General features: G+C 37.3%; 3 protein-coding genes and 1 long non-coding RNA gene across 8 annotated transcripts; 2 read left to right on the top strand and 2 right to left on the bottom strand.

The window, feature by feature from the left end:
- Positions 1-16,445: 16,445 nt before the first annotated feature.
- On the bottom strand, positions 16,446-27,225 carry LOC138903081 (uncharacterized). The gene is made up of 2 exons (XM_070190996.1): positions 26,502-27,225; positions 16,446-16,681 (listed from the first exon to the last, which is right to left on the bottom strand). Exons 1-2 carry the CDS (start codon positions 27,223-27,225, stop codon positions 16,446-16,448), a joined length of 960 nt encoding a protein of 319 aa, XP_070047097.1.
- Positions 27,226-32,912: 5,687 nt separating this feature from the next.
- Positions 32,913-34,227, top strand: LOC104105447 (protein MIZU-KUSSEI 1). The gene has a single exon (XM_009613752.4). It carries the CDS (start codon positions 33,054-33,056, stop codon positions 33,858-33,860), a length of 807 nt encoding a protein of 268 aa, XP_009612047.1. The 5' UTR covers positions 32,913-33,053; the 3' UTR covers positions 33,861-34,227.
- A 1,853-nt stretch (positions 34,228-36,080) lies between these two features.
- Positions 36,081-43,509, bottom strand: LOC104105448 (mitogen-activated protein kinase kinase kinase 5-like). Of its 5 annotated transcripts, none has more exons than XM_009613753.4 (11): positions 42,772-43,508; positions 40,580-41,191; positions 40,415-40,502; positions 39,981-40,043; positions 39,728-39,891; positions 39,422-39,497; positions 38,076-38,135; positions 37,869-37,994; positions 37,467-37,688; positions 37,186-37,274; positions 36,081-36,472 (listed from the first exon to the last, which is right to left on the bottom strand). In XM_009613753.4, exons 1-11 carry the CDS (start codon positions 43,149-43,151, stop codon positions 36,256-36,258), a joined length of 2,097 nt encoding a protein of 698 aa, XP_009612048.1. In that variant the 5' UTR covers positions 43,152-43,508; the 3' UTR covers positions 36,081-36,255. The 5 variants fall into 5 exon arrangements, 3 of the variants coding, with proteins under 3 accessions (XP_009612048.1, XP_018629399.1, XP_009612049.1); XR_001971063.3 differs by having other exon boundaries at positions 36,323-36,472; positions 37,541-37,688; positions 42,772-43,509; XR_001971064.3 differs by having other exon boundaries at positions 36,323-36,494; positions 37,541-37,688; positions 42,772-43,509.
- A 2,949-nt stretch (positions 43,510-46,458) lies between these two features.
- Positions 46,459-50,358, top strand: LOC104105449 (uncharacterized). Its single transcript, XR_688359.4, has 5 exons — positions 46,459-46,666; positions 46,871-46,941; positions 47,070-47,156; positions 48,742-49,126; positions 50,074-50,358. It is a non-coding gene; the product is annotated as an uncharacterized lncRNA (long non-coding RNA).
- The last annotated feature ends 21,731 nt before the right edge of the window (positions 50,359-72,089 follow it).

Here is a 72,089-nt window from a genome sequence, read left to right on the forward strand (position 1 = left end):
CTGAGATACGATTAAACAACTAACTTTGATTATGAAGATGTTTGCGGCGAAGAAATCATAAAACCAGAGATTCAAGCGATGAACAATAACAATAAAGACAACAATTTTGAGGTATGTAAGTTTTTAACTTTTTAAGGTCACATAAAAGTAAAATTTATGTAATAACCCGAAGGGTCATTTTGTGTATTGTGTCCTCGTTCCACGATTTATCGCTTCTTCTATGTTCATTTGTAGTTATGTGACTTCGGGGGTGGTTGGTTTGGTTTCGAGGAAGTTTCGGAGTGAATTGGGACAATTAGTCCCAAGGTTGGAAGCTTAAGTTGAAAGAATTGACCGGAGTTTGACTTTGTATAGACGACTCCGAAATAGAATTTTGATGGTTCCAATAGCTTCGTAGGGTGATTTTGGACTCAGAATTATGTCCGAAAAAATGATTTGGAAGTCCGTAGGTTGGTTTGAGGCTTTTTTGGCGAAAGTTGGAAAGTTAAAGGTCTTGAAGTTTGAAAAGTTTGATGGAGAGTTGACTTTGTTGATATCGAGTTCAAATTTCAGTTTCGGAAGTTGGAGTAGGTCTGTTGTATCATTTATGACTTGTGTACGAAATTTGAGGTCAATCGAAGTTGGTTTGATATGATTCAGCATTAGTTTTAGAAGTTGGAAGCAATGTTTTAAAAGACGTAGGCGTAAGGCGAGGCATTTTACATATGCCTCAGCGGGACGTAAGCCCCATAGGTATTTAATTTTTAATATTTTATAAAATAATACAATGACAGTAAATATTTATAAAGAGGTAAAATTGCATAAAAATTGAAGAAAACTATAAATATGTGTGCTTCATCCCCACAAAAAATTAATCAAAACAATCTATTATACGTTACTTACAAGCACAAGTAATTTGATTCTAAAAGAATAAAGTTTTCTATATGGAGGAACAAAAATGATGATTAACCTGCAATTTGAACTTTGAATTTGCTGCTATGAAGAAGAATGTAGTTCTCTTTGTATTTGTAAAAAAAATAAAATATTCATTGCTTTTGAGAGATATTAGCAGACTAGCGGACAAGATAAAAAATTGGGAAAACCATGAATTAGGGCTTAAATCAATAAAAAAGCTCTTTACTTTTAAATTTAATACTTTTGAGTTCCCATTTTAAACCTTTTGAGTAATTATCAATCTTACTTTTGAGAATTTGGGTATTATATGAAGGACTAAATCAACAAATTTTATTTTAATTTGAAAGTCTCTAGGGCTTACTCCTTACTAAAAAAAATACGCCTCGAATGCCCGGGCGTACGTCCCAAATTGCGAGGCGTATGCCTCTTGAGACTTTCGCCCCATACTATCGCCCCGGGGCTTTTTTGGTACGCCTCGCCACATAAAAGCCTTTTAAAATAGAGGTTGGAAGTTCATTAGTTCCATTAGTCTTGAATTGGGGTGCGATTCATAATTTTGATGTTGTTTGATGTGATTTGAGGATTCGACTAAGTTCGAATTGTGTTTTAGGATGTGTTGGTAAGTTTGGATGGGGTCTCGGGAGCCTCGGGGTGATTCGGAGTGAAATCGGATTAAGAATCAGACTTATGGAAATGCTGAAGTTTCAGGCCTGTTGTAATCGCACCTGCGTGGTTTTTGTCGTAGGTGCGAGACCGCAGAAGTAGCCCTGGGGTCGCAGAAGTGGATCTGGTTGGATCTGGAAAGATGTAAAGGTGCGAGGTATTTTCCGCACCTACGAGCTCACAGGTGCGAGCAGCTGGGCGCAAAAGCGACGTATGACGGCTAAGAGAAGATCCGCAAAAGCGGACGAAGGTGCGCAGAAGTGCATCCGCATGTGCGAGGGATGGTACGCAGAAGCGGAGGGCGGCTAGGTGAGCAGGAGCCGCAGATGCAGAGAAGTTTCGTAGGTGCGATCCTATAGGTGTGGGCACAGATGCGGTAGGGCGAAATTTAAGTGGGAATCGCAGGTGCGCAATTTTGACCGCGAAAGCGGTCCCGCAGAAGCGAAAGTTGAAGCGCAGGTGAGAAATGCCTGGCACTGTTATATTTTCAAGGGTTTCGTGTTTTTATCTCATTTTGGACTTGTGGAGCTCATCTAGGGGCGTGTTAGACCAAGATTATGTGTGTTTGAGATAAAATTTGGGAATTTTTGGACTATGTATTAGAGAGTGATATTTGGGGGTCTGAGGGTCGATTTGTGGTTGGAATTGGATGATTTTGGTATGGTTGGACTCGTTATAGAATGAGTGTTCGGAATTTATAAATTTTGTCGAATTCTGAGGTGTGGGCCTGGGGTTGACATTTGAGTTGACTTTTCGATTTTGATTAAAGACCTTAGCTTTATCCTTTGGAATTGTTTCCTATAGCTTTTATTGATGGAATTAAGTTGCTTTGGCAAGATTCGAGCCGCTCGAAGGCCGATTTGCGAGGCAAGGATTTGTTAGAGCATGGAGTTGCGCACTTTGAAGTAAGTAACATTTTTAAACTTGGAATTGAGGGTATTTATCCCTGGAAAATGTGTTATTTGTGTTGTGTTGGGGTGACGCACATGTTAGGTGACAGACGTGTAGGCATGCACCATGGTAATCATGATCCGGGTTAATTTTTGTACTGTGTTGTTATTAAGTCTTGTTCTATCTATGAAATCCTTACTTGTTAGAGTAATTGAATTGTGATTCATGTTAGAAGTCATGTTTAGGCTATGTGCTTATTCGGTTGAGACCTAATGAGGTTATTTCTATTGTTTTGAGGTATATTCTTTAACTGCAATTATGTACTCAGTCATGATTTTTCATTTGCATATCATATCACAATCTCTGTTATCATTCATTGTTACATCACATGTTATCATTATTTGGGCTGAGCGGTATGAGATTTGTGAGCCCTTGAGACTTGGGAGATTGATGACTGAACTGGGCCTGAGAGTCGGGGTGTGAGTGTTATTGTGGATCGGGCTGCACACTACAGCAGGCCTTATTGACTTATTTATTATTGTGGATCGGGTTGTGCGTCGCAGCAGGCCTTATAGGCTTTATATTGGTGCTTGGGTAGGATCCGCCCCCCCGAAGTCTGACATACAAGCAGTGAGCGCAGACACATTGTTATATACATGTGCTTTGCTGATGGGCATTGATGCCAGACACCCGTACAGTGCTGAGTGATTGTGTGTGGGTTGTGCGGGCATTTGACAGACAGATTGAGTACTTCTGAGAGTGACAGTACTTGAGAATATCACCGTGAAATCATACATTCGTCATCATATTTACATGTAGGCATAGTAAATGATAGTTTTTACAAAAAATAATATTTTTAAAAAAATTATTATAAAACTAAAAATACATAATAAAATACTATAAATAAGAAAAATGTTATAAATATATAGAAAGAATAATGGAGAAATTTTTTAATACATCTAGTAATAATAAACACATAAAAGAGTAAATATTTTTATAAAAAAGTAACATCAAACTATTAAATTACATAAAAGGCATAAAAATTAATAAAACAATATGTAAAAATAGTAAAATACATAAAATTATTATAAAAATATAACCACGAGGTACCACCAATAACCATGACGCACCTCCAGAGATGTATCATTCCTCATGCTAGCTATACTTGACATATTCCTATGAGTGTTGGGCTTTAATTGTTGAACTTGAAAGCATATCTAAATTTATGTAACATGAATAAGCTGATTATGATAATTTCTTTGAGTTGTTTATTGTTTCTGTCATCATTTAATTTGTGTTGTCATTATATTGGACTCTGATTGTCTTTTTCTGAGCTCATCACTGCTTTCGGCCCAATGTTAGTTCTGTTACTTATTGAGTACATGTGGTCGGTTGTACCCATACTACACTCTGCACTTTGTGTGCAGATCTAGGTATATCTGGACGTGGTAATTGCTAGATCTGTGCTAGTACCTGCTTGGGAAACTTCGAGGTAGCTGCTGACATCCGCATACCTTGACTCTCTTTCCTTTTATTTTCTTCAGTACTGTTCTATAACTCAGACAGTTGTATTAGAGTTTGATTTATGTTGATACTTAGTAGTGCTCATGTACTCATTGACATCAGTTTCCTTTGGGGATGGTTGTAGTAGTATTTTAGTTATTTTCATCAATTATTTATGAGATTTTCGTTGTTGAGTTTATTAAAACATATTTTATTCAAATGGTTAGTTGTTATGTGATTGTCGGCTTGCCTAGCAAGTGTGTTAAACGTCATCTCGATAGGTTGGGATTTTTGGGTCGTGACAATTTGATGATAAAATAAAAATTATGGATCAGTCCAAGCAATCAAATTGATTCATAGGGCTTTTATAAAACGTGGAGGAGAACAACAATGTAATATGGCCTAATTGGCTTTACATTAGAAAAATATAATATAGGCGATTACCGAATTTACGTAGTCGATAACAAAATATAACATAAGTGAATTTATTAAAATAGTAGAAATAAAAATCTCTGTAAATGCAACCAAATAGAAGCAAATAGAAGAATAAAATGGAGGCTTTGCCAAGAATGTTCAAATTTTAAGCAAGTCAACAATTTTTTTATCGATGAATGGGGTACCAAAATTTATAAATCAAACTGCGCAACATTTAGCTAAGCAATAAAAAAGTTTCTAATACAACTATAATTTTATAAATCAAAAATAAATAATAAATAAACCAACATTAAAAATTTTACAAGTGAAAGTAACCATAAAACCAAAGGAAAGAGAGAGTCGAGAGGATTTATAGTTTGTAGAGAGCTTTTATAGAAGAAATTTTTGTATAGCTTGACTTTTAAATTATAATTTTTATTTAAGAAACAACTTTTAGTTAATTTTTTTTAAGATTAGTTGTTTGTTTCTGCACAAATTTTAAGTTTTAAGAGTTATTTTATTAGAAAAATTTTTGGATTGAAAAAGAATCAAATAAACCACACATGGTGGTCTCCGTTTAGTTTTGGCAAATAAATGAGCAGAACTTTGAACCTATAAATATGTCACTTTGAACATCTTCAACCACTGGACTGCCTCACTCAACTGTGTTAAGGGTATTCAAAATACAATATATAACTATATAAAGTAATATCGAACTTATAAACACAATATAATTTTTCGGCGAAAGGTGTGCACTGTGTGAGACTTATTTTTCGCTTAAGTCACTTTGTGAGACTTATTTTTCATTGTGTGAGACAAATTTAAAAAGTCTAGTATTGACTTGGATAAAAGATTAATACATGAAAAATCTAAAACTTTTAATCAAAACTGAAATAATAAAAGTAGAAGAAGAAATATGTTCTTACCAGGAAAGACTCATAAATGAACTATGAAAAAGAAAGAGGAAGGAACAGTTTCTGGAAAAGAGAACTTGTTGGAAAAAAGAAGTTTGATAGTAAAAGTTTTGATTTATTTAGGTGCTTTTATTATTTTGTATTTTCAATTTAGTCCTTCATTATTGTTACTTAAACATTCTTTCTCCTTGCTGACTTGGAAAATATGATAAAATAATAATTCAAAAATAAATCAAGAGTCATAGACTTCTATCCTTTTGTAATAGTCGTTTTAATTAATTTCCTCTAGTATATTGTTCCCCTTAATTTTGATTCAATTCTCAATTTCACCTTGTATTTTCAATTTAGTCCTTCATTATTGTTTCCTTTTTTTTTTTCCTTTTTGTCATTTTGTCATTTTGTCTTTTTATTTTTTTTGAGCCGAGGGTCTTTCGGAAACAGCCTCTCTACTCCTTCGGGGTAGGGGTAAGGTCTGCGTACACACTACCCTCCCTAGACCCCATTAGTGAAATTTTACTGGGTTATTTATGTTGTTCTCAATTTCACCTTAAAGTAAGTTTTAAGGGTCAATTCAACCTCCCTCGTTTATGAGAAGACATTGATTGGATTGGAATTTTTCTATTTCATCTAAGCGATGTACATGCTACTATTCAATTTATAATAATTATATCTCATACTGTTACTACCCCCGTGGTTATTTTGATAAGCGATGAACTAATTAATGCAAATATAACATATTTTCCCAAATCTTGTTTTTCCAATCAATATCTTTAATTTACATTTACACTACTATTAAAAATGAGAGAGATGAAAGGCAGATATAATAATGAGCAAAAGCTTTTTAACCCTTTTACTTGACTTTAACTAAAACAAACTATAAGAATAGCTGGCCAACAAATTCAGTTGGCTTTTCCAACTCCCCTATAATTTACTACTATAAAATAAAGAACAACTTTTGTCATATCTTAATATGTTTTAAATTAAAGATTCAAGGTCTGTTGAGTATATACTAAAGTGGAGGACCGGAGGTACAACACTTTAATCATAGCTAAGTAATTAAAGGTGCATTGGGCTCTCTTTTAAATTGTTTGTATGATTAATAAATGAGATGTCCCTTTTGTGTCTTTTGTTTTTAACTAATTCCAATTCTGTTCATTGTGTGTTCACTTAATACTTCTAATCATAAAGTCAACAATTTTAATAGGAATATAAAGTCTATGGTATAAGTATATTAATATGATTGTACTCAGAATCTATAAAAATTATTTTTAAAAAAGGAGCAAATTATCTTGAACCTTGACAAAATGGCACTGCTTGAGATATGATAATATGAAGGTATGTCATTTAAACAGTGTCCTGGTGAAAATATCATTGTTGAAATTTAGAAATTAATGAAGTAAAAATAAAGTTATTATATTGAATTTCTTATTGTTTGTTTCCTTTTAGCTGATTGAACAATAATAAATGTAATTGGTTGAATGGAAACAAACTAAAACTATGTTTCCGAAAAGAGCGACATTAAGCTTTTATACTAACATCAATCATATAATTAGGAAAATCTATATACATGTGATATAAAATATAATTATCATAATATTTGTTTGTTTATTTGAGTCAGAGAAATAGCGTTTAGTATTTAAGCTGTTAGCGTAAAAAATATATTGTTACCTTCTTTGATTTGTGTGCTAAATACTTCCAACCATAACAAGCACTCGATGCCTTAAAATATTTCATCGAGCGTATCATTAATCATAAAACGAATGAAAGTTGTGCATAAGTGTCATTCATTACTTTAAAATATAACATAATAATTATTAATTGGCTTTCAAAACATGCAAAACTTTATACAATATTAGTGTCATTTAACATGTTGTAACATGTTGACTGCTTTATTTCTCAGTAATTAATTGCACATATTATAGACAGTTATATATAATTATCTTTTAAGTTATCTAATACAGTAAAGAAAGGAAATTGTTATGACCCAATTCCCATCCTAGGTCGTGATGGTGCCGTTAGGCAAGCTAATAGTGAACATCCCACTTAATTATCCATTTTTAACTTTCAAACTCAAGAAGTTTCATTAAGTAAGTGGAATTGAATTTAAAAACCATGGAATATATACATTCCTCCTTACCAAGTCAAGAGGATGAATAAAATATGAGCGAAGTAATAATAATAACATCAGGTACAACCGTGAACATCCACTAGAACCCCCAAAACCCGGTATCACAAATGCATGAGCAATCTAGTAGAATATACAAAACCGTTATAGCTACTGTCTGAAATAAAAGAAACAGAAACAATAAACATGACAAGAAGAAGACTCCGGGTGCTGCAAATCGAAATATGGAGAGCAGCTCACCACCATGTCTCCGGGTAGTAAGTCTATGCTCCCGAATGACCACCTAATGTACCTGTCTCAGTACTTGCACAATTAGTGAAGGAGTATAATATGAGTACGTAAATCAACACATACCCAGTAAGTATCTACTCTAACCTCGAATAAGTAGTGACGAGGGGTCGACTTTGATATTTACTAGTGGTCAAATAATAAGACACATAAAGTAGACAAGTATTAAACACAGCAAGTAGCAGCGAGCCATATAAATATCAATAATAAAATTCCCAAACAAGAATTATTACGAAATCACTAAATACAGCCTGCCTCGATGGCACAAAACCATTTGATACCAATACAAAATCAAATCTCAAGTATTAGGCACGAGTCTGACTAGGCGAACGACCCGATCCCATGAGAATAAGGTTACAAAATATCGCCGAGGCGAACAACTCGATCCCATAAGAATAACTCATAATACTGCCGAGGCGAATGACCCGGTCCCATAAGAGTAATTTACAGTCCTATCGAGGCGAACGACCCAATAAGAGTAATTTAAAATACTGCCCAGGTAAACAACCCGATCTCATATGAGTAATTTAAAATTCTGTCGAAGCGAATGGCCTGATCCCATAAGAGTAGAGAAACTCTCTCACTCGCAAAGATATATGCGAGTCGAGAAGACACGAAACTATCGTTCATCAAATATTTCATAAAATCCAAAGTAAGAGACTCGGTCAATGTATTTATTCTAGTCTCAATCTAAGTCATAAAGTATAATAATTAAACAAACAAGTATAATTCAAAGAGTACATTTAAAGTACGGTGTGGATCTAGATCTACCCGAAGATAAACATGAATCTAGCTATGCACGGACTCTCGTCACCTCGTACGAACATAGCACCCATAACAAGTAGCACACAATAATTAAGATACCTACGGGGATAATTCCCTCTTATAAGATTAGGAAAGAGACTTTCCTCGCTTCCAAGCTCTCAAACCTCACTAGTCACCTCGAATCAATGGCGAGCAACCTGAAACTAATCAAAGGACGTATAAACCAATCAATATATGCTCAAAACTTTATAATTTAACTATTAGAGTAGTTTTTCAATCCAACTCGGAAAGTCAACAAAAGTCAACTCGAACCCACATGCCCGAATTACAGAAATTTTTGAAGATAAAAGTTACCCATGGCATTACGAGCTCAAATATATAACTTGTTTCTAATTCCATAATCAATTTCATGGTGAAATTTTATTTTTACTAAACCGTAGGTTCTTCAATAAAAATCTCAAAATTCCACAAATTATTATGTTATTTAACTCATAATTGGTAGAAAACACTTGCCTTATGATTCTTGATTAAAATCCCCCTTAAAAGAGCTCCAAAATCGCCCAAGCCAAATGAAAAATGGGGAAGATGAGCCTAAGTCCCGTATAAAAATCATGTTCTGCCCAGGGATACCTTCATTGCGATCGTGAAGACCAAACTGCCTCGGCCCAGATTTTCCACTTCGCGCTTGTGACACCCAGGCCGCATTCGCGATGCATACTCCCCCAGCCCGCATTCAAGATGCCACAGCCGCGTTTGCGAAGCCTAAATGCCTTCCAGCTTCCCCTTGCCTCCTCCTTATTCTCTTCACCAAGAGAAGCCAAGTCCTCGATCGCGTTCGCGAAGAGAAAACCTCTGGCTCCTTCTCCAGCCTCTTTCGGAATCTCGGAACACCCTTCGCGATCGCGAAGCACGCTAGCAAACCAGCAAAATCTGCCAACATCAACTTTACTTCGGGTGGTCTGGAACTTACTCGTGCCACCCTGGACCCTGTCCAAATACCAACAATTCCATAAACATACTATGAACCTAATCAAAAGTCTCGAAACACGTAAAATAATATCTAAAGCAAGAATCGCACCTCGAAACTAAATAAATCAACTTTAAAACTTCAAACGTCTTCCAACTAACTCCAAATACGATGAATCATACTTAGATAACTCGGAATGACGCCGAATTTTATGCGCAAGTCAAAAATTGCTATACAAACCTATTGCAAGTCTCGGAACCTCAAACGGATATTGATAACATCAAAGTCTACTTCAAATCAAACTTAGTAAACTTTAAAACCTTCAATATGCCAATTTCCAATAATAAACACTAAAACGCTCCCGGTCTACCCGAAACCCGATCCGAACATACGCCCAAGTCAAAAATCATCATACAAACCTATTGAAACCCTCAAATCCCAATTCCGAGGTCATTTACTCAAAATACTGACTCAAGTGAAACTTTGTCACCTTAGGCCACTATTAAGGAACTAAGTGTTCGGGATCCAACCCAAACCCTTCCAAACCAAACCAACCATCCCTGCAAGTCATAAAATAGGAATAGCACATATGGGAAGTCTTAAATAGGGGAACAAAGATCTAGAAATCAAAGATCTAGAAAGCAAAATGATTGGTCGAGTCATTACATTCTCCTCCTCTTAAACAAAAGTTTGTCCTCGAACGGGTTTAGAATCATACCTGAAGTGCCGAATAAGTGTGGATATATGCTCCGCATGTCCTCCTCGGTCTCCCAAGTTACCTCCTCGACTGGTTGACCTCTTCACTGGACCTTAACTGCTGAAATCTTCTTAGACCTCAACTTGCAGACCTACCTATCAACAATATCAACTAGCTCCTTCTCATAACCCAAGCTCTCATCTAGCTGAAATGTGTTATCATCCAACACATGGGACCTGTCAGCATGGTACCTCCGGAGCATAGACATGTGGAATGCCGAATGAACTCCCAATTGACTAGGAGGCAAAGCAAGTATGTATGCAACCTCACTAGCTTGCTCTAACACCTCGAATGGACTGATGAACCTCGGATTCAACTTGCCCCTCTTTCTGAACCTCATGATATCCTTCATCGGTGAGACTTTCAAGAACACATTCTCACCAATCATAAATGACAATTCATATGCCTTATGATTCGTGTAATTATTCTGCCTGGACTGTGCTGTGCGAAGTGGCTCATGTATCAACCTTACCTTATCCAGGACATCCTTCACCAGATCAGTGCCATATAACCTAGCCTCGCCAGGCACAAATCAACCGATGGGGGAACGATATTGCCAGCCATAAAAGCCTCAAATGGAGCCATCTCAATGCTAGACTGATAATTGTTATTGTAAGAAATCTTGGTCAACGGTAAGAATAGATTCCACTACCCTTCGAAGTCAATCATACATGCTCTAAGCATATCCTTGAGAATCTGAACTGTCCGCTCCAACTGCCCATCGGTCTGTGGATGAAAGGTCGTGATGAGCTCTATCGAGTACCCAAATCACTATGTACTGCTCTCCGAAAATGCGATGTGAACTGAGTGCCTCTATCTGAAATAATGGAAATAGGCATGCCATGTAATTGGACGATCTCCTGAATATAAATATGGGCCAACTTCTCTAAAGTGTATGTAGTCATCACCTGTCACGACCCAAATCGATGGGCCATGACGAGTGCCCGAGCCTACCTGTCGAACACTCCTAAGAATACGTCTAATATAAAACATGAAATAAGTGTAGGAAATGCATAACGTCTGGCAGTAAACTACTGAATTGTGTGAATAACATACGCGAGAAAATGTGCCCAAAAGACATATGTACATATATATACGGAATACGATAGGGCGAGCCGATAAGGCCACATACTATCCGACTATACATGACTGTCTACAGACCTCTAATAGAGTGTACAACTGTATAAAGGACGGTACTTGGATCCTTCGTACCCATATCTACATACAAAAATAGCGTACCAAAATCAATAGCAACTTCGGATCAAGTGGAACGCGCCAACTCTCACTGAGCTAGAATCCTAAGAAGGGGGACCGTCAGCCTGTCTGCTTGCACCTGCAGGCATGAAATGTAGGCCCCAGAAAATAGGGGCGCAAGTATGAATAATGTACCAAGTATGTAAGGCATGAAAAATAGTTCATAAAAGACGTGAATGAAACATGGAATAAAGGACTCAACCTGCAAGTCTGAATAGTTATGTGAATAATGAAATATTTATAATGTCATGCACATGCGTACAAATGTCATATCATGTATAGGTATATGCGTACATAACGTCATGAAGTCTCTGAGGACATCCCATCATATCATCTCGGCCTCAGTGTGCGAAATCATCAACGTATACCAACTGATCAGGTGGTGGTGTGTATATAACATTGTGACCTTTCCTCATACCCCATATATATATATATATATATATATATATATATATATAATACAATATGGTCATGGGCCAATGTACATGTATAAATGAATGCAATGTATAAGAAGTAAGTTAATATGCCTTCGAATAAATTTTATCAACTACGTATTTTTATGAGACCCATGGACAGAAGATATAATAATAATACACATGGGGAATCAAGAACATAGGCACCCTAGTGCTTCTATGAATAGAGGCATTTATGAAAGTTGTGCATTTGCTCGTTTTGTTTGTATCGCATGGATCATGCCAAATGGAAAGAAGGGATAGTCTTAACATACCTGAGCCGATTCTCTTGAAAATCCCTCTAACACACGTCAATCGCGACAAAACACATAACGGTGGGACCGAAGTAGGGAAAAATCTGTATAATTTCGTTGAGAAAAGTTGTACTATGTTCCCTTAGAATTTCAAGTCTTGCTGCTTATAACATTTTGTGGGTCGTATGTATGCTTTTTGAGGCTTTCTATATATTACTAGCAAGTAAATACATCTCACTTTAATGATGTAGGTATATGTCTTTATCATAATGGGCGTGGGCCCCACTTTATGTGATTACTTTGCCAAAGAATCCCCTAAATATGCCACCTAGCTACATAGATTACCTAGTCACTATTAGGCTTGTTTAAGAATCTCACTTGCTGTCACACTGGGAGGATGTTTCCACCAAATACTTATCCACCAATTAATTAATTAGTTAACTTCCCACTAAAATCAATTTAACCCATTACAACATAATTAGAAATTATCTCAAATTACTTAAAATACTAATCATTTTTAACATACTTTATATACCTTACTATCACGATCATGTGGTATATTGTATGACGCTAGTCCATAAATATGGGGTATTATAGCTTGGACCGTATTTTATCCTAAATTATCAAACTTCAACGAAACTCATTTTGTTCGATTTATTTAACCTCTAAACTTTACAGCACTTATTTACACCTGTTATAATAATATAAATACTTATATACTCAAAAATAATCTCATTCCCGAGCTTACGTCGATTAACTTATGAAAAAACTTTAATCGACAAAAAACTGGGATGTAACATCACCGAAATGAAGTGTGCAGACTTGGTTAGTCTGTCGGCAATGACCCAAAAGGCAACCAACCACAAAATCCATAGTGATGTGCTCCCATTTCTATTCCGGTATAACCATTTGTTGAAGTAAGCCACCTGGCCTCTAGAGCTCGTACTTAACTTGCTGGCAATTTAAACACCTCGCCACATACTCAACTATGTCCTTATTCATCCGCCGCCGCCAGTAATACTGCCTTAGGTTACGATACATCTTCATGGCACCTGGATGAATGGAATAATATAAGTTGTGTGCCTTCTCTAGAATCGTCTCCCTCAGGCCATCAACATTAGGAACCCATACGCAACCCTAGAGTCACAAAACACCATCATCTCTGATAGTAATCTCATTGGCATCACCCTGTAGAACCGTCTTTCTAAGGACCAGCAAACGCGAATCATCATATTGACGGGCCTTAATCTACTCGAATAAAGAAGACTGGGCCACAACATATGTAAGAACTGGATTGGGCTCTGAAATTTCCAGCCTCACTAGTTGTTTAGCTAAGGACTGAAGGTCCAAAGCCAAATGCCTCTCCTCTGCTGAAATGAATGCCAAACAACCCATACTCTTAGTCTTTCTACTCAAGGCATCCACGACCACAATCGGCTTTCCCGGATGATAAAGGATGGTAATATCATAATCCTTCAGTAACTCAAGCCACATACGCTGCCTCAGATTAAGATCCCTCTGCTTAAATAGATGCTTCAAACTGCGGTGAACGGCGTAAACCTCACATGACACTCCATAAAGATAATGCCTCCAGATCTTAAGAGCATGAACTATTGTAGCCAACTCCAAATCATGCACAAGGTAGTTCTTCTCGTGGGGCTTCAACTGACGTTAAGCAAATGCAATACCTCGCCTCTCCTACATCAACACACAACCCAAACCATCGCGTGAAACATCACAATACACGGTATACATCACTAAATCGGAGGGGAAAACCAGCACTGATGTTGTAGTCAATGTAGTCTTGAGCTTCTAAAAGGTCGCCTTGAAATTATTGGACCATCTAAACTTAGCACCCTTTTGGGTCAATCTAGTCAAATGAGCTGCAATAGATGAGAATCCTTCCACAAACCGACGATAATAACCTGCTAGCCCCAAGAAACTCCTGATGGCGAGGCCAAATCTGAACTGCCTCGATCTTCCTGAGATCTACCTTAATATCCTCACCTAAAACAACATGCCCCAAGAAGTCATAAAATCTAACCAGAACTCGCACTTAGAGAACTTAGCATATAGATTTTGTTTTCGCAAGGTCTGAAGCACTATCCTCAAATGTTGCTTGTGCTCCTCCATGCTACGCGAGTAGATCAATATGTCATCAATGAAGACAATGAAAAATGAGTCAAGATATGTCCTTAACACTTGATTCATCAAATCCATAAATGTCGCAGGGCGTTAGTCAAGCCAAATAACATCAGTAAAAACACATAGTGCCTATATCTAGTTCGAAAAGTCTTCTTTGGAATATCTGAAGCACGAATCCTCTGCTAATGATACCCAGATCTCAAGTCAATCTTCAAGAACACTCTAGAACCCTATAGATGATCAAGCTAATCATCAATGCATGGAAACATGTACTTATTCTTGATGGTGATTTTGTTCAGCTGAAGGTAATCAATGCACACCCGCATACTCCCATCCTTCTTCTTCACAAATAATAGTGGTGCACCCCAAGGCAACACACTCGGCCTAATGAATCCCTTCTCGAGAAACTCATGAAGATGCTCCTTAAACTCTCTCAACTCCATAGGAGCCATGCAGTAAGGTGGAATAAAGATAGGCTGGGTGCCTAGTGCCAAATCAATGCCAAAATCGATATCACGATCTGGTGGCATGCCTAGTAGATCAGCAGGGAATTCATCAAAAAACTCCCGCACCATAAGCTCTATCAACTCCACAGGAGCCATACAGTAAGGTGGAATAAAGATAAGCTGGGTGCCTGGTGCAAAATCAATGACAAAATCGATATCACGATCTGGTGACATGCCTGGTAGATCAGCAAGAAATACATAAAAACTCCCGCACCATAACCACTGAATCTATCATGGGAGTCTCTACAGCATTATGTCGAACAAAGGCCAGATAAGCCAAACACCCCTTCTCGAGCATATGTCGAGCCTTAAAAAAAGAGATAACCCGACTAGATTTACTAATATATTAGCCTCTCCCCTCCAACCTAGGAAACTCTGGCATCGCCAAGGTAACAGTCTTGGCATGGCAATCGAGAATGGCATGGTATGGAGACAACTAATCCATGCCTAGTATAACCTCGAAGTCAATAATATCGAGTAATATAAGATGTGCTCTGGTCTCACACCCACAGAAATTCACTACACAGGGATGATAAACCCGATCCAAACCAATAGAATCACCCATTAGCGTGGACACATACATTAACACCCAATGACTCACGAGATACATCCAGATAAGGAGCAAATAGAGAAGAGACATAAGAATAGGTAGACCCTAGGTTAAATAGTACTGAAGCATCTCTACGACAAACAAAAATAATGCATGTGATCATTCCATCGAAGGCATAGAATCTAGTCGGAGCGCCACCTGACTGGCCTCTACCTCTAGGGTGACCCCTACCCACTCTCTATCCACCTATAGTCGGCTGGCCGGGCGGTGCGGCATTTGGTGCAGTAATCATAGGCCGATGGTCCTACTAGACTGCTTTTCCCCGAAGTCTTGGACAAAACATCTTCACGTGGCCCAAGTCCTTGCACTCAAAACAACCTCTCTAAGTAGAAAATTGTTAACTATGAGTCTGACCCCGATAACTCGAATACCCACTAGGGGGAACCCTGAATAGCTGGCAGAGGGTAAGTATGCTCTGGAATGGCGCTAAAGTAGGGTTGCGCCAAATCACCCCGAATAGGCTGTGGTGTTGAATGCATGGGCTTGCTAGGATTGCCCCTCATAAACTGACCCCCCACCCTAGATGGGGTGCCGCTAAATCTACCAAAATGTCGAGGTCATTTATCCCTCGACATGAACTCTCTGTTCTGATTGCGGATATGCTCGATTCTCTAAGCTATCTCTACAACCTGGAAGAATAGAGTCCCCTTCTCTGCCTCTTGTGCCTTAGAAACCTGAATCTCAGGGTGCAAGCCTGCAATAAACCTCTGTACTCTCTCTTCATGTGTGGGGAGTATGATAGTTGCATGACGAGGCAAGTTAGTGAATCTCGTCTCGTAATCAGTCACATACATCTGACTCTATTGGAGCTGCTCAAACTGACCATGTAGCTCTTCCCTCTATGATTGGGGAATATACTTCTCCAAGACGAGGTGTGTAAATTGATCCCAAGTCAAGGGAGGTGAACCTGCTGGCTTGCTCTGGAGAGAAGACTGTCACCATCTACGGGCCTTCCCCTCCAACTAAAATGTAGTGAAGTCCACCCCGTTAGACTCCACTACTCCCATATTATGCAACATCTCCTTACAACAGTCAATGAAATCCTATAGGTCCTCTAACTGTCCACCGCTAAATGCGGGAGGATGAAACCTAGTCCATCTGTCCAGACGCTTTTTCTCATCAACGGTCGCGTGCTGATCTTGTGTCTGCTCTAACCACTGCAACCAGCTGAACTCCACCTGTAGGTAGTACACCTGGGTCTGATAATTGACAGCAGCGTGCCAGGGAGCATGAGTGGTAGAGGTTTGTTCTCCCCCTCCCGCTTGAGATGTGGTCAAATCTGCAGGGAATAGTGCACCATGAGTCATATAATCCATGAACTGCAACATAGGACCCATAACCTCTTGAAAGCCCGGTATTGTCATAAAGTCTGCCGGGGTCGGCTCGGCTACAGGTACCTCATCTTGCTCCTCAATAATAGGATCCTCCACTGGAATCCACTGGTGGTACTACTAGGGAAACTATAAGACGTCCTCGTCCTCTAATAGGATTTGTGGCCCTCCCTCAGCCTCTACCTCTGCCTCTACGTCTGATGACTAGGGAGCAGCCCCTCAGCTGCCGGGTACTAAGATCGCGCGTGTTCTCACCATCTGTGAGAATAAGAGAAAGAACTTAGTACAACATCAACTGAATGATAGGAGATGAAGAAACAGAAGTTTCCTAACACCCCATAGCCTCTTGAAGACAAGTACAGACGTCTCTGCACCGATTTGAAAGACTCTACTAGGTATGCTCATGACTCGTGAGACTTATGTGAATCTAGTATTCTGATACCAAGCTGTCATGACCCAATTCTCATCCTAGTCCGTGATGGCACGCAACGGTGCCGTTAGGAAAGACAATGGTGAACCTCCCACTTAGTTATCCATTTTTAACTTTCAAACTCAGGAAGTTTCATTAAGTAAGTGGAGTTAAATTTAGAAATCATGGAACACATACATTCCTCCTTACCAAGTCACAGAGTATGAATAAAACATAAGCGAAATAATAATAATAACATCATGTACAACTGTGAACATCCACTAGAACTCCTAAAACCCGGTTTCACAAGTGCATGAGCAAACTAGCAGAATATATAAAATCTCTATAGCTACTGTCTGAAATAAAAGAGATAGAAATAATAAACATGACAAGAAGGAGACACCGAGTGCTGCATATCGAAACATGGAGAGCAGTTCACCTATACGTCTCTGGGTAGTAAGTCTACACGCCCAAATGACCACCTAATGTACTTGTCTCTGTACCTGTACAATCAATATGAGTACGTAAATCAACGCGTGCCTAGTAAGTATCTAGTCTAACCTCAAAGAAGTAGTAATGATAGGTCGACCTTGACACTTACTAGTGGTCAAATAATAAGATACATAAAGTAGACATGTATGAAACACAACAATTAGAAACAAGACAGATAAATATCAAATTATTACGAAAAACCTAAATAAAAATTATTATGAAACTACTAAATACCATAACCTGCCTCGAAGGCACAAAACCATTTGATACCAATACTAAATCAAATTTCAAGTATTATGCATGAGTCTGCCGAGCTGAACTGCCTTATCCCATAAGAATAGTGTTACACCATACTGTCGAAGCGAACGGCCCGATCCCATAAGAATAACTCACAATACTACCGAGGTGAACAACCCAATCCCATAAGAGTAATTTACAGTCCTGAGGCAAACGGCCCAATCCCAAAAGAGTAATTTAAAATCCTGTCGAGGCGAACATCTCGATCCCATAAGAGTAATTTAAAATTATGTCGTGACGAACAACCCGATCCCATAAGAGTAGAGAAAGTCTCTCACTCACGAAGATACATGCGAGTCGAGAAGATACAGAACTATTGTTCATCAAATATTTTACAAAATCCAAAGTGACAGACTTGGTCAATGTATTTATTCTAGTCTCAATCTAAGTCATAAATTCAAATATCAAACAAACAAGTTTAATTTAAATAGCACATTTAAGGCATGATGTGGATCTAGGTCTACCCGGACATAAATATGAATCTCTCTACGCACAGACTCTGGTCACCTCGTACGTATGTAGCACTCATAACAAGTAGCACAAAACAATTAGGATACCTACATGGATACTTTTCTCTTACAAGATTAGGCAAGAGACTTACCTTGTTTCTAAGCCCTCAACCCGGCTCTCAAACCTTATTAGTCACGTCGAATCAACGCCGAGCAACCCAAAACTAATCAAAGGACATATAAACCAATCAATATATGCTCAAAGATTCATAATTTAACTATTAGAGTAATTTTTCAACCCAACTCATAAAGTCAACAAAAGTCAACATCAGGCCCACGTTCCCGGATTTCAAAAATATTTGAAGATAAATGTTACCCATGTCATTATGAGCTCAAATATATAACTTGTTCCCAATTCCATAATCAATTTTGTGGTCAAATCCTATTTTTACTAAACACTAAGTTCTTATACAAAATTCCACAAACTCATATACTAAAATCTACTCATAATTGGTAGAAATCACTTACTTCATGATGCTCGATGAAAATCTCCCACAAAAGAGCTCCGAAATCGCCCAAGCCAAATGAAAAATGGTGAAAATGAGCCTAAGTCCCTTATAAATATTATGTTATGTCCCAGGATTCCTTCATCGCGATTGCGGAAAGCTCCTCGCAATTGCAAAGATCAAACTGCCTCAGCCCAGGTTTTCCTCTTCACGTTCGCAATACCTAGGTCGCGTTCACGATGCACATACCCCCGGCCCTCCGCGTTCACGGTCCCACAACTGCATTTGCGAAGGCTAAATGCCTTCCAGCTTCCCCCTGCCTCAGCCTTCTTCGCAATCGCGAAGATAGCTCCACGTTTGTGAATAGGAGCTAGGTCCTCAATCGCGTTCGTGGGACCCTCCCTATGGACCCCGTCCAAATATACCACCAAGTCTATAAACACAATATGGACCTACTCGAAGCCTCGAAAAAAAGTAAAATAATATCAAAACCAAGAATCGCACTTCAAAGCTAAATAAATCAACTTTAGAACTTCAAACTTCTTCCAACTAACTCCAAACGCGATGAATCATACATAGACAATTCGGAATGACGCCAAATTTTACGCACAAGTCAAAATTTACTATACGAACTTATTTCAAGGCTCGAAATCCCTAACAGGCATTACAAAGTCTACTTCAAATCAAACTTAAAAAACTCTAACACCTTCAAGATGCCAACTTACAATAATAAACGTCGAAACGCTCCCGGTCCACCCGAAACTCGATTTGAACATACGCCCAAGTCCTAAATTATCATACGAACCTATTGGAATCTTCAAGCCCCAATTCTGAAGTCGTTTACTCAAAATTTTGACTCAAGTCAAATTTGGACACCTTAGGCCACTATTATGGAACTAAGTATTCCAGATCCAACCCAAACCCTTCCAAAACCAAACCAACCATCCCCGCAAGTCATAAAATAGGAATAGTACATACGAAAAGTATTAAACAGGGGAAACGCTTTTTGCATAATACTTAACGAACTCTAACTTTAAAAAAGGGAAAGTTAAAAGTAATTATATCCTTTGTTAATCATCATCGATATTCCATGTTTTTCCTGATCTGATTAGACGTAGGATGCGGTTGGGTTTGCTTTAAATTGAAACTTGTATTGGGCCGTCAAAATAAGAAGCCCAACTATTTTACTAATTCCAACAAGACTGCTAATTTTCGCCCAATTTTAGACTAGGCAAGTGGCAACCAATACCAATATTTTTAGAAAACAATATTTTTCTTGAGAATGCAAAGAGGACATCGGGAAAAAAAAGAGAGACAATTATTCCATTAGCAATTAGCAAGTTGAACAACACTTTATGTTGATCCAAATTTGTCTAACCAGGAACATGATCAACTAAGGAATAACGTAACTTGATGTTCATTAATTCTACAAATGGTTTTGTTATCCTTGTCTAGTGCCAATATTTTCTCTTACAAATCGTTAAAATACTTTTGTTTGTTTTATGTAAGTGTGCGTCTTTCTATTTCCATTGATCACTAGACGTATTTTCCACAAAAAAAAAAAGTTTTGAAAACTATGTTATCTCATACCAAACACGACTCCATGTCCTCTTAACAATATTTTTTCTCACCAGAAGTTCCTAAAATTCGTATTCAAATAAATATAATAAGGTTCATTGCTGGGAGGGCAAAAAACCAAATAATCATTAATAAATTAATAGCTAATCAGTTTTACAGCAATCCTAAATAAGTTGTACCCGTTATTGACGCTGATTTGCAACAATATTGGGAGGATTCATGATGCTGCAAATATTTTTAAATTGCCAATATTATCTTTTACCTGAACCTGGGACGAGTTATACGAACTTCACATAAGTGGAGTTAATATTAGCCATAGCTAACTTGACAAGAAATGTATTTTACAGGCAAATCGATAAATGCAATAAAGTCTTTACATAATTTATTATTAGACTTATCATAGTTACAACAACAACAACAACAACAACAACAACAACAACAACAACAACAACAGCAGCCCAGTAAAATCCCACTAATGAGGTTTGGGGAGGGTAGTGTGTCCGCAGACCTTACCCCTACCCCGAAGGAGTAGAGATGTTGTTTTCGAAAGACCCTCGGCTCAAGAAAACAAAAAGACAAAAGATCAAAAGGAGACAATATTAGTATCACCATAGCAATCATAGAAAAAATAGGAACACCATGAAATCCAGAAGAAAGATGCAAAGCAAAAGCGATAACTAGTAAATAGGACCTGCAATGAAAAGCGAAATAGTAAGACACAACATTGTCACTAGCTATCTTAGACAAAAATCCTACCTCGCTAGTCCCACAATGGTACTAAGTAAGGCAAGACTCAACTACCTCCTAACCTACAATCCTAATACTTGACCTCCACATCTTCCTATCAAGTGTCATGTCCTCGGAAATCTGGAGCCTCGCCATATCCTGCCTGATCACCTCTCCCCAATACTTCTTAGGCCGCCCTCTACCTCTTCTCGTGCCCTCCACAACCAGCCGCTCACACCTCCGTACCGGAGTATCTGAGCTTCTCCTCTGAACATGTCCGAACCCTCTAAGCCTCGCTTTCCGCATCTTGTCATCAATGGGAGCCACGTGCACCTTCTCCCGAATATCATCATTCCTAATCTTATCTATCCTAGTGTGCCCCCACATCAACCTCAACGTCCTCGTTTCTGCTACTTTCATCTTCTGCATATGTGAGTTTTTAATGGGCCAACACTCAGCCCCATACATCATGGCCGGTCTAACCACCGCTTTATAGAACTTATCTTTGAGTATCGGTGGCACTCTCTTGTCACATAGGACTCCAGATACTAACCTCCATTTTATCCATCCTACCCCAATACGGTGTGTGACATCCTCGTCGATCTCCTCCCCTTCCCCCCTCTAGATAACCGAACCAAGGTACTTGAAGCTGCCTCTACTCGGGATGACCTGTGATTCAAGCCTCACATCCACGCCCACTTCACCCGGCTCAGCGTTGAACTTACACTCCAGGTATTCCGTCTCCGTCCTGCTCAACTTGAAACCCTTAGACTCAAGAGCCTGTCTCCAAACACTACAAAAAAAAATTGGAATTAGCTACGAACATCGTCGCTAATCTGTCGCTAAAATACTCGTAGCTAGCAGATATTCTTGATAATCCGCTGCTAATCCGTCGCTAAATGAGTTAGCGACGGATTTTACTATTAGCTACAAAATTTGTCCGTCGCTAAAACCTAATTTTTTAGTTGTAAAACCTCCAGCCTCTCGTTAACATCGGCTCGCGACTCATCAATCATAACTATGTCATCGGCGAATAGCATACACCATGGCACCTCCCCTTAAATATGGTGTGTAAACGTGTCCATCACCAGGGCGAATAAGAATGAACTGAGTGCAGAACCTTGGTATAACTCCATTACAATCGAAAAATGCTCAGAGTCGCCTCCTACTGTCCTAACCCGAGTCTTAGCCCCATCATACTTGTCCTTAATCGCCATAATGTAGGGAATCGACACACTTTTTGCCTTCAGGCATCTCTAGAGAACTTCTCTAGGAACCTTGTTGTAATGCCCCAACTGGTCATTTTGACTTTTAGAACCCCATTCCCCTAAATAAAACTCTTCGTATGTGCTTTTATTAATTTATCACTTTCGGGGATGGTTGGTTCGGTATTTGGAAGTGTTCGGGTTGAAATCGGAACACTTGGTTCCTTAAGATGGCCTTAAAATGCTAAGTTTGACTTCGGTCAATATTTTGAGAAAACGACCCCGGAATAGAATTTTGATGATTCCAACAGCTCTGTATGGTAATTTTGGACTTAGGAGCATGTTCGGAATTTTATTTGGAAGTTCGTAGTTAAATTAGGATTGAAATGACTAAAATAGGAATTTAAGCTTGGAAGTTTGACCGGGGAGTTGACTTTTTGATATCGGGGTCGGAATCCAGATCTGAAAATTTTTATAGCTTCGTTAGGTCATTTATGACTTGCATGCAAAATATGAGGTCAATCGGACTTGATTTGATAGGTTTCGACGTCATTTGTAGAAATTGAAAGTTTCAAAGTTCATTAGGCTTGAATCTATGTGTAATTCGTGTTTTTAGTGTTGTTTGATATGATTTGAAGACTCGACTAAGTCCGTATGATATTTTAGGGCTTGTTGGTATATTTGGTTGAGGTCCCGAGGGGCTCGGGTGAGTTTCTGATGCTTAACGGATCATTTTTGGACTTGGCTTAATAGCTGAAATTCTGGATTCTGCAGGTTGATTCCCTTCTTCGCGATTACGTGAGAAGGTATGCGATCGCATAGGGTTAATTGGACAGCTGGAATTTTGTGCTATGCGATCGCGTGGGCTAGTCCGCGATCGCGCAGGTTGGGCAAATCTGTGCATCGGGATCGCATAAGGTTAATTGAGGGCTGCTGAGTTTTGTACTTCGCAATCGCGTGAAGCGGGATGCGATCATGTAGCTTTGATATTTTGTGACTCGCGAACACGTGAAGAAGGTCGCGTTCGCGTAGATTAATGAGGCAGAAGCTGGGCCACGCGCTTAATGCTTCGCGATCGCGTGAGAAGGCTTGCGATCGCGTAGGCTTGCGGAGACTGTGCTTCGAGATCGCATGGGATATTCCGGGATAGCGTAGATTTAAATCCGAAAAGTGGAAATTTGTACTTCGCGATCGCGTGTGGATGTTCGCGATCGTGAAGAGTAAAAGCCAGGGTAGAGAGTTTAAGTTCTGAAAAAATGGGACTTTTTAATGGTTCGGAGCTCGGATTGAGGCGAGTTTTGGGAGATTTTCAGAGAAAATATCGGGGTAAGTGTTCTTAACTCAATTTTGGTTAGATTACCCAAATCCATCATTGTTTTTATCAGTTAATTGGTAATTTAAGTTGAAACATTTTGAAAACCCTCTTGGATAGATTTGAGGATTTGAGGGTCGAATTGTTATTGAAATTTAGTCATTTTGGTATGGTTAGACTCGTGGTTGAATGGGCGTTCATATTTCGTAACTTTTGCCGGATTCCAAGACGTGGGCCCCACGGGCGAATTTTGTGCTAATTTCAGATTTTATTGAAAAATAGAATTTTTTTTTTTATGAAATTGAATCCTATAATTTTTTTGACTATATCGAATTAATTATGACTAGATACGAGTCGATCAGAGTCGGAAAATCGAGAAAAAGGCATACTACTTAGCTAAATTGGAGCAAGTCGAGATAAGTGAGTTGTCTAACCTTGTGGGGGGGAAAGTTTCCCTAGGATTGTTATTGATGTGATAAATTAAAATGTGTTGAAAGTCATATACACGAGGTGACGAGTGTGTGTACGGGCTAAATGTGAAGGATTATGTCTTTAAATTGTGTAGATCGTTGTTGCATATTAACTAAATAATTTTACCTTATTATATTCTTCATCATTGATTTAAATGTTTATACTTTAAATTTGCTTGACCTTTTCCTGCTAATTGTTTTACCTTTTTAGCTGAAACTTAGTTTCCTTTTAACTGTGTATTATTTGAAGGTTGATTTTCTTTAAATTTAATATTATAAATATGAATTATTTGACATTTTAAATTTGGATTTTGAAGCAACGTATTAAATTTTTTTAAATATTATTTTGTTGAGTTATTTATTCCCGAATATTTTTGTGAGATTTTCGTACTCATTGTGATGGGACCATGAGCTCCTTATTGTGAAAAATATTATTGTTGAATTATTTTGGCATGAGCCGTGAGCTCTTTATTATGAAAAAATATTGTGGTTGATTTATTTTGGCAAATTGAAATATTTGGGCACTTGAGGTGAAAATTATGATATATTGTGATATTGATACGCATGCAGTGGTATAAGGTTTGGGTGTTGAAACGCATGCGGTGAGATAAGGGTGGCTTGATATGCGTGGCTAGTAGGGGAAACTACTAGAAGTCATGCAGTGTGATAAGGATGGCTAAAACGCGGGATACTATTTCGGAAAAAATATTTTCTTTACAATAAATTATGAAGGCTCCCGCAGTGATATAAGAAAATGAGATATTGTGAATTTATTTATGATTTGGGACTACGAGGCGGTACCTCGGAAGTGCTCTTGTGGATATTGATTTATGGCCGCAATTGCCTTTGATTATTGTTGTGATTTTCTTAAAGTTGAAAAGAATTATGTTTTGCTTCCACGATGTATTAATTGCCATTATTTGGTATAATTAAATGGTGATATACTAATTGATTTATTTTCATTATCATTTTATCTTATTATATTGTTAAATATTTTACCATGTTATTATTTATTTTCCAGTAGGGCCTGACCTAACCTCGTCACTACTCTACCGAGGTTAGGCTTGGCACTTACTAGGTACCGCTGTGGTGTACTCATACTATACTTCTGCACATCTTTTTGTGCAGATCCAGGTACATCTTATCAGACCAGGCATCAGTACAGTAGTTGTACGAGGAGACTTCGAGGTATATCTGCCAGCGTTCGCAGACTCCGAAGTCCCCTTCTATCTTAGTATATTGTCTTCCTTATTTTCTTTAGACTCTGATGTATAGAGACATAGAGAATAAATTCTTAGAAGTTTGTGACTTATTTCTACCAGGTTTCGGGAGTTGTAATTATTTGAATTGTAGTTTATTTATTTCAGATATCTATTATTATTCAGCATTGATAGGCTTACCTACTCTTAGAGACTAGGTGCCATCACGACCTCCTACGGAGGAAATTTGGGGTCGTGACACTTGTCATACACTTTCTCTAGGTCAATAAATACCATGTGCAGATCCTTCTTCCTCTCTCAATACAGTTCCACCAACCTCCTAACAAGGTTTATAGCTTATGTAGTCGAACGACCTGGCATGAACCCGAACTGGTTGTCGGATACAGACACTGTCATCCTCGCCCTCGTTTCAACCACCCTCTCCCACACTTTCATGGCATGACTTAGTAATTTGATACCCCTATAATTATTACAACTCTGGATATCACCTTTATTCTTATACAATGGAACCACCGTACTCCACCTCCACTCATCCGACATCCAATTCACCTTAAAAATAACATTAAATAACCTAGTCAACTACTCCAAACCTGCTCTCCCCACACACTTCCAAAATTCCACCAGAATCTCATCTAGCCCGGTCGCTCTGTCCCTGCTCATCTTACGCATAGCTCCCACGACCTCCTCAACCTCGATACGCCTGCAATATCCAAAGTCACGGTGACTCTCGGAATGCTACAATTTCCTAGCACAATATCTCGATCCCCTTCTTCATTCAGAAGTTTATGAAAGTAAGTCTGCCATCTCCTCTTAATCTGGGCATCTTCCATCAATACTCTACCATCTTCGTCCTTGATGCATCTCACTTGGTCCAAATCCCGAGCCTTCCTCTCTCTCAACTTGGCCAGCCGGAATAACTTCTTCTCCCCGCCGTTTTCCCTAGTTCCTCGTACATACGACCATAAGCCGCAGTCTTAGCCTCCTTAACCGCCTGCTTAGCCTCCTTCCTAGCTGCCTTATACCTCTCCATGCACGCTCGCCTCTCCTCCTCACCTATGCTCCCCACTAACTTCAGGTATGCCGCCTTCTTCGCTTCCACTTTACCTTGGACCACTTCATTCCACCACCAGTCTCTTTTGTGCCCACCAGAGATGCCCGTCGAGACCCCCAACACCTCTCTCGTAGCCTCCCTAATACAGTCTGATGTCGCTGACCATATAGTGCTCGCGTCACCACTGCTTCTCCAAGCTCCCATAGATGACAACCACCCCTCTAACTCTTGGGCTTTATCCTTAGTTAAGGCTCCCCAGCTGATTCTCGGTCTTCCTCGAGTAGACCTTTTCCTCCTATTTAATATAATACCAACGTCCATCACCAAGAGCCTATGCTGCGTCGCGAGTATCTCACCCGGAATCACCTTGCAATCCTTATACAACTCTCTGTCACACCTCTTGAGGAGGAGATAGTCAATTTGAGTCTTCGCCACCGTATTTTGAAAAGTAACCAAATGCCCCTCCCTCTTCGGAAAGCTAGAGTTTGCAATCACCAAACCAAATGCCTTAGCGAAGTCCAACAACGATGTACCTCCTCCGTTCCTCTTCCCAAAACCAAAGCCTCCATGCACCTTGCCATAATCACCATCGGTCGACCCAATATGCCCATTGAAATCCCTTCCTATGAATAGCTTCTCAGCAGACGAAACCTGGCGTACAATCTCATCTAACCCTTCCCAGAAGTGTCGTTTAACCTCCTCATCTAGGCCCACATGCGGGGGATAGGCGCTAACAATGTTTATGGTGCACTCTTCAATCACCAACTTAATAATCATCAATCTATCATTCACTCATCTAACCTCAACCACAGACTCTCTAGGTTCCTTATCCACCAAGATGCCCACTCCATTCTTACCTTTCTGGACTCCTGAGTACCAAAGTTTATACCCGTCTGCATCATTCGCCCTCAACCCTACCCACCTTATCTCTTGGACACACGCTATATTGACCCTCCTCTTTTGGAGGATCTTCGCGAACTCTATAGACTTACCCGTCAATATACCTATGTTCCATGACCCAATTCTCAACCTACAGACACCCTTGTTCCCTTTAACTCCCTTGCCTCCCGCCCCACCCCCCGTTCCCCCCCGAGAACATGACCTCACTCGACCATCCCAGACCACAACCACTATACCTACGGCAGAGTAAGGGGAATCACTAACACACGCAAGGTAACAGACCAAACTAGAAGAAGACAAGTTGCAACTACATGCACATAATACGGTGAATAATCAATTTAACTAACACAACAAAGGAAAACTGGAAAAACGGGAGGTACCAACTCCCACAAGTAGAACTTTGGAATTGTCTTGGATAAAAGGATAAAAGGCAGCTGACCCAATATTAACAAATAGCAAATTCTAAGCAAGAACAATAGAACTTGAAGTCATAATGAGTGCCGAGAAAGATGTTGTCCACAGCAGCTATGTTTTGGAATTTTCCGCCCGCTTCTCCCGAGGCTCGCTGGAAAATTATCTCAGCCGTCGCTGCCGCCGCTAGGCTAGGTCAGTGCGTTAGAAAATAGGGGGACAGAGGGTAGAAGCGACGAGGTATAAGGGAGAGAATGAAAGGAGAAGAAGAAAAGGAAAGGGAAAGCGGAAATATAAAAGGGGTAGATCTGGAAAGCGGGGGGGGGGGGGGGGGGGGAGGGGGGGGGCAAGCAGACAAGAAAGAAAGGGAAAGGGAAGTAATAGGGAAGAAGAAGAAAGCAGGAGAGAGAAAGAGAGGAAAAGAAGACAGGGGGTAGGGTGGGTGGTGGTGGGGTGGGGACTTATCATAGTTAATTAATTCATATTTTCATTGGTAAAAACCATACAGATTGTTTTTGAAGGAGGGGGGGCTAAGCAATCATTCTAAAAGACCAAATTTTCTTTGGAACTAAGGGTGTGTTTGGTACGAATGAAAATATATTTTGGAAAATATTGTTTTAAGTTTTTCATGTTTCGTCACCTTCAATAATTTGAAAAATATTTTCCTTTTGAACTCATAGAGGAAAATGACTTTCCTACCTAGATGAGGGAAAATATTTGCCAAAACTCTCTTTCAATCTTCCCCGCCCCTACCCTCACCCCTAAATCTACATATCCTTGCCATTTTGGGCCCCAGACTCTCGACGTACCTCTACCGCGACACCCTCCGCTCATCTTCAAAACCCCATCCCCGCCAACCTCTCCCTCCCCAACCAACGCTCTGCCCCCAACCCACCACCCACTCCTCATTCGGCCCCCTTCCCCTAGTTCTGGGTTGAGAGTCAAGATTAGGGGTTAGGGTTAGGTCAGGGGTTAATGTCGGGGCTAGAAGCATAGTTGGTTTTTGTGGTCGGGGTATGAGGATCAAAGTTCGTGGTCAAGGTTAAGTTCGGTTCAAAATCAGGATCGAAGTCGGGTTCAGGTCGGGTTTCGAGGTCGAGGTCAGAGTTAGTGGTCAACATCGAGATCGTGATTCGGAGTCGGGATCGAGATCGGGATTGAGATCAGGGTTGGGGTCAGGTTCTTCAAGGTCAAAGTTTGGGGTCCGAGGTTGGGGTCGAAATAATGATCCGGGGTTAGAATCAGGATCCTTCTCTAACTCTAAACCACGACCGCTACACCAACTCGACCTCGAACCCTAACTTCGACCCCTAATCCTGAATGTTGACCCTGACCTTGACCCCAACCCTGACCTAAGCCCCAATCACTGGTCTCGACCTTGGATCTTGATTACGACCCTGACTTGGAAACTCGCCCCGAACTCCGACCTCGACTCCTATCCCCGATCTTGACCCTCATCACCGATCTTACCCCTAAACCTTGACCCCGACCCTAGACCCCTACACGATCTGGACCCCAACCCTAAACCCCTATCTTGGCCCCGTATTTGAACTCCGACTCACGTCCTCGATCCTGACTCCAATTTAGAACCTCGATCCCCCGCCTTGACCCTAGGCCAGACCTCACTGCCATGCTCCTCCACGTGCCTTCACCCATTTCGTTTCCCATAGTGTTTTCCTAGATTATATTTTTCAAAAAACCTTTTTGTTAAGTAGCCAAATATCAAAAAAAAAAAAAAAAAAAAAAAGTAAAAAAATCACTTATTTTTCAAGAAATTTTTTTAGGAAAACATCTTCCATAGAAAACATTTTCAAGTGTTCCAATCCTAATCAAAGTAAAATCAGTTAAATGTAACATCAAACTCTCTGAAAGCAACATAAAGAATCGGACCCATCATTAGCACAATTATACGAGTGGGCAGACATGCCAGTTTTACAATGAAAAATTTGGTGGATTATTATTAGTTTTTTCCCTTTAGTTTTGAGGACTTAATAAAAGTTATTTACGTCACTTGCACTATTCATAAATCATATGCTTCTTCTGCTAAGTTGCCTAAGATAAATCATGGTAGATCTAGAAAAACATTGAAAAGATATATTCCCCTTACTGATTTAATAAGACGCTATTACTAATTTGGAAGATAAACAATTTTCATTAGATTAAGAAGATGATGGCTTTAATTGAATTGATTTTTAATAAAGATATTTTATGTCGAAAATGTTTCACCGGAAGCCAAACAAAGTTGTCTGCTTTCATTTTTTAAGGAAGAAGAGTCTTAGCCTTGTAGGTTTCCTTTGTCTCCTGTGGGCTGTGGCCTCATGTCATGTTGTGTGCTTCAAAGCCACATTTTGTAGTGGAAAAATATATATACTCAAAATCGTCTCTTTATGTCAAGCCAAAATATATCTAGATAATATGTTTTTATATATTAATTTTTGTTATACTGCAATTAATTAATGTATCTTTATATATGCTTCAACATTTATTTAATTGTAATTAATAGGGCGAATAAGTTTTTTATATTTATGCTGCCGACCTCAAGTTCATGTGATTTCATGGCACAAGTTTCATCGACATTACCGCCAACTTTTTTCCTTTCAATCTATGATCCATGTGATATATGATAAGGGTGTGGCATTAAGTAGGCCACTGTCTGTCCATAATTGCGATCCCATTACGCAAAAGAATTTCTGGCCACATTGTCTAATAGTTATGCATATGGTAGCATCGTACTTTTTGTTGAGTTACCAATAAGAGTATCAATTATAATGGTCTCCATTTTGATATGATGTGCCTTTAGCATATATATGGACCAGCAATATGTAAAAGGGCCACTTATTAATTTGACAGCCGATTGATTGTAAGAGTTATGGAAAAATATCATTAAAGGCTATAGTTACAAGGGATCTTTTCTTCAAGAGTGAAAAGCAATTAAGTAACACATGTATTACTTATTTGCTACAATTGATTAAATTATACTAAAGGGGTACGATGAGTGTTTGGCTAAGCTTATAAGTTGGTCAAAGTAGCGAATGTATCTCGTATTAAAACTTAAATGACGGAATTAAAGATTAGTTTGACGGAATTTAACTCATCACATACACTAATAACTTAAATTTTGTTTTACTAACAATAATTTTTAAAGGAAACTTGCTTTATTTTTCATGTTACTAGCTAATAAGACTAATTGTAAATGATCATCTCACTAAAATAACAAAAATTAGCGCGATGACCATGGTTGTATGTCATCACTAAATAGCATTTTTTTCGTCGTTGAATCTATTTAGTGACGGATCAACTTTGCCTCAGCCACTAATATGCTCGTAGCTAACTTCTCCCAGACAAGAAAAAGTTAAACTCTTGAACATATAATTCCCCAAAAATTACTAGCATAGTCGACTTTTGGAAATAGAGGTCAGAGCACCTCTTAGGCTCAGTGATCAGTCTTGTCTTTAGTCTAGATCATAAAAGAAAAATTGAGATATATATTTGATGGAGTGATGAAAAGGATAGTCACTTTAAATATAACAAATTAAAGTGAGTTTCAAATTGACAAGAGGAACTAGCTAGCAAAGTTTTGGGGATAGATGAGTTGCACCTATAGGCTATAGTGAAAAAAGAAAAGCATAAAGGGAATTGATGTTGATACTCCATGTGATAATCAGAGAGGCACATGCAAATACCAAAGCATCACTTAAAAAAGAACACTTTTTTCATCTTTTCTTGAAGTGTTTTTTCCTCACCTTCTCCCCACACCCCCAAGAAATTAATTGGTGGTGTGACAATATATCCTTATCTTATCACTTTCCAAGTTCTTTTTAATATTTATATTCCTCAATGAACTTGGTCACATCAAAATTTTGGCTTAGGGACCGTTTTCGTTTATATCTTGTTTCTAGAATTTAATAAATCTCTCCTTATATGAGTTTCATGTAATAATTGTGGCTTACTATATAGAGCTAAATGTGAATCCAGAATTTACAATGTAGATTCAGAATGAGAATAACATCATAATATTTTACGTTTTAATTATTTTTAAGTATGTACGGATAGTCAATAAGATTTATATAGATGATCTCAACTTAGTTTGTTTGGCAATGAGACATAGTAATAGTAATTGTTATAATATGAGTAAAAAACAATGGGTTCAATTGATTCGCAAAATTCGCTCGTTATTGGTCTTACTTCGATATTTGTAGGATCAAAGTATATGTTTTCCACTTCGGAATGTTACATTAATTTAAAGTTAAGCATTAAATTCTTACACCAAATCCTAGTATTTCTAGAACATAATGACAACTATTAGATGTCGGCACAATTATATGTAACTTCATATAAAATATTATACTCCTACAAATCTAATAATTTCCACAAATAATAAATAAACTAAGTTCTTATTTATAGATACTTTATTCTGTTTGTAAATCGAAGTATAGAGATATGGTTGAGATGAGAACACTATACTATGATGTTTCCTTCCATTTTAATCTGACAATTTTAAACATTATACTATGCTAAAGATAAAAGAAAGATAACAAATAAGATATTATTCCCAAATCGAATATGTAGTTGAAAATCAAACCAAGAACGTATCCAAAGGCCAAGACAGGACCCTCAAAATAAAATGTCCAGGAGAAAATTTAAAAAGCCTCCCTTTTTCTTTTCTTTTCTATTCTTTATTCCAATTTAACCAACTAGGAGTAATGTCTTCCATTCCCCACTTAAAAAGATTACAAGTACAACCTAACCAAAAAGTTGCCTTTTTCTTAACTTCTCTTTTATCCATTTTCCAAACAATTACACATATAATAAATATATCTCGATTTTTCTATGTTAATACTGTACATTAATTTTATACTGTCAAATTACTTAAATAATATTAATTTCTACGTCTTATCATGTATCATACTTTCATTTTTAATATGACCTAAAGAATTTCATACTTCCTTATAAAGTTAATTTTAAACTTTCTATTTTTTCTTTATTGAGAGATGATTTTTGGTCACATAATCGTCTAAGGTTTTTTTTAGATAACATTTCAAAAGTCTTTATTTTTTTTTAAAACTCCGTGCTCAGTCAAATATCACAAATATAAATTGGGACGCGGAGAGACTACCACATATAACGCAGATAATTGAATTAGTAACTTAAAAAATAAGACAAGTTGATTTCCTGCTACATGATGTTAAAATACACTAATACAAATTCATACACTAACAACATATATAACTAAAATCCTTTATAAATAGCAATACATCAAGATTCATCTTTCTGACCAGTTCCTTATTCAAGATATGGCCTTCCAATTCAAGAACCAAAACCCTAAACAAACTCACCACAATATGTCATCTATATACTCTAGCCCATTCAACCAAATGGAAAACCCTGCCTTATTATCATTACTCCAACGTAGTACCACAAATCATCATCATCATCAGAATCATCACAATTATAGTAGTAAAAATAATACAGAAGCCAAGAAAAGTAGAAAATCCTCAAGTAGTGGTGGTGGCATTCTTCGCATGTTTAAACTTCTTCCCATGTTAACAACTGGTTGCAAAATGGTAGCCTTATTAGGTCGTCCAAGAAAGCCAATGTTAACTGATAAAGCAACCACAGGTACTTTATTTGGTTACAAAAAAGGCAGAGTTAGTCTAGCTATTCAAGAAGATCCACACCGTCTTCCCATTTTCGTGATCGAGTTACCAATGCTCACCGGAGTTTTTCACAAAGAAATGGGATCAGATATAGTAAGATTGGCACTTGAGAGTGAAACAAAGACACCTAAGAAGAAAGTGTTGGAGGAGTTTGTTTGGGCTGTTTATTGTAATGGTAGGAAATTTGGGTATTCTATAAGGAGGAAAAATATGACTGATGATGAAGTTCATGTGATGCAATTATTGAGAGGAGTTTCAATGGGTGCAGGCGTTCTTCCTTGTCCACCTGATCAAAAAGAGAGTGCTGCTGATGGAGAAATGACTTATATGAGAGTAAGATTTGATAGGGTTGTTGGATCAAAAGATTCAGAAGCTTTTTACATGATAAATCCTGATGGTGCATCTGGTCAAGAATTGAGTATTTTCTTTGTTAGAGTTCATTGAAAATTTAAAGAATATTTTGTATGATATATCACCAAGGAGTTAGTGTAATGGGATAGTTCGGATTCCTTCGTTAGGTCTCGAATTTGAGCTCTGATAATGAAAAACATAACTTCTTAATAGGAAACACTTTAAGTTCCTTTATGAGGATTCTAAACGTAAATGCAAATTAGTCGAGTTAGTGGTTCGTACAATATAACCCTTGAAGGTTTAGGTAATTAAGAGGGAAAGTCAAATTCTTTTTCCCTCTATTTTGTTTCTAGAGTTACTAGAATATCTAGAACACAAGGTGATATAAATTGGTTTGACTTGTATTTGCTTCGAAAAGAGAGGGAAAAAATACTTTATCTAGATTGCTACTTCAGTTAAATTTTTTTATATGGAAAATTTGCAGTTTTCGTGTTTAACGTATATAATACTTCAAAAACACTTAGGTGCACCGATTGTGAAAATTGATGGCATGGAATTATTGAAACTTGGAAAGGTTACTGAAAATGAAAAACAAAGAAACATCAATTCTCGTTAGAAGTTCAGGTACATTATTGTATCTGTTAGGTTCATTTAAGCCAACTACCAAGAGTTATAGTGGAGTGATAAGTACTCTTGCATCCTTAGCCAGAGATTTTAGATTCGAGCCTTCATTTTAGAGTCTTGTTTGTTAGGGAGGGCTTAGCTTTCCGACGTTAATCCGGATTTAACATTAAAGACCGATGAAGGTACCGAACGGTTGGAAAACCAAAAAAAAAAAAAGGTTTATCTAAGGCATATTTTGAAAAGTAACTGCACAAAAGATGAGCAACCGTCTGTTTTTTGTTTTTAATTTTGTTGCTTTCTTTTGTTTCGTGTGCTTGTTTTCTTTTCTTATGTTTTTTTTCTATATAAGTTGCCCAAAATTGCCGAATGAGTTATCCTGCAAATTTGACTAATCGCAACATCTTCATTGATATTACTACTAATTTAATACCAAAAGTGCTTCCTTCCTAGCAGTATCCAGCATAAGGCTCATAATCTCGCCCTCTCACAGCAACAAGAGAAAAGGTAGAAAAAACTGCAGCATCTATGAGAAAATTTTATATTTTAGAACTTGTTTTAAAGACTTACCATCAGAGGCAAATCTAGGAAAATTTAGATTGCTTCGAAAAGAGAGGAAAAAAATACTTTATCTAGATTGCTACCTTCAGTTAAATTTTTTATATGGAAAATTTGCAGTTTTCGTGTTTAACGTATATAATACTTCAAAAAAACTTAGGTGCACCGATTGTGAAATTGATGGCATGGATTTATTGAAACTTGGAAAGGTTACTGAAAATGAAGAACAAAGAAACATCAATTCTCGTTAGAAGTTCAGGTACATGACTGTGTCGGTTAGGTTCATTTAAGCCAACTACCAAGAGTTACAGTTTAGTGATAAATATTTTTTCATCATTAATCATAGATTTCGAGTCTTGGTCGTCTTTGTTAGGGAATATTTATAGGTTTACTTTAGGTCTTACTATTCCTAGCTAGAAGTCTTTCAAATTTGTTAGAGCTTTTGTCTCTGTCAGTAAAAAAAATATAGAAAATTCTTAGTGGTAAGAAAATTTTCTTCTTAAGTTTTATATAATATTGGATTGAGATAGAGTTTAAATGGAGTAACATGAACAATTCATATGACCGACCCAAACATAATTGAAATTGAAACGTACGTAATTATTGTTATTGTTTTCTCTTAAATGAGTTTGTGATTTCATTTAATTAAATTACGACTGTGCCCTTCTTTCACCTGTGAATCCAAAATATTGACTTTATCTCTATTCCGAGCTAGGCCCAGGGGCTGATTCACCTTTACGATAGTACAGGTGGAAAATTAAAAAAATTATGAAAATATATGTATATGTATTAGTACGTAATTAAGTTCTCATATTGTCTCAAAAGAGCAATGAGCTATATATACCATGCATGCACTGACTTAAAATTACAGATATACCTTGGTGTGGTCACTATTTTAATCTTTAAATGCATTGTCCAAATTCAACACCAAAATATCAAGGTCGATTGTATTTAATTGCCAAAGGTTCACGTTCACATCCTCTTACATATCAACCTTGTGTTATGTAAGTTGTACTAAATCTTTGGCATATTTTGTTGAAAAGAAAGTGAATAGTATCTCAACAGAGTAGTCTCTCTCATTAGTTAGTTAAAAACAATTTAAACATAAAATTTATTACCTTTTAATTATACAACTTTAATTATAAAAAGAATTACTACCTTCATCCAAAATATAGCCATTTTACATTCTTTAAACATAAACATGTGATGTCGAGAACACAAATGAATTAATGAACATATTACAAGTATTCTCTATTTCACCTAGTCTAATATGTACACAAGTTCTTTCGTATTTTCTTGCTTTATGATCTTATACACAAGTCCTGCAGTTGAAAACACAAGCACTTCTGTTTTCAGATCCAAGGAACAAATTACTATTGGGATTGTTTGAGGAACCAGCTGCAAATGAACTGGGATTCAGCTCCGGCAAAGAAATACAAGGAAGTATTTCGAGTGTAGAACGGGGAGAGTGGTAAGATGCTCCTCCATAGTCACAGGTTACAGAATGTGATCGATGGCTTGTTTCACTGAAACAGAAACACAAGTTCCCTTTGCATAAGATAAGCATAATGGTCAATGGAGACAACTCAAACGAATTAATTGGAACAATCGATGTTAATATAACAACAGCAAAAAAAACCAAGTGTAATGGCACAAGTGAGGTCTGGGGAGGGTTGTGTGTACGTAGACCTTACCCCCACCTTGAAAGTATAGAGGTTGTTTCCGATAAACTCTCGGCTCACGAAAGACGAAAAGAAAAGCAGGAGCACCAAGCAGTAACAACAACAAGATAGTATGAAAACAAAGCGAAAGGAACAACAAGTAATACGTACTAAAAAAAATCTAACAATAATAGAATTCAAGACTACCACTAAAACTCTTGACTACCTACTATCGGTCTACCCTGATTCTTGATCTCCACACCTTCCTATCAAGGATCATGTCCTCGGTAAGCTGAAGTAACGCTATATCTTGCCTAATCACTCCTCCCCAATACTTCTTTCACCTACCTCTACCTCTTCTCCCCCCCTCCAGCACCAACCTCTCAGGAGCATCTGTGTTCATCCTCTTCACATGCCCAAACCATTTAATCCTAGCTTCCCGCATCTTGTCCTCCACCGGAGACACTCCCACTCTGACCCGAATAAGGATAGTAGATAATTTCATATAATGCAGCCTCTTGACAAAAACCAATCATTTACAGAAAGAAAAAGAAAAGGACTCGAAAAATCACTATTACCCGTTATATAGAGATTTTGGTTGCCTAGATGATGTTCCTGGTGAAAGTAGATTAAGTTCCTTAGTAAGGTTTGTTGGGTCTTTTGCACTCTGCAAAATATCATGAAAAGCTAATGAATTGAAACCACTTGAATAACACTATTTAAGTGTTATTAACAGAAAATGAATGAAGTCTAACTATGATGAAAAGAAAACAATCAAACTAATAAAAGCTCGAGAAACAAAAGAGAAATCAATACCAAATACCGATATTTTAAACATGAATCAGCTTGTAAAACTCACATGTAATTTCATCCTAGAGAAATCTTCAAAGCAACCTGAAATAGTAGCACTATGCTCACGTAAACTAGTATTACTTAAGAAAGAATGCTCAAGTAGCATCAGAGCTGTTGGCCGGTCTGCAGGTTTTCTCTGAAAGCAGCACCTGAGGAAATCCTTTCCTTCCGAAGATAACGTTTCTGGTACAGGTGGTGATTTGTTCAGTGCACTGAACATAGCTTTCACCTAAAACGTGACAAAAAACCAGACACGGTTTCTTCAGACATCACTACTGGAATAACTAAAAATTGGACTTCCAGCCTCTTCATTGAGATCGGGCCAGTTGACCATGATTATATCGTCTCAGGCTATGAAGCTATTATTATGTGGCAACTTAATGGCTCAAAGTTTATTAACACAGCTTACCCCGTCTAATCCACTCCAAGGAGGCTCTCCAGTGTACATCTCAATGACAGTACAACCCAGACTCCATATATCAATAGCACAGGCAAGTTCTGGATTGTTATCTTTGCGTAACATAGCCTGCATTACCTGCACATAAGGAAAAGGAAAACCTTAAGAACAAGAAAAAGGAAACAGCTAGCCAGTATATAGAAAGTAGCTTCAGAATACCTCTGGAGCCAACCAGTGAGGGCTCCCTTTCAGAGATAGATCAGTTGCACATGCTGAGAGCTGAGAAATGAGAGAAGCAGAATCATAATAATGCATAAATGATAAATGACTGAAATAATTAATATGCAAGAAAGTTTACACTGGAACTAAAATCTAAACCAGCATGTAACACGTGATAGACAATTACGTCATCGACCAGCTACATCAAAGGCACATTTTCAAGGTCTGGTATATACTAAAGCATGTTACATCACTTCCTCCACAAGAGATGTTATATGACTATATTTGGAGTTTCATGTGCTTGTTTCAAATGTAGTTGCTCCTCATTGTTCGCATTATTGATCATACAATTTGTCCCTTAATTATATCCTGGTGATTGTATAACCGTATCAGATTGCTTTATCAAGTATAATGTCCACTGGACATTTGAAATGAAATTGGTTGAGGAGTGAGGATAACATATTTGAATGTTAACATCAAGTAAAGTATTCAGTCCCTCCCTCCCCCAAACTCTGTTGAAAATATAAACAAGATCGATTTCAAGTACATGAATATACTTAGTTCATGTGTTAGGAAATTAATGAAGATAGCATATATGATTTTGTTCATGAACTAGGGAGATATTCTAAGAATAAATAAGATAGACGTATTAGACTAGGTACGTGTTAGAAAAGTTCTATAAATACCTAGGCATTATAGCCATTTTATGTAAGCAAGTTGAGTGAACTAAAGAAGAAAAGGAATTTGAGTGATTTGAGAGTACTCCTCCTCCCAAAAATCTCTAACAGACTCTTCTCTGATATAGTCCCCACCAGCCAAAGGGCCCAACAGTGTCTTTTCCCTCTTTCATCCTTAGTGACAACCCGAAACCTCACCGTTACAGGTGGAGAGCCTTTCCACTAGGATACCCCCCCCCCCCCCCCAAGTTCACTTCTTCCATAGGGGAAAGGAAGGAGGTGACGACTTTGTTATGGATATCGAACCATGGTAACAAAGGTTATTAGAATTTCCATTGTTTTATATCTTAACTTTAAGATCACTCTATTATGTATTCTCCTAATGTTGCTGCTTGTATTACTTTGGAGTAGAAAAAGGTTTTTTCTTTTTTTATTTCCTAAAGGATCCGGTCGCCCCAGTTGCAATTACGCCTCATCCAAAATGATTAATGATGGAGAAACAGAGGGAAAGCAGAAATAAGAAAGCATTCAAAACTGGTAACCTTAATAGCTGAAACATGTAACTCATTTCATACTACATATAGGAGTTCACAAGAGAACTCAAACATTACAACAAAGTAAAGAAAGATTTATCATATTCTATTAAGATTTAGAAATTTCCAGACGTACATGTTTTGCTAATCCGAAGTCCGCAAGCTTGACAACTCCCCATGCGTCAACAAGCAAATTTGCCCCCTTAATGTCCCTACTCAACAAAACCATCCAAATGCATTAGAGTTCGGATCATATCAGCGAACCAGATAAAGCATTCATTCCAGTCAATAAGATAAGAATCCAATGAAATTCCTCAATCATATCCTAAATAAAAAATAAAAACTGAGAGTATGGGCATCTTTGCTTTTTAGGCTTTAGTATCCTGTAAATGGATCATTAATATTGACTAACAATATCACATTCATTAAACCAGGCATTTACCTGTGTATTGTCTTAGTGCTATGCAAGTAAGCCAGCCCTGATACTATATGTCGTGTAAAATTTCGAACTATCGACTCTGTCATAGCTCCGCCATGTTCCCGGACATACTTATTAATTGATCCTGGGTGAACATATTCCAGATATATGCAAAAGGTATCTTCCATCTGAACAGCCAGTAAATGTTATCCATTAAAACGTTCTAAAGAGATATTCAAGTAGGTGGTGTATGAAGTATGAAAGAACATCTTCTTACTGTTTCACTTCCGTAATATTGAACAATGTTTGGGTGCTTTAACTGCCGGAGCACTCTTATTTCCTGATAGTTAAGACAAAATCAGCAAAATAAATGTATCTTAGCTAAATATATTTCTTTATACCATATCTCATAGCATTAACTGGTGAAAAGCACTTTTATAGCATTTGTTATTCCATAATAAAAGTTCAACATTTCAGTGTGACATAATACCAAAAATTATGCATAAGCAAGTAGAATGAGAATCACTGCCATTTGAAAAGTCAATTCTCTGACTCCAAATAAAATTTGTGTGTTCCAGATAGTATGCTTAAATTTAAAGTTCAGTTTACTTTTGGCCTCTAAAATATTTTTTTCTGGCCATGTTTCTCGTATTTTACAATGTAACGTCCAATTTTAGGTTTGTATGCTATATGAAGGACATTAGGACTAACCTGTTCTAGCTGCTTTATACATTCAGCAGATTTAGGGTCATCTGGATTGAGATCGACTTCTTTCATCGCACACAAAGCACCAGTTTCACTATAAGAAGAGAAAAGGCAATGTTAAACTGACAGCCAAAGTAGGAACTAGCAAAAAAAGCCAACTTTGATAAATACCGATTAGTAGCTTCATATACACTTCCATAAGTACCACGCCCTAAAAGTCGCCCCTTTTGCCATTGACCTTTCACTGATTGAACATCTGGTTGATCCATATTGTTATGGCTGGTAGATAATTGTGGCTGTTGTGAAGCTCCAGGTGGAAGTGGTAGAGGGTGCACATTATTGCTTTCAGGCCAACCCACTGGACTTTCTGGAAGTGATTTGTGATGTGAATGCACAGCACCATTTTGGTGATTCCAAGTTCTGTTGACTGGATTCCGTAGAGTCGGGCTACTAAGGGGAGAATGATCAGCGCTTTGTGTATCCCTTGCACTTGAAAGTTGGATAGGACAACCTGCTCGTCTATCCAAAGAAATGTCTGAAGGTGATGATGCATGATGAAATGTAGGACGGAAAAGGTCTACTGAGTTATATCGTTTTGGGCTAAGATTCGGACTTGTAAAACCGCTGCCTGGAGCACTTCTAGCGGAGACATTAAGTCTGAAATTCTCTTCAACATCTTCAGCATTCTGATCCTGGGTGAAACATCTACGGCGATAAGTTGGAGGAGATGATCTTCTATGCACAGGATTTGTCATCTGAACTGGAGTTTGATAAGAAGGATCCCTGCAACATACAGCGGGTTCACATTCTGCATCGCGAATATGTTTGACAAACTTGTAATTTGGTTTGTTTTTACAAAATCATCATTTCCAAGTTAAAGTGTTGCTATCTAAAGACAGTCGGCAGCCTCCATCATTTGCTATTTGGCCTTTTATTAGCCAGGGGGGAGGGGGTACTGATCATTTCCGATTAATTGTTCTACCAAGAGACGTCAGGCACAAGGGATCAAGAATTTTATTAATTCGGTTCGACAGGAAACACCAAACCAATGCCTTTGAAGCTGTTAAACCAGCTACTTTCCATCATAAATATTGTTGTCAAAGACATATTAGCATCACAACCTTCACTATGATAAATCTATCAGATGTAAGTTGCCACAAGTACAAATGTGGTGCATGAGCAGATTCAAACACCAACCAATAACCTACAACATGCCCTCGACATAATGCTGGCAAGGATAAAGTGAAAAAACTTCTTAACTCCGCCTACCTGAGTTTAATATAGCTAACGATATCCGGAAAAGAATATGATGATTTTAATAAACTGACACTAGTGCAAAAACTGTTAATATATGATAATCCTCTAAGCATTGGAAGTGTCTTATTTGTCTTATCAGACATTATTTACTAGTATTAGAAAGGGAAAATTGGTTCAAGTAGAATTGAGTGAACATAACAACTAGGAAGGTGTTTAGATAAGCTTATAAGTTGATCAAATCGGTTTGTGTGATCAAATCGGTTTATCGACACGGTTAGTAGCATCAAAAGTGTGCGTATAAGCTAAGTTGCTCGGACTCTTCACTTTCAGTGCCGCACCCATGTCGACATGACGTCGGTGTGGGTGTGGGATCCCTACCGAATCTGGTCAACCGTTTTTGAGTACTTTGACCAAAATCGACGGAGAAATTCAGGATATATACAATAATTTCTGAAATCAAAACAAAAGTTAGGGTGAAATTGAAGAAAATGGAATACCTTGTATATAGAAATTTCTATGTTAGTCTTTTTCCTTTTATCTACTTGAATTCTCCTCTTGATCAATATTTTTTATTCTTGGAATACCTTGTAAGTTTTTCACACAGTGTCTCATAATTTAGACATATTTTTATAACTCTATTTTTAGATATTTAAATTATTTTAGTTGAATCCCCGCACTCGTATCCGTACTTGGATGTGCATCCCAAAATCTGAAAATTTAGATCATGAAGGATCCGTCATCTATATTTGCACCCATATTGGACACCCGCACCCGAGTCCGAATAATTTAGCTTATAAGTCAAAATTCAGTCAAAAGTCAACTTATGACATTCCAGCCTATAATCCTTTTGGTTAGACTAAGATTTTTACATCCTTAATACTATATTTTATTAACTCCGAAATGCCCTCTTCAAAACAAAACCCCAAACTTTCGCCCCATTCTTTTTGTATGGATTTTTTGTAAATAACATTAAGGATATTATAGTCATTTTAACAGTTTTTCTTCAATATCTATCCACACATATAATTCAGTGAATTGATTGATGGAAATTGAAAACCTTTGCTCATCAAAAGCAAAAATAGTGAACAGAAATTAAAAGAAGTGACCTTATGACAGCAGGAATAGAAGCATCCCCCTGGACTCTGGTAAGCAAATTCTGTTTTGGAGCAGTATTGAGCTCAGGAAGCGGCAAAGGTTGAGGTCCGGCTGATTTGGACCAGTGACAAGGCTGCTGACAGGACCGAGACTCTGAATTCTTGTAGTTATCAGGAGAAACTGGCATAGATTTCGAACGTTCATCCATTACCAAAGGATGAAAATTCGGGTGCTGCAAATCAACCTCATCATCACCAACATGTCTCAATTTCCGCACCCGAGTAAGCCGTCTTCCACCTCCATAAATTTTTCTGGCGTTAGTAGACTCAGAAGGAGAAGTAGAAGTAGAAGAACTGGAAAAGAGTGAAAATGCTTTCCTTGAAAATGGCATTTCAATTCAGTGGATTCAGAATGAGTATAATAGATGTACTTATGAATCGAGCCGAAAACAATCAATATGCTTCTAGTACTAAAGACATGTCAAGAATTGCTTGTGGGGTTGTGGGATTTAGGCCATTGAAACTCCTCAAGAATGGTTGGTTGATGGGATTGTGAGGTGTTAAAGGGTAGGTGGTAGTAGTGTTGTTCAAGAAACTATAGAGTCGTCTCTAGCAGGCACATTTACTAGGAAAATTCATTCTTGTTTTTGTCAAATGTTTGAATTTGTAAGTATACTTGGATGCAATTAGAAGTCAGAAACACGATGTCTTGTTTTGTTTCTTTTTGGTATAAAGTCAATTTGTCAGTAAAAGTATACTATTTGTGTACGTGTATGAACATAGAAAAGAGAAATTATTTCCATTCTACGATGTCAAGGTTGACAAGTACAAATCGCCGTGTGAAAATAGAAAATCTCACACGTACTACTTTATAAAACGACATCATGTCAGTGAAGTCAGCAAAGTCATGAGTCACCCTTGTTGAATAGTCCAACAAACCATATTGTACGGATTGTATATTTTTTAAGAATATTGCTTAAGGGGAGTATTATTTTGTTTATTAAGTATCAGTTAAAAGAAGAACTAGTCGTTGCAGCTAGTTAGTTAGCTTTAGCTGGACGTGGGACGCATGCTCAATACTAGGAGCTACAAATGAAAACAATAAATCGCATCAACCCGATAATTCGAGTCAAATCAAGAAAAAAATCTGATTATGATTTGGTTTGATTTGATTTGGTATTGGAAAAAAAAATCCGACCATATTTGATTTTGTTTCGTTTTAACTAAAAAAGTCAAACCGAAACAAAACAAACCCGACATTTTATGTATAGAAGTTTTAAATATATTTAATACATAAAAATATTTATGGTAGTGTAGTTTATAAATATTTTTTAAGTTTTTTCATAGTTTTATCTTTTAACGTATTATTTCAAGTTTGGGCTTATAATTTTTGGATGCTCCAGTAAGTTTTATAGTTCATAAATGTTAGTAACTCAAATAAATCCTAAACCAAAATCAAATCAATACTAATGCTAATAAAAAATATTCAATTCAATTGTACTATGAATGAAAATAGTGTTGGATATCTATTTTTTAGTTTTTCTATGGTTTAGATAAAATGTACGTACAACTTATTTTTCGTTTAGTGGTTAGTCATGTAAATAATAGTACTTATTAGTCATAATTTTAAATTATGTTTGTTTTCGTTATGGCTTATTAATAATATTTATTTTATGCGATTTTATTATCTTTTTTGTTGAATATTTTAGTATAATGCCGTAACTCATCTCATATTTATATTATTTTATTAAAAAACACTTTATATAGTTCTGTCTTACTAGGATTAAAGAAATATTTGGAGCACAAATTTTACGTTTTGTGCTATGAAGACTTTATGAAATAAAAAATCGAAAAAACCCGGAAACCCGAAAAAGTCGAGAAAAACCGACCCCTACTCTACTGAATACTATATATGGACAAGATCCAAATTTGATGTTTCTAGCACGTTTTTGGGTCGAATAACACTTTGTTGATGTTCAAAGAATTCTCATAGGTAAACAATGAATGAAATCATTGTCCAATTTCGACAACAAGGAGTACTTTATTCAATGACTAAGCTCATAGAACGACAACATCATGTTTTGATACTTCGATGAGAAAGTGACTTTTCAAATAGAATAAATATATAAGGATAATAACTTATGGTAGTACTAGTATACTCGTTTGAATTTTTCCTTGGCTGAAAGGAAGGGCCGGTTTCCATCTTCATTCCAATGTGAGAATGTGTGCATCTGTACGTGTGTGCTTGTGTATGACTCTATGAGTATGGATTAGTGTTGTAAAAGAAGTTTCTCAAGGTAATGTTATGGCCACATAAATATTTATAATTTATTTTAGATTAAAAGTTTTTTAAAAAATATTTTTTTCTTAAACTACATGATCAATGAACACCACTACATAAATTAGAACGAAGAAAACATCATTTATGAGAACACTCGCAAAAGAAAAAAGTATCTTGTTTGTATGGTCAATTGTGGTTACTCGTGGATCTACACGCTCAAATTTGAAAGCTTGACCCTTAAGTGTTGGCAACTCTTTGTAATTCAATTCACGAGTTTTTGTTCTTTCAAGACCTTCGAGGGTGCGATTAAATCCTCCAATCTCATTTATTATTACAATTCAATAACAGCATTTTAAAAGACGTGGACGCGAGACAGAATATTTTATTTACTTTGAGACGAGGTGTAAGCCCTGTGGACCTTTAAATTTTTTAATTTATAAATTTTATAAAATAGCATAATAACATAAAAATATAGGAAGTACATTAAAATTTTAAGAAAATTACAAATGATTAAAAAACTCATAGAAAATAAAAAATTTAACATGTTTTTATCGGTATAAACAATCAATAATGTTAATCATACTATGAAATACAAAAATGTCTTAACTTTCAAATAATAAAAAAATATAATTTCTTAATAAATATTAATATTAAACTAAATATTTTACCTTTCTAAAAGTAAATAATTAATAAACTTCACTAGTATTGTAATTTAGAATATTACTCCTTCATAATAAATACAAAATCTCTTTCCAATAGCAAAATAATAGAAGTTTGATAATTTTGAGAGACATATATAGAACTAAGATATGAAGGCCAATAGCAAGTGAACATAAATTTTGGCTATCTATTTAAGAAAAATGTTCAAATTATTCACATTCACGTTGTTCTCAATTAGTAAATATACAATATTATGACTCGTTATTTGAGTTACTCTTAATCTTCATGTTCCTATAGATGAATAAAACTTTTATCATTCATTTATAAAAGAATTTTGAGGATCATTAGTACTAATAAATAAATTTGACATATGATTAGGGTAATAATTGTTTAACAAGCCCCAAGCATTATGCGTGTTTAGGACGCACAGTCAGATGCTTGAGGTGTAAGCCTTTCAAAATTAAGTCCCACATATGAGGCTTGGGGCATTTTTATAATGCCCTGCCCCGGAGCGAGCCCCGAACGAATCCCAAAAAGTCTTTTAAAACATTGTTCAATACACAAAGTCTAATGTAAGCAAGAAGTAATACCGATTGGTGGGTACATATACTACAAAAAAATGCTAAATTTGTAGAGGTTTTATTGTGGCGGTTATTACAACCTCCACAATCTATATCAAATTGTGGGGGTTTATTTACTCCCACAAATATATTGTATTTACGGTGGTCGGTAACCTCCGCAACCCTTAAAATAATATAGCGCCCACTAACCCCAATGTTTTCCCCGTTTTTTAATCCTTTCCCTCTCTTTTTTTCCCAAAACCCTTTCTCATTTTCAGCTACCCTTCTCTCTCCCCCTCGCTTCATTTTCAGAAACCCTCGCCCCCTCTAATCAAATCCTTAACAGACCTACCAGGCAAGGGATGAAAATGAGCGGCCCACTCTAACACAAATCCTTTAATTTGATGTAAGTTTATTTGATTTCGCTCTTTCATACAAATTCCTCTTCGATTTTGCTTTGATTTTCCTCTTTCATTCTTTGATTTTACTTTTTTGTCTTTCTTTCTTCATGCATATCGCTTTTAGGTTCATTTTATCTGTTAATTTATGTTTTTCCTTTACTGATTTTTTTTCTCTTTCTTTCATCTTGATGTTTTTCGATTCTCAACAGAAAGTAGCAGAAATTTGGTAGAATCGGTGTATTTTGAAGAAGGCTATAACACTCTTTATTAAAATCGAGATGTAAGTCCTCTTTCTCCTTTTGCATTAGTTATTATATGTTCTAAAATTTAGATTTTTTGTGTATTTTGTAGGTTATTTCTGTGATTTGGGTCTTAATTAAAATATTTTCTTTTGCATATGTATTTTAGAACTCCTGGGGACCTTCAGAGAAGATGCAATTGTCATTGGCTGCTTTTCCTCTTTCTGCTTTGCGTTGTGTTTGAATCAGTCTCAAGGTACATTTTTTGTTTTTCTGTTTAATAATATTGGAGTCACAAAAATATATCTTCTTTTGGATAAGAGTACAAAAACTATAGTACTACTTTCCAACCGGCAGAAAATGAACATTACCTATTTGAAGTGCAGTAACTACTGCATTTGAGCCAGTGTTGATTTCAAGTGGTTGTAGTTTCTTTTGAATTGCTATCTTAGTCGCATCTGTAGAGCTGTTTATTCTGCAAATATGCTAATTTTGACAGGAAGTATCATATAGTAGCCTAAACTCTAGTCACCTTAGTGATTTCTGGAGCACCTCCTATTCCTCCTATCCCAGGTTACTAACTACCCAATGAGGAGCCTTTTATAATTAATTTATTGTTTATCTTTGATAGTTTAGTTTGTATATTTTCTTCTTTTTTCTGTAAGCATTATGCACTCGGTAGTTGGTATTTGCAAGATCCTTTTTATTATTGAAGTGATTTTTGATTTCGATTTATCCATTTATGCCAAGAGTCAGAAAGGAAAATGTTCACTCCAGGGGAAATGTTGACTTTACTAGTTATAATTTGATGGAAGACGGAGATTCATAATTTGATGTAATTTGTCTGTCCAGGTCATAATTTTTCCCTTATTATGAAGCCACATCTGAATATTTAGGTGAAGAAAGGAAATTTCGTCAAATAATGGCTTCGATGATGTTATTATGTGATATATTCTTTATATTTTAAGAAAAAATGGTTACCAAGATTGAGTGAATAAATGATGAGTTACTGGTATTAGTCGGATCCATAGCTTTTAGGTACAGATCCATTCACCCCTTTATTGGGTCTACCTGACGCGAATCCCGTGTTAGTCGGGCTAGTAGACTTCGGATACCGAATGGTTAAACAAGGAAATAAAGTTGCCTTACAATATACATTGTTTATACATGACTAGCATACAGGTAGATTGTTGTTACACACTAATTCATGATTATACAAGAATACAATTATTGTTGACAAAAGACATGTCATAATATGGTTGTATTTTAACTTATTATTGAACCAATGAACCAAAATCCGATTGCCATCTGGGGAAGAAACAAGACATTTATGTAGGTTCCAGGTAGATAGGTACTTTACCAAGTAGTTCACTTGCTATGTTTTGCTGAAAAAACAAAATGATGCCTGCCCTTCAGAACTGACTACTAACAAACTGGATAGGCAATATAGCTTATTGGGTGCAGATTTTTCCAATTTAAGGTATATAGCTCTTAAACTTTGGGTCTATTATTTTTGTGCTAGTGATTTTCTTCCGAAAAGCTCTACATGTGATGTTATGAACATATAAGTATGTGATTTAGTAAAATAGAACCTGAGTAGGGCCTCTTCCTTGTTGATAAGTTTGCCTCCACTCTACTGAAATGAGTTAAAATTTCCAATAAACATCTTATCTGTTGCTAATTTAAGAGTTTAGTTATGAGAAGTTGGTAAGTATGATAAATTTGCTGTTGTAATTGATATAAAAGAAAAAGATATTCTTCTTCTCTTATTTTTCTTTTTAATAACTTATCAATCACTGATTGAAAGTAGGACACTGACTTTTGGTGTGTAATGTATTTAGGAAAAAATTGAACTAGCATTGAGCCAAAGCACCGTGGATGAGTCTGAAATTTTTGCCAAATGATGCCGTTGGTAAGGTGCTGGAAAAAGAGCACTCTGGAAGGGTAAAGTGCTTGGGATTAGGAGTTGTTCCTGGCAGAGCTTTTAAACAAACAAGACCTCGGTATAGTGATTTGAATGCTTCAAGTTATAATAACGGTTCATGTTCTTCCCAATGCCAAGAGAAGTAAATCAAATGTTGAATGCTCACAATCAAAGCCAAGAGAACTACATAGAAATGATGAATGTTAACACCCATGAATGCTTTTAAGGCGTATATGATAATGAAAGAAGGGAGGATACCCGAAGAATTTACAGGGATCTTTGTTTCTCCTCCTCATTCAACAGTAAGAAAAGTTCATAACTTTCTTATTTAATTTTGAAAGTGTGATTGATCAGTCCAAATGTGACTCTGAATTGAGAAAGAAGAAAACTTTTGTGCTATGTGGTGTTTGACTCTTTTTTTCACTTTCTTCACTCCTATATCTAGACATGCATTCTCATTTTGTTGGCAGTGTTCTTTTTTTTTCACTTTCAGCTTGTGCTTAGCAGCCGCTCTCTCCAAATATTAAATTTTTGTAAGGTTTTGATTTAAAGTTTTGAGCTTTAGATTCTTGAGCTAGGATAGATATATGGAGCATACAACACACCATATTTTGCATACATATAGCACATGAGAAGGAATGCATGTATATCTACAGTATATAGGAAGGAAGAAATAGCGAAGTAGCATACAAATAAGAATGATTTAGTATATCTAAGTATTTCTGTACCCACATACAATATTATATTAGTATTGTACTCCATATTAGAGCTAGAAGCTCATATATTTTTCTTAGATAATTCTAACACCTAAATTCCTCTGTGCAAATTCAGTAAGGTTTCTGAATTCCTTCTCATGAATAAATTCATCGCCATTAGCGTCTGCAATTTTTATACTGTGGATGCTTTTTAGCCTGTTGAACCAGCTGCTATTGGCTCGGATGGCGTCTCGGAGTTCTTCTTTGCTTATCTTCCCATCTCTGTCTATGTCAAATCTCTTTAGCCATTTCCTGAACTCCTGCAAACTCATTTCAAGTTTTAATTTAATTTGGGCCAGTAGAAAATTAATGAATTATGGGATATTAGAAGAAGCTAAGAGAGTTTGATAAAGAGTGAATGATGGCTTTGGTCATTAATGTACTATGTATTCGGATCATAGAAGTTACTGATACTTGACTGAAGCTAAGTGATTATTAATTATGATATTGTTGAGGTACTTTTCGTTAATTATATTTTATTTTATTTTTTTTAGCCAAGTGATGCGGCTAGCAGATCCATTTCATCCATGGATGTAAGAAGATCGTCTGGTGGAAGTAATGCTAACGACAACCATTGAAGTTGCTTGCAAATGTATCGTACTCGATTGAATGGTCATGGTAGATCTTTTGTCCATTATAGTTGTAGTAGATGTTCTGTTTAAAGTTAGTTTTAAGACTAACTATAATACTGATGTTTTGTGTTTAAATTAAGTTTTTGAGACTAATGATAATTTACTTTAATGTATTTTATGGTTTATTAATATATTGATGTTATTTGATTCTAGCAAGTAATTTATATAATATTATAATATTTCATTATATTAGCATAATTGAAATCGGATCAGTTATGGGTATAACAATTGCCAAAAAAAAATCAATGAATAGCGGAGGTTATAACTGCCGCAATTTAATGTATAATAATATTGTGTTAAAACTTGCGGGGGTTAAATAAACATATTGTAGGGGTATTGAATGCCGCTAATATTTGTATACATGTGTTCTTACAAAGTCAAATTATCGAATTGCGGAGGTTAGACCGACGCTAAATATCCGACGCTAAAGACCGACGCTAGAATGACGGTCTCCCAAAAAACCTCCGTAAATTGATTGCGGCGAATATTATTATGGGGTTTTTGAAAACCTCCGTAATAGAATATTACGGAGGTTTCTGACCGCCGCAATATGTAAATAAAACCTCCGCAAATTTAACATTTTTTTGTAGTGATATATAAAGCGAGGAAGAGGAACTAGTTGCTAGTTGTTGTTTATCCTAAACTTGTGATATATATGAACAAGCCCTCAACCTTTTATGGTAACAGAAAGTTGAGGACAATTATATATTGTAAACTGACAAGTAATACATTTTCTCCTATATAAGAAGTGCGGTAGAAGTAGGTGAAGCAGGGAGGTCTTCATTGATGTAACAACATGACCGGTCATTTTGAGTTCTAGCATGTCGTTCGGCGGTTTGAGACCTTGAGTAGCTGCACTTCATAATTTATGACTTGTACGTATGGTCGGAGTTGAATTTCGGCAAGTTCCGAGTTGATTCAAAAGGAAAATTCTCAAGTCGGAAGTTTTAAGTTGAAAGAGTTGACCAAGGTTTGACTTCTGAGTAAACTATCTTGGAGTCACGATTTGAAGGTTCTAATCGGTTTGTATGATGATTTTGGATTTTCGCGTATGTTCGGGTTGAGTATCGGATAATCCGAGAGCGTTTTGACGCTAGATGTGAAAAGTTGGCATTTTGAAGGTTTTAGAATTTCTTAAGTTTGAGTTGAAGTGGACTTTGGTGTTATCGACATCCGTTTAGGATTTCAAGACTGGGAATAAGTTCGTATCGTGATTTGTGATTTGTACGTAAGTGCCACGCCCCCAAATTGGGGTGGGACGTGATTGGCACTCAAACCTTACCATTCGTTGAGTTTACCTTATATTATTTATATCAAACTTCAAGTTCAATAGAAAAGAAACTAACATGCTTAAATGTTAATTCTTATCAAATTGCAGTTCTTAAGTTGACTGATAAAATATACTAATAAATAAAGGATAAATCTCAAAATATTTTAATACTGACCCACTAACGAGTCATGAGCCTCTAGAATCTGAAAAACAATATTTAAAATACACAGCCTACGGGGGCATCCCCCGAAAATAAAATAAACGTAAAAAAAAGTTATAAATAATAGTCTGAAAAGGGTCTGCTACCGCTGGGATGAATAAACGGAGTCTGTAAACTGAATCTAGAATATCTTCTCTAGCCACGTGCCTCGTTACCTGCGTTCTCAATACCTGCCACACGATGTAGCAGGTCCAAACGGGCTAAGTACCACCAAAAGATACCCAGTAAGTCTCATAAGCTACCTCCTAAAAAGGTGGAGCGAGACCTTCTGGAAAATATAAAAAAGAAAAGAGATATACTGAAAATCATATAAATCATATAAAATTTTATAACTAAGTAATAATCTAGAAACTGAAACTGCAAGCTAAACTATAAGTTAAAACTGAAACTTAACGTAGAAATTGAGCCCATAACTGATATCTGAAATAGAAACTGAGTTTTATATATATATATATATATATATATATATATATTAAGATATAATTTTACAAAGTTAATTGTTACTCATAATGGCCTTACGTACGTGAGCATTTGGGAACACGTACGGATGAGTCTCGGCATGTCTCCCCTACAAACAGTTAGCACCTGCGAGCATGTGGTAGGTAACTCTGACATTTTGGCACTCACACTGGGGGAGGTTGGCCACTTCTCCCTACTGAATGTGAATATCACAATTAAAGGCACTTACACATAAGCATGTATTCATGTCACATATAATGTCGTACTGAATAAGAATAAGTGAACTGAGCATTGGAGCACGAGAAGACATTACTTAGCTTTAGCCAACATATGAAGCACAAGGGTTATAATGGAATTCCCTATAAGAAAAGTAAACCTCAACTCACCTTAAAACTTTAGCTGCAATTCGTCTCTTCAAGTTTTTTGAGTATTCGACAACGCGAAATGTACAATAATAGGCTTAACCATGTTAATTCATAAGCTATTAAGTCTTACTTATTGTTATTTAGCTATAAATCTAGAAATTCTCACCTCACTGATTCAAGTAAAGTTTTCAACTAAATATTTTTATTTTTTCACAAAGGTATATAGATGACGAGGCCATGAATTCAAGTAAATTAATTTTACAAAAAGATAAAGTGACCTCATTATAAATTCTTGGTTCTAGACCCATAACATCAATTATGTATTCTAATATTAAATACTATATATGAAAGAATCTCTCACTTAACTTTGGCACTAACTAAAAGATAAACTTTTATCATATGGGCATTCAAAGAAATCTTCTCTGCCATGACTAGAAAATATGAACCTCAAAAGCTGTATCAATTTATTTCAATGAATACTTAAACCTACGTATAAAAATAATTTCATAGAATGAGAACTTAAGGGTTTTGATTAAATTTTCACCTAGCGATAATAATCATAGGAAATTTGGAAGAATTGAATACCTTGGTTTCGAGAATGGCAAATTACAAAACCTTGACTTTTTTTTATGGCTTTCTACGTTCTTTGCCTAACTCCTAAAGCAATTAAATTACTTTGGTTTTCTTGCTAAAATCTCATTTTTTTCTATTTACTTTTTCAGACAAAGACCTTTACCAACCCTTCTCACGGAAAAAAAAACTTTTACCCTTCTAATTCCTTTAGGCTTTGGTCCCACTAAGTCTTTTTTTCTTTTTCTCTTTTTGCTTTTTAATCATTGTAGTTGCTACTTGCTATTATTAAGCAATATGTATTTAAAAGCTAGCGAAATGGGGCATTACATTCTCTACCCCTAAGAAATATTCGTCCTCAAATGTCATATCACAGTTATTCTTGAGTATAAAGAAAGATCTTAGGCCTTATGCCACTCTCACTATCTCTTAGGACCTTAAAATTTGGCTAACTCCTAAAATTTTCAAACATTTCGGCTGAGTTTCCTTTTTAACTGGAGTTATCCCAAAAGTTTCAATCCTGTCAAAACCAATCGAACAATAACACTTTCCACCTTCAGCTACTCAATCCAATAATATACAATATCAAGGCATACACATATACCCGCCAAAGCCATTTTACATCATTATAAGTACAAATATCACATAACTTGACTACTAAATATTTTAAAGCTTAAATTGAATTATGTACCTGAAAGCTCGAACAAATAAGAATACTTTTTCTTCATGACATCCTCGGGCTCCCACGTAGCTTCCTCAGCTGAGTGGTTGCTCCATATTACTTTCACCGAAGAAACGTCTTTGGTTCGAAGTCTACGAACCTGCCTGTCTACTATTGCTACAGGGACCTCCTCATATGTCAGAGTATCATCTACCTCTATCTCCTATCTATCAAGTACATGACTCGGGTCATGAAAGTACTATCTCAGCATGGACACATGAAAAAATGGATGCACAGAAGATAACTCTAGAGGTAATTCTAGTCGATACGCCATAAGCCCAATCCTTTCAAGAATTGGATAAGTCCCTCTATATCTTGGGCTAAGCTTCCCTTTTCTACCAAACCTCATGATACCCTTCATTGGATACACCTTTAAAAATATATAGTCACCCTTTTTGAACTCAAGATCACGGCATCTTATATCAGAGTATGACTTTTGTCGGCTTTGAGCTGTTATAAGTCGTTCCTGAATAAGTCTCACCTTTTTCAAGGCATCTTTTACTGTGTTTGGCCCAGTAAGCGTTGTTTCACCTATCTCAAACTACCCTACAGGCGAACAACATCGTCTCCCATATAGGGCCTCGAATGAGGCCATCTGAATGCTTGCTTGATAACTGTTATTATATGCAAACTCAATTAAAGGTAGATGATCATCCCGGTTTCCTTTAAAATCAAGAACACAGGCTTGTAACATATCTTCCAAAGTCTGAATTGTCCTCTCATCCTGTCCGTCCGTTTGAGGGTGAAAAGTTGTACTCAGATTAACTCGGGTATCGAGACCTTTCTGAAAACTCTGCTAGAACTGGGCAGTAAACTGTGCACCCCTATCAAAAATAATAGACATGGGAGAACCATGCAACCGAACAATCTTTTTTATGTATAATGATGCATATTGGGGCGCCATGTAGGTTTTTTTGACTGGCAAAAGGTGAGATTACTTAGTGAGTTGGTTTACTATGACCCAAATGGAGTCATGTTTCTTAAAAGTTTGTGGCAAGCCAACCATAAAATCCATATTTATTCGTTCCTATTTCCATTCTGATATTTCAATGACTTGAGCTAAGCCACCTGGCCTCTAATGTTCAGCTTTTACTTGCTGATAGCTAAGGCACCGTGATACATAATTTGCAATATCTCACTTCATAATATTCCACAAATAAACACCCCTCAAATTATGATACATTTTTGTTGAATTTGGATGTATTGAATATCTGGAGCTATGAGATTCTACCATAATTGCCCATCAAAGATCTTCTACATTAGGCATGCATAAACGGCCATCAAGTCTCATCACACCATTCTCATCAAGTGCAAAATTCTTAATCTTGCCACTGAGGACACCTTCCTCGAGCTTAAGCAAGCTAGGGTCATCAAATTGTTTGGCTTTAACTTGCTCTACTAAAGTAGAGTTAGCACCCATACTTGCTATCAACCTTCCATCATACTTCTCATCGAGACGAACCCCTTGGCTAGCTATTTGTTAGGTTTCCTTAACTATTGGATGTCCGACCATACAACTTGGTCAAACTCCCCATGGATCTGCTACTCAAAGAATCAGCAACCACATTCGCTTTACATGGATGGTAAAGAATATTACAATCATAATCTTTAAGCAACTCCAACCACCTACGTTGTCTCAGATTCAACTCTTTCTGCTTGAATATATACTACAAACTTTTGTGATCTGTATAAATGTCACATTGCTCTCCATAAAGGTAATGACGCTATATTTTTAGAAAAATAATAACTGCTGCTAGCTTAAGATCGTGGGTAGGATAATTTCTCTCATGATTCTTTAACTGCCTAGAAGCATAAGCAATTACCTTATCATTCTGCATAAGAACACCTCCTAATCCTACTCTGGAAGCATCACAATAGATCATAAATTTACCTGTAAGGGTAGGCAAAGTCAGGATTGGGGTTGTAGTCAACCTGTTCTTGAGTTCGTGAAAACTTTTCTCACAAGCTTCAGACCATTGGAACTTCACATTTTTCTGAGTTAATTTTGTCAACGTGGCAGCTACTGAAGGGAACTCTTATACAAAACGACAGTAGTAACCTGCCAATTCTAGAAAAATGTGAATCTCTGTAGGGGTCGTCTTCCTAGGCCAATTCCTAATTGCTTCTATTTACTATGGGTCTACTCTACTGCCTTTTTTCAAAACCACGTGTCCCAAAAAATGTAACTGTATCGAGCCAAAAGTCACATTTGGAAAAGTTGGCATACAACTGAGGTCCTTAAGTATTTGAAGAAGTGTTCTCAAGTTATTCTCATGCTCTTTCTGGCTACAAGAATATACCAAAATATCATCAATAAATACTATGACAAAGTTATAATAGAAAGGCTTGAATACTCTGTTCATTAAGTTCATAAAAGCTACTGGTGCATTGGTCAACCCAAAGGACATCACTAAAAATTCATAGTGACTGTACCGAGTCCTGAAAGCTATTTTCGGGATGTGTGCTTCTCTGATTTTTAACTGATAGTATCCCGATCTCATATCTATTTTTGAGAAATACCTGGCACCCTACATCTATCCTGGGCAGTAGATATTTATTTTTGATAGTAACCTTATTCAGCTGGCGGTAATCTATACACATCCATAGGGAACCATATTTTTTCTTCACGAACACACTGGAGCACCCCAAGGTGAAATACTAGGTCGAATAAAATCCTTATCTAAGAGGCCTTGTAACTGCTTCTTGAGTTCATTTATCTCGGATGGAGCCATTCTGTAAGGAGGAATCGAGATTGGTTGAGTTCCTGGCAATGTGTCTATGCCAAACTCAATCTCCCTATCTAGTGGTATCCCTGGGAGATCATCCGGGAACACGTCGAAAAACTCTTTCACAATCGGTACAGATTCAAGCACTGGGGAGCCAACTTTCATATCCCGCACATGTGCTAGATACGCCAAACACCCGCTGCTCACTATTTTTCTAGCCTTAAGGTAAGAAATAAACTTACCCACAGGTGTACCCACTTCACCTCTAATTATAATTGGATCTTACCCAATAAATGAGAATTTAACGATCTTCGCGTGGCAGTCAACTGTAGCATGACAAGAAGATAACCAGTCCATGCCAGCTATGATGTCAAACTCTACCATATCTAACAAGTTCAACTTTAACAGATTCCCCTATAGGTGTGGAAACCTCAAACGGAACCCCTAATTTTTTTTGGTGTTTTTCCAAACTTGACACAAAAATAAGGAGACACATAGGAGAAAGTTGAACCAGGATCAATTAATACATAAGCAAGGCGATCACAAACTAAGAGAATACCTGTAATAACTTTATTAGACGCCTCAGCATTCTGCCTATCTAGAACTATATAGAATATGGCTGGTCTGCCTCCTCCCAGAGCTCCACCTCTATTGGCACCACGCCCAGTCTGAGTATTAGATGCCCGAACTGGAGGAGGTGCAACTATAAAATTACCCATGGATGTTGCATGTCTGGTTGGAGTTGTCCCCGGAGGTTGTCCAAGTAGTGGACATTCTCTCTTAATATGACCCGGATCGTGGCAGTGGAAACAACCTTTCTGACCCAAAAGGCATTTCCCTAGATATCTTTTATTGTTGCACGGAGGACATATAGGATAGGAGAACCGAGGTTGGCCCTGACTAGTTGAACTTTGCCCCTGAGGGGCCTAACCCTTACTCTACTGGCTATGTATGGGTGGAGCTGGATAAGGAGATGAGTGAGCCATTAATTGAATGTGAGCTGAATGATTGATGTTCTTACCCTCAACTGAAAATCTATTATAAATACATGCTGTTCTAGCCTTTTTGCTGTTATCTCTAGCTTCCCTGGCGATTTTATCAAAAGCTTCCTTACGCGTGGCGATATTGACAACCTGAAGATAAGTCTTGTCATCCTGATGTGAAGTCATATCTTTTGCCATATGTGGATTCAAGCCTTCAATAAACCTTCTCACTTTTTCTCTCTCTATTGGTATCAAATTAGGTGCATACTCTGCCAATTTTATATATTCCATCTCATATTCAGTCACTGACATGGTACCCTATTTAAGATGTTCAAACTGACGTCGGAGCTCATCCATCCGACTCCATGTAAAAATTTGGCTCTGAAAGCTTCTTTGAACTAGGGCCAAGTAAGTGGCAGTAATGTAGAATCTCTGGCCTTCTTGTAACCTCTCCACCATTGTGCTACTGCACCCTTCAATCAAAACTCAATCAACTCTATGGCTTGTGTTAAGATAACCAAAAGAAATAAGCATTTCCTCTATCTCTTCCAAAAATAACATTGGTTCATTTTCTTTATCGATACCATTATAAGTAGGAAGGTTTAATTTCAGAAAGGCATGTGGATCAATTTTTCTTGTTGGTAACTGCACTCTCTGGATAATATTTGCAGGGACAACTGGTGGTGGTACCTCGAGTGGAGCTTGAAAATAATCTCCTATAACCTCTTTATCTGAATCATGTGGGTCCCGAGGAGGAGCGTGAACAGGTGCAGCCCGACCACCAGTTGGAGGGGCTAGGGACTCCAAAAAGTCCAAAATTCTATCAATTCGATTATCCTGCTGATGTGGTGGTACCCGATCATTAACAACCTGTTGAGGTAGAGCTTGTGCTTGTCTTGTGGCCCTACCACGAGCCTTATTACCTCTGGCATTTCCACCTCTAAACCTAGCATTTTGACCTATACCTCTACCTCTGCCACGTCCTCTAACTACAGTTGTTGCTATTAGTGCGGCTTGCACCTCTGGTGCTGCTTCTTGATGATTAGTAACTGGTATCTCAACATTGTTAGCAACAGATGATGAAGTTGATTGTTCTAACCATCTTGTTAGTGATGAAATGAGAGATAAATGGGTGTTAGAATTCAGAAACATTTAGCTCTAACGCACGATATAAGAATCAAAGGAGAGAAAGAAAAAAATAATTCCTAACATGTCCTGTAGCCTCCCAAATATAAGTATGGTGCACAACATATGCATATTTGAGACTCTGCTAGACACGACTCATGACTCCTAGAACTCCGTAAATCTGGCTGCTCTGATACCAACTTGTCACGCCCCCAAACTACGGTGGGACGTGATTGGCACTCAACCCTTACCACTCGTTGAGTGAACCCTATACTATTTGTATCAAACTTCAAGTTCAATAGTAAAGAAACTAACATGCTTAAATATTAATTCTAATCAAATAACAGTTCTTAAGCAGACTGATAAAATATAATAAATAAAGTATAAATCTCAAAATATTTTAATACTGACCCACTAACAAGTAATGAGCCTCTAGAATCTGAAAAATAATATTTAAAATACATTGCCTGCGGGGGCATCCCCCGAAAATAAAATAAACGCAAAAAATTAGTTATAAATAATAGTTTGAAAAGGGTCCGCTACCTATGGGATGAATCAACGGAATCTGTAAACTGAATCTAGAATATCTCCTCTAGCCACGTGCCTCGTTACCTGCATCCTCAATACCTGCCATACGGCGTAGCAGGCCCAAACGGGCTAAGTATCACCAAAGGATACCCAATAAGTCTCATAGGCTACCTCCTAAAAAGGTGTAGCGAGACCTTCTGGAAAATATAAGAAAGAAAAGGGATTTATGGAAAATCATATAAAAGTTTACAACCAAGTAATAATCTGGAAACTGAAACTATAAGCTAGAATGTAAGCTAAAACTGAAACTTAACGTAGAAATTGAGCCCATAACTGATATCTGAAATAGAAACTGAGTTATATATATTTTAAGATATAACTTTTCAAAGTTAATTGTTATGCATAATGGCGCTGCGTACGTGAGCATCTGGGAACACGTACGGGGGAGTGTTGGCCTATCTCCCCAACAAATAGTTGGCACCTGCGAGCATGGGGAGGGTAACCCTGAAATCATGGCACTTACGCTGGGGGAGGGTGGCCCCTTCTCCCTACTGAATGTGAATATCACAATTAAAGGCATATAACAATTGGTAATATATATAAGCATGTATTCATGTCACATATAATGTCGTACTGAATAAGAATAAGTGAACTGAGCATTGGATCACGAGAAGGCATGACTTAGCTTTAGCTAACATATGGAGCACAAGGGTTATAATGGAATTCCCTACTAGGAAAGTAAACCTCAACTCACCTTAAAACTTTAGTTGCAATTCGTCTTTTCAAGTTTTTCGAGTATTCGACAACGCGAAATCTACAATAATAGGCTTAATCATGTCAATTCATAAGCTATTAATTCTTACTTGTTGTTACTTAGCTTTAAATCTAGAAACTCTCACCTCACTGATTCAAGTAATGTTTTCAACTAAATATTTTCATTCTTCCACAAAGGTATATAGATGGAGAGGCCATGAATTCAAGTAAACTGATTTTACAAAAAGATAAAGTGACCTCATTATAAATCCTTAGTTCTAGACCCAATAACATCAATTATGTATTCTACAATTAAATACTATATATGAAAGATTCTCTCACTTAACTTTGGCACTAACTAAAGATAAACTTTTATCATATGGGCATTCAAAGAAAACTTCTCTGCCATGACTAGAAAATATGAACCTCAAAAGCTCTATCAATTTATTTCAATGAATACTTAAACTTACATATAAAAATAATTTCATAGAATGAGAACTTAAGTGCTTTGACTAAATTTTCACCTAGCGATAATAACCATAGGAAATTTGGAAGAATTGAATACCTGGGTTTCGAGAAGTTTGAATGTTTTAAATAAGAATTTTGATCATCGATTCATGATTGTTAAGTTATTTGTGGTGTTTCGAGCCTTTGGATAAGTTTGGATAAGGTATTGGGACTTGCTGGTGTTATTGGACAGGGTCTCGAGGGCCTCGGGTATGATTCAGAGTGGTTTCAGATCAGTTTATCTTGTTTTGTAATTGCTGGTGCTGGTGTCTGATTTTGTTCTTCGAGAACTCGAACGGATTCACGTGTTTGCTAAAAAGGATTTAGTTGCTGAGATTTTGTGCTTCGCGTTCCCGACTGTTGTCTCGCATTCGTGAAGGTTTGGACGGCAAGGCTTTGTCATTCGCGTTTCCACAAGAGTGTTCACGATGAAGAAGCTGGCCATGTGAGAGATTTGGTCTTCGCCTTCGTGAATGTCAGTCGCGTTCGCGATTAGCAGGCTGGTAAAGCTTCGTGTTTGCGTGCCTTGTCTCACGTTCGGGTAGGGGAATTGGAGAGTAGAAGCTGGTTGTGCTTCGCAAACGCGAGGGACTTGCCGCGTTCGCGAAGAGGGTCGGGCTGGGCAGTGTTGTTTTAAATACCATATAAATGCCACGAGTTAAGTGATGTTTACACATTATGAGTTAAATACATGGATTTTGACTTGTAAATTCAAGAATTTAAGTGGAAAATGTAGAATTTTTGGTATAGAAGATCTAGACTTGGTATTTTTGAATTTTGACCATGAAATTGGACATGAAATTGGGAATAAATTATATATTTGAGTTCGTACCGTTAGAGGTAATGTTTATCGTAGAAAATGTTTGGAATCTGGACACGTAGGCCTGATGGTTGACTTTGTTGACTTTTCAAGCGCAGTTGAGAATTTTTATAAATTGTTAAATTAAGAGTATTGTAGTATATTTTAATTGGTTTTCATGTTGTTTAGCTAGTTTGGATTGAAGGGATTTGATTTGAGGTGTTAGGTGGGCGTTGGAGTCAGTTATGAAACTTCGAAGCAAGGTAAGTCTCATGTCTGACCTTGTGAGGTAGGTATTAAAAATTTATTATGTGCTACTAGTTGTGGGTGCTACGCTCGCACGAGGTAATGAGAGTCTGTACGTAGCTAAAGCATGTTTATGTCCGGGTAGACTTAAGACCATATCATGTAATATTTAAATTATTTGAACTCAATTTGCTAGCTTAGTTAATTGAATTTATAATTGAAATTGATTTGGGAATATACCAGGTCGAGCTTTATCACCATGAGTTGTTTGGCAAGATATTTGATAAACAATAAAAAGTCATGTTTAGTTTATGCTCTTGTACCTGTGTTGTAAGCACGTGACTCGTAACTCGATAAGTTTCTTCCTTTCCTGTGGATCAGGCCGAACGCCTCAACAGTATATTGAGATGCATCTCTGGTTGGCGTAGGTCGACCCTCGATAGTGTACACACCACTCTGGATCGGAACATACGAGTTCGGCATAATCGTGCGTTATACCGCTAGGAGTCCGAATATTCGTGAGACTTTCCTTTTGTTGAGACCTGGAATTTATATGGTATTCCTTATACGTTTTTTAGATTACACTTGATATTTCTGATCCGTTGAGACAGCGTATGACATCGAGAGATTTATATCGTTAGAAGGAATGTTGGAGGATTATGATAGTTACTGTTTTTACCTCATTATTACTGTTGTGCTTCATATCTATTTACGATTTATCATATTGATTTATTGGACCAGTAGTAAGTGTCGATGTTGACCCCTTTTCACTACTCTCCGGGGTTAGGCTAAATACTTACTAGGTACGCGTTGATTTACGTACTCACGCTACACTTCTGCACTAAATGTGCAGGATCTGACATGTTCACTTAGTGGTCATCATGGCGCATAGGTGCAACTGCTCAAGGGGCTTTATGGTGAGCTTCTCTCTATGCTAGGCACCCAGCCCTTATAGTCTCAATCTTATTTATTTACTTTATCCGGTCTATTTCATATTCCAAACAGATATTATAGTATTATTGCACTCTTTTGCAGACGCTCATGCACTTGTGACACCGAGTTTTGGGATGTTCTAGAATTTGTTTATGATTTTTGTTAACATTGACACACTTTTACTTTATATTTTATTTAAATCGTATGTATCTACGACTTTTAACGCATTAATTTCTCTATCTAATAAGATTCATAATTTCAAAAATAATGAAATGAATAATTAAGTTGGAAGTTCACCATTGGCTTTCCTAACTGTGACGTTGGGCGCCATCACGACCTATAGTGGGTTTTGGGTCGTAATAGCTTGGTATTAGAGCACTAGGTTCACTTGGGTCTCACGAGTCATGAGCAAGCCTAGCACACTCTTGCTGATCGATACAGAGATATCTGTACTTTCCTTCGAGAGGTTGTAGGGCTGTTAGGAGCACTTCCCTACTTGATTCTTCATCGTGATGTGGTGTTCTTGTCCTTGTTGGAACACATTAAGGCTTATCGGTGTTATGGCCTCCTTTGAATTATCTTTGGTGCAGGGTGTTGTGGAATGGTGCCTAAGTAGCAATTATCAGAGATGATCTTGTATGGTGGCTTTAAAGTCGAAATGATGTTTCTAGTGTTGATGGCTTGAGAGATATGATCTTTATGAAGGCTCGGAGTTTGTGGCAGTTGATCCGTTCAGGTGCTACAAAGATGGGTTATGATTTGAGGCAGTATTTTGGCAGCGAAGGAGAAGGAAGGACATGGTGGGAGGTGTTTCGCGGCAGTTAAATTGCTAGCAGGTCAAGTTTTAACATCAGAGGCCAAATATTTGCTTAAGGAGATGGTTTAACTGAAGTGGGAGTGGTAGAGTAGCGTATGGATTATGTGGTAGGATAGCCACATGCCTTGCAAAAGCTTAGAGCGATTTAGGGATCATGGTGGACAATGACTAATTCTATGAATTTCCTTTGGGATAGTATCTACTGTACTGAGGAAGGTTGAATATGACGAAAAAGAGTTTGCTTGGAATGAAGAGGGGTGTGAAAGCTTGATTATCATTTTGGGATGCAACATGACTCTGAGTTTGGAATGTATTGTTGGAACTTCAGTTGATGCTAATGGGGAATGGACAAACTCTTATAGCTGGTGGACGAGCATGGGCCTATGAGGGTTTACTGATTTCGTGGCAGTTGTGACTAGGGCAATGCTGTTGGAAGATGTCGATATGGAATTATACAGGTGGGCTATCTCCTGTGAGCAGGTTAGCAGGCGCGTAATTTTTGATGAAGTTTCTACGAAGAGTTCTACTTTTTACCCAGCGGGAGGCATGTACTGCGATGTGAGCTTGGATCTCTTGATGAAGATGGTACGATTGTTAGGAGGTGGAAGGTGCGATTGTGGCTGATAATTTGAAATGTTTTATGACAAGTTTAACAAGAGATTATGAGAAATTTGGCGGGTTAACGGTGCGATATCATGGTAATTAAGAAGGGGGAGCTGGTGTGGGTTCTGGATTTATGTGATTGTAGCTTAAATCTAAGTGGGGGAGCCCACCGTCTATGATTGGGTCACGTGGATGTGTGCCTTGTCAGTATCGGGTTATCTGTACATTATGCATTTGTTATGACTAAGGAAAGAAAATATCAAGGGTAATTCGGGAAAAGGACTTGATGAATGTGTGCTATATTTTGCCTTATCGATTCATGTGCAGATTTTGGAATGACTTACTGTTTATGCTTCTTGTGGATGTGATGTACAAGGAAAAGAATAAATCTGGTTGCTTCTTTGGGAGTGTTCGTGTGCTAACAGAGCACTAGAGTTTAGTTATATTCGGGACCAGGTCAGAGTGGGTGACTCTTAATAATGATTTTAGTGGGTTCAAGAGTTAAAGTGCAATGTCTAAGAATTTTGGGTTCATTATATGGTTGAGGACTGGATTTTGCAGCAGAGTGTGAAGAATACTTGGGGAAATTCTATGTTATCATCGGGTCTGTGGTGCAGTGTTGGAGAAATGGGAAAAATAACTTCAGATTCGCGGAAGGTCTTTCTGAATGGGTGTATCAGTTGGAGGTACTATTGAGTGCATGAGGAGGGTATGAGAAAGCTTATAAGTATTGAGACGATGTGGTCTAGTGACTTCGGTCACTCGGGATGAGTGTTGTTTAAGGTCCGCTAGGTGTTTGAATAGAGCTATTATTTTGAAGGCAAGTCATAAAGAAGTTGAGTTAGTTAGTAATGGTTCGAATCAGTATGGTTATGGAAATGATCAGTTTCTTCGGTGTGGTAAGGCTATACAGGTGATTCATAGTTGTACGTGCGGGCTTGACAATCGACATGTTTTGATTGATTGGGAGGTATTTGATTCTGATGGTTGGGTTATGCGTAAATAGATTCTGGAAGAGTTATGGTGGTTTAGGCCACGACTTGAGGTTTGCATTTTCTGCGATTATGGAAAGTTGGTTGTGGGTGACGTCTCTTCTTCTAAAGTGAGTTAAGTGAAAGGTTTCGAGCTGATGAAGTGTTAATTTTACTGATGGTTCAGGAGTTATGATAAAATTCTTGTACTCTCGCGTAACAATATGATATTGCAGTGAGCGATATGGGATTGAAAAGTCAAGGTTACGGTTTAGTTTTGTCGAGGATGTCATGAGTTCAAAGAAGCGGCAGAGATTCAGACTTTTAGAGAATATTGGCGCTATTTTAGTGTCGCCTGAGAATGTTGTTTTATGGAAAAGGTATTGTGTATTTAATTTTGGGTTCATGATTTGCATTATAGAAATAGTATGGTTGGTAGCCATGGATGTGTAGTTTTTACTACCCGGTGTGGAAGGTTGTAGGAGTATATTCCATGGGATGATTGTATAATTATGACGTGTTAGTCATCTAAGTGTTAGAGATTGAAATCAGGTATGAAGATTCTAGTATTGTCGCTGATTGGAGAGTTATGTCTGAGAGACACTCTATTCCTTTGGTTACGAACTATGAAAATTGGTCTAAATTTGACTATCGATCGTATGTGTTACTAATAGGGTCATTGTGGATCCTTGAAAGGTTGTTGGCTCAGTATGGGATTATTGAAATCAGCATGAGGTCTGTGGGTAGATCTAAGGTGAATGTATGCTCTACATCAGGTCAAACATGTTCCTTCACCATAGCATTGCTTACGGAAGAGTCTTCCTGTCGTCAGTTATTCTATGTAGTACTCTATTATTCCATATGGCTTGTGAGACGACTGGATTATTCGCACATGTGTTATGATACCGTGTAGCTTGTGGTGTTATATGAGCAAAATGGCTCTCGAGATGTAGGTCATTTATTGCATCTTAGTCGTGTTCGACATTTAGTAGCGCATGGCACTATCTGTCTCCCCAGGGTTGTGTTTATGCACTTGGCGTGCTTGTGGTCGATATTCGGGCATTTCAAGTATGAACAGTTTGGATCGATAGGTATTTCCTTATTGATTGTTATGTGTGGATCGGGTGGCACGCCGCCACAAGTATGATGTTTGGATTGGGTTGCACACCGTAACGGTATATTGTGTGGATTGAGTTGCACGCTGCAATAGTGAAAGGTTGATACTTATTTTGTGTGCCTTGTTTCTCACCTCTTGAGATAAGTTCATAGCATCTGTTGGTTCGTTTTATTCGTTATGCGGGCTGGATAGTTCTTTTCCCGAGTTCGTTTTTTTACTAATTGGTCATATTCGAGTTGTGGCTTATTGACGCATTGATGTCGTCGTATGAGATTTTAGGTTGTTTTTTATGTGGCTTGTCGGTCGAGCAACTTGTACTGGGTGAGACGCGGTTGTCGGGCCTGAAATCACTGCAATCGCATTTATATAATGTATATTAGGAGGAAGATGTCAATAATCAGTTCAGAATAAGGAAATAGTTCTTGTCAAGCAGAGAGACTCTAATTTTTATTGATTTGGCAGGTGGTAATGAGCTTCTACATGTCGCTTTCATCGTTGCAGTATTGTGAGGGTTGGATTAGGGCTTATACGCATTATGAGGTATACTATGGGCATCGGGTTAGTGAATTTTTAGCTTATATAGTTGGAGGATGTTATTATAGGCATACGAATTATGTGGTGCATTGTGTGGTTTCAGCATGGGTGCATGATCATGTTTGGTACAACGTGTTGAGATTGATACGGTGTTCGTAAATTAGAATCAGATCTCGTAAAGAATTTCGGATGTTAGAATTTGGCTCTAAGGCTTGTTGGCTAAGGTAGAAGGAAGGATTGTCAGTCTGACTCGAGCTAATGTGCTCACATGGGCTATGGTGGCACGGGTAGGTGCAGGAGGTGTTTAACAACGATTTTGGGAAACTCCAGAATGGTTCTTGGCACGTTCGAGGAGGAACGTATGTTTAAATAGGGGTGAATATAATGACCCGACCGATCGTTTTGAGCTCTAGCACGTCGTTCAGCGATTTGAGGCCTTGAGTAGCTTCACTTTATGTTTTATAACTTGTACATGTGGTCGGAGTTGAATTTTGGGAAGTTCAGAGTTGATTCGAAAGGAAAATTTTCAATTCGGAAGCTTTAAGTTGAAAGAGTTGATGAAGGTTTGACTTCTAAGTAAACAGCCTCAGAATCGCGATTTGAAGGTTCCAATAGGTTCGTATGATGATTTTGGACTTGGACATATGTTTGGGTTGAGTATCGGATGGTCCGGGAGCGTTTCTCCGCTTAATGTGAAAAGTTGGCATTTTGAAGGTTTTAGAATTTCCTAAGTTGGAATTGAAGTGGACTTTGGTGTTATCGACATCTATTTGGGATTCCGAGACTGAAAATAGGTTCGTATCATGATTTGTGACTTATACGTAAAGTTTGGCGTCATTCCAGAATGTTTAGATATGATTCGGAAGCCTTCGTCGAAGTTTGAATATTTGAATGTTGAAAGAAGAATTTTGATCGTCGATTCATGATTTTGATGTTATTTGTAGCATATCGAGCCTTTGGGTAAGTTTGGATAAGGTATTGGGTCTTGTTGGTGTGATTGGACGGGGTCCCGGGGGCATCGAGTGTGATTCAGATAATTTTTCCTTGTTTTGCAATTGCTGGTGCTGGTGTCTGATTTTGTTCTTCAGAAACGCGAAGGGATTCATGCGTTCGCGAAGAAGGATTTTGGCTGCTGGAATTTTGTGCTTCGCGTTCGCGAATGTTTGGACGGCAAGGCTTCGCGTTCGCGTTTCCATAAGCGCGTTCGTGATGATGAAGCTGGGCTGGGGGGAGGGGATTTGGTCTTCACGTTCATGAATGTGCAGCTGTGTTCACGATGGGCAGGCTGGTAAAGCTTCGCGTTCGCGTGCCCTGTCTCACATTCGCGTAGAGGAATTGGGAAACAAAAGCTGGTTGTACTTCGCGAACGCGAGGGACTTGCCACGTTAGCGAAGAAGGTCGGACTGGGTAGTGTTGTTTTAAATCGGGGTTTTGGCTCATTTTTACTTCATTTCTTCCATGGGAGCCGACTTTGGAATAATTTTGGAGTGGCATTTTTATCATCAATCATGAGGTAAGTGATTTCTATACGATGTGAGTTAAATACACGAATTTAGACTTGTAAATTCAAGAATTTATGTGGAATGTGGGATTTTTGGTAGAAGACTTAGAATTGGTATGTTTAGATTTTGACCATGAAATTGGACATGAATTTGGGAATAAATTATATATTTGAGTTCGTGGCATTATGGGTAATATTTATCTTCGAAAATATTCGGAATCCGGATACGTGGGCCCGAGGGTTGACTTTGTTGACTTTTCGAGCGGAGTTGGAAATTTTTATAAATTGCTAAATTGAGAGCATTAGAGTATATTTTTATTGGTTTGCATGTTGTTTAACTAGTTTGGATCGAAGGGCTTTGATTTGAGGTATTAGAGGGGCATTGGAGCAGGTTATGGAACTTCGAAGAAAGGTAAGTTTCATGTCCCCGTAGGTATTAAAAATTTGTTATGTGATACTAGTTATGGGTGCTACGTACGCACGAGGTGACGAGAGTCCGTACGTAGCTAAAACATGTTTATGTCCGGGTAGACTTAAGACCTTATCATGTAATATTTGAATTATTTAAACTCAATTTGCTAGCTTAATTAACTGAATTTATAATTGTCATTGATTTGGGAATACATTAGGCTAAGCTTTATCACCCTGAGTTGTTTGGCAAGATATTTGATAAACAGTAAAAAGTCATGTTTACTTTATACTCATGTACCTGTGTTATAAGCACGTGACTCGTAACTCGATAAAATTTTTCATTTCCTATGGATCGGGTCGAATGCCTCGGCGGTATATTGAGATGCATCTTTGGTTCGCGCCGGTCAACCCTCGGCAGTGTATACACCACTCTCTATCGGGTCGTACGACCTCAGCATAATCATGCATTATACCGCTAGGAGTCCGAATATTCGTGAGATTTTTTCTTTTGTTGAGACCTGACATTTATATAGTATTCCTTATCTGTTTGAGATTACACTTGATATTTCTGATGCGTTGAGACGGCATATGACATCGAGAGATTTATATTGTTAGAAGGAATGTTGGAGGATTATGATAGTTACCGTTTTTTCCTCATTATTACTGTTGTGCTTTATATCTGTGTATGATTTATCATATTAATTTATTGGACCACAAGTATCGATGTCGACCCCTCGTCACTACTTCTCCGAGGTTAAGCTAGATATTTACTGGATACGTGTTTATTTAAGTATTCACGCTACACTTCTTCACTAAAGGTGCAGGATCTGATAGGTTCACGTGGTGGTCATCCTGTCGCGTAGGCGCAACTGCTGAGGTGACTTTATGGTGAGATGATATCTATGCTACGCACCGCAGCATTCAGAGTCTCCATCTTATTTATTTACTTTATCCGGTCTATTTCACATTCCATACAGATATTGTATTATTATTACACTCTTTAGCAGACGCTCATGCACTTGTGGCACCGAATTTTGAGATATTCTAGAATTTATTTATAATTTTGCTTAACATTGATACACTTTTAATTTATATTTTATTTAAATCGTATGTATCTTATGACTTTTATCGCATTAATTTCTCTATCTAATTAGATTCATGATTTCAAAAATAATAAAATAAATAATTAAGTTGACAATTTAACGTTGGCTTGATTAACGGTGACATTGGGTGCTATCACGACCTGGGTTTTGGATCGTGACAGTTGACATCCCTACTTACCTCTAGGTCAGTTTCGTCATTTATAGTTTATTTATGCTTCACCTGAACGTACATAATTAATGGGCTTGACGGAAAGATCACAAATAAGGGCCCAACAGTTTCCATTTCACCCGAAGTTCTTAATCTAAAATTTAATAGAATGTGGCCCCCATCTAATCTTTTCACACATAACTTTTTGATTTTTGAGGACTGCATTTGTGCAGTTTTGCACATTGTATTTATCTCTTTAATTTGCTCGTGGGTTGTATCACAGGAATACGTTTTTATTAGTTATAAAAAGCACTTCTGCATATATGAAACAGAAAAGCAAATAAAAATTAGCAGTATATTGTAGCTAAGAGGGTTTTTTTGTAGCTAACAGGTTTAGTTTTAAAGAGTATAATTAAAAAAACCGAATAAAAAGTAGTTTATTATAGCTAACAAAATTTGTTGTAAAGAGTATAATAAAATAGAAAAAGCAAATAGAAAAGGTTAATATAGTAGCTTACCAAATTTACATAATAATGTAATCAAACAAAAATGTATAAATAATTTAATGAATTTGAAGCAGAATAGTTAAGTAAAATTATTTCGTGTGATGTTAGAATAAACATACCGAATCCAACAGTTTTAAAATATATAGTGATCATCCTTTTTAAGAAATAAAAATTAATAAATAAACATACTGAATCCAACAGTTTTTAAGAAGTAAAACAATAACTCTTTTAGGAACTGAGAAACTACTGGAAACTAGGATGGAAACTCACTATCAGTTACTTAAGGATTTTGAGTTTCAGCGAAATGATCGAGGTCCCTGCGGAGGGCCAAGCTGGAGGTATGGTGATCCTTTGGTATCATACTAGGGTCACACCATAATTTTGTGAGAGGAAAATACACTACTAAAAATTCGGCAAAAAACCGATCAAGGTTGACCGAGTGGGTCAAAAAACCGACCAAAGTTGGTCGATTTTTCAAAAAAAAAATTTAATTTTTTTTTTTACTAAACCGACCAACTTTTGTCGGTAATTTTACTTTTTAATAAAACCGACCAACTTTGGTCGGTTATTTTCGTGCGAAAATATAATTAAAGAGTATAAATCAAATAAAAGATAGTCTTAAAATAAAATGTACCAATGGTCTAGTAGTAGAATAGTATTCTACCACAGTACAGACCCCGGTTCGATTCCTAGATGGTGAATATTTTTATTACATAATTAAAATACCGACCAACTTTGGTCAGTTTTTTTTGCAATTTTTTTTTTTTGAATTTAATTGGCCGACCAAAGTTGGTCGGTATTCCTTTCCGACCACAAAAATACCGTCCACACGTAAATGATCGCGTTTTGGTCGATTTTTGGCCATTACCGACCAATGTTGGTCGATTTTTTTATCGCTTTTTACCGAATTTCTAGTAGTGACAAGAGATCCATGCAACTATTGAGGTACTTCATTTGCGAAAAAACTTGGTTATTTTTGTCTATATATGCTAGCACCACTAAGTCTGTCAGAGATTTGTTAATGAAAAGATTATAGAAAATATTAATCATAATTATAAGGGTCCCTGGATTTTGGAAGGAGATTTTAATGATGTAATGCCAGGTGATGAGAAGTTTGGGGGGAATCTGTAACAATCCGACCGACCGTTTTGAGCTCTAGTATGTTGTTCGGCGATTTGAGACCTTGAGTAACGTCATTTTATGCATTATGACATGCACATGTAGTTTGTTTTTATTTTTGAGAAGTTCGTAGCTGATTTGAAAGAATAATTCTCAATTCGGAAGCTTTAAGTTGGAAGGTTTGACCAAAGTTTGACTTTTGAGTAAACGACCTTGGAATCAGGATTTGAAGGTTCCTTTAGGTTTGTAAGGTGATTTCAGACTTGGATGTATGTCCGGGTTGAGTATCGGATGGTCCACGAGCGATTCGATGCTTAATATTGGAAGTTTGCTTTTTGAAGGTTTTGAAATTTGCCAAGTTTGACCTAGAATGGACTTTGGTGTCATATGACTCCGGGTGGTGTTTTCAGACCTTGGATAGGTTCGTTTTATTGATTGAAACTTGTGTGTGAAGTTTGAACATGATCCGGAATGTCTAAGTGTCATTCGGAAAAGTTTGAAGGTTGAAATTTAAAAAGAAGGATTTTGATCGTCGATTCGTGGTTTTGATGTTATTCGTGGCGTTTCGAGCCTTTGGATAAGTTTGAATAAGGTTTTGGGACTGGCTTGTATGATTGGACAGGATCTCAGGGGTCTCAGGTGTGTTTCAGGGTGGTTTCGGACTATGATAGTGTGTTTTGTTATTGCTAGTTACTTTTTTTGGTGTTGTCCTTCGTGAACGCGGTGGGGAGCACGCGTTCACAAAGAAGGATTTGAGCTGGAGGTCGTTTGTTCTTCGCATTCGCGATCGAAGAGTCGCATTCATGAAAGTTTGGGCAGTGGTTCTCCGCGTTCGCGATAGCC

The sequence above is a fragment of the Nicotiana tomentosiformis genome, chromosome 12 (genome assembly GCF_000390325.3).
Source record: "Nicotiana tomentosiformis chromosome 12, ASM39032v3, whole genome shotgun sequence".
Lineage (NCBI taxonomy): Eukaryota > Viridiplantae > Streptophyta > Magnoliopsida > Solanales > Solanaceae > Nicotiana > Nicotiana tomentosiformis.

Bases quoted from the DNA above. Each gene is read 5' to 3' on its own strand.
- LOC138903081 (XM_070190996.1), bottom strand. From the start codon at position 27,225: ATGATTATTAAGTTGGTGATTGAAGAGTGCACCATAAACATTGTTAGC. The intron at 16,682-26,501 runs GTAAAGTGGAAG...TATTCCCTGCAG, and splicing joins GTGGAATGAAGTGGTCCAAG to ATTTGACCACATCTCAAGCG.
- LOC104105447 (XM_009613752.4), top strand. From the start codon at position 33,054: ATGGCCTTCCAATTCAAGAACCAAAACCCTAAACAAACTCACCACAAT.
- LOC104105448 (XM_009613753.4), bottom strand. From the start codon at position 43,151: ATGCCATTTTCAAGGAAAGCATTTTCACTCTTTTCCAGTTCTTCTACT. The intron at 41,192-42,771 runs GTCACTTCTTTT...TGTATGTTGCAG, and splicing joins TCTATTCCTGCTGTCATAAG to GGATCCTTCTTATCAAACTC. The intron at 37,995-38,075 runs GTATTCTGAAGC...CCTTATGTGCAG, and splicing joins CTCACTGGTTGGCTCCAGAG to GTAATGCAGGCTATGTTACG.